General features: G+C 36.9%; 1 protein-coding gene and 1 long non-coding RNA gene across 2 annotated transcripts; both read right to left on the bottom strand.

Moving 5' to 3' along the window:
• Positions 1 to 40,645: 40,645 nt before the first annotated feature.
• On the bottom strand, positions 40,646 to 47,962 carry LOC149209628 (uncharacterized). The gene is made up of 3 exons (XR_016252243.1): positions 47,403 to 47,962; positions 47,284 to 47,320; positions 40,646 to 41,088 (listed from the first exon to the last, which is right to left on the bottom strand). It is a non-coding gene; the product is annotated as an uncharacterized LOC149209628 (long non-coding RNA).
• A 342-nt stretch (positions 47,963 to 48,304) lies between these two features.
• Positions 48,305 to 51,761, bottom strand: LOC149209627 (WAT1-related protein At5g07050-like). The gene is made up of 7 exons (XM_089394304.1): positions 51,470 to 51,761; positions 50,480 to 50,542; positions 50,243 to 50,359; positions 49,872 to 50,130; positions 49,121 to 49,279; positions 48,865 to 49,016; positions 48,305 to 48,718 (listed from the first exon to the last, which is right to left on the bottom strand). The coding sequence occupies exons 1-7, from the start codon at positions 51,652 to 51,654 to the stop codon at positions 48,514 to 48,516; spliced, it is 1,140 nt and encodes a 379-aa protein (XP_089250430.1). The 5' UTR covers positions 51,655 to 51,761; the 3' UTR covers positions 48,305 to 48,513.
• Positions 51,762 to 72,089: the final 20,328 nt, after the last annotated feature.

The raw sequence follows: 72,089 nt of genomic DNA, 5'->3' as shown, positions 1-72,089 counted from the left end.
ATAGGGTGGAGAGAGAAAGAGTGATGGGGAGGAGAGAGAGAGAGAGGGAGGTGCAAGAGAGTGGGAGAGAGAGGAGGGGATGGAGATAAGAGAGGGAGGGAGAGAGATATGGAGTTGGAGGGGGAGAGATAGGGAGGGAATAATAAATACATAGAGAGAGAGGTGGAGATAGAGGAAGTAACAAGGGAGAGATGGATAGAGAGGGAGAGAGGAGAGGTGGGAAGACAAAGAGAAGGAGAGTAGGGAGAGAGGAAGACATAGAGATGGAGGTGGGAGAGAAGGGGAGAGATAAAAGGAGAGAGGGAGGGAGGTAGTAGAGCACGAGGGAAGAGAGAGAGAGAGAAGAGAGAGAGTGAGAAATGGATATACCCTAGATATCGTATGTGTGTATATAAAACCCAACTTAGATCCATATTAACCCCAGAAATATGAAGTGTCAAGAGGGATTGGGGTCAACTAGTCGAATTCGAACCATTTCTTCTAACTTCGACTGAAATTGCGACCTCTCATCTTCGAAATAAAAACACTCATTAACATAAACCAAATTATCCATATTTATGAAGGAATGAAATGAAATACAAACTTAAATTGAAACACAAATCTATGGTGAAAACTGAACTTTAATTCATTAATAACGATATACTAAAACTATTTACATGCATAATGGAAATAAATTAGCTCAGTGATGGTGGCTTATCTCTTAAAAGAGACATGAGAATTACGTGCCTTATGAACTATGTTACAATGAGGTTTAAAGGAATTTTTATTATTGAGAAACAATTGGAAAAACTTAAACATCCAAAAACCTAACCCTAGGAGATGAAGCACCAAAAGTTTGTAGGCCCCTTTGGGATTAGTTGGAACACCAACTTACCAGGGTTGTAATTCATCCATATGATATATGTTTGATGTGCACGATACCTCACTAGAAATATCTATCCGAGGGAAAAAATAAAAATAAAAAAATTGAGAAATCCCCTACCTATGGGTTGTTGGCTTGGCATATTTTTCAAAAAATCATCATTTAAGGATTCAAAATGTCTCCAAAAGTTTAGGACCCAAAAACTGCCAAAAACAGTAAATTTTTCTACAATTTGTTGGGGGTCTAGGTAGAATAGGTGGGTGGCCACCAATATCTACCTATATCAATATTCCCCCCTTAGGAAGAAATGGTCCCCACTGCATTGACTGCCTTCATGAGATGAGGAAACTTCTACTGAACTTGGTCCCAGGTGAGCCACTGGTATTGGTGTAGGAGTTGGATAACTTTGATAACCTGATACAGTTGGATCCTTATGTTGGTAAGTATTCTTAACATCTGTGCCCATGCTCTAATCAATCATGGCCTATTCCATGCAATATGGGTTGAGCTTTGTTGGTATCAGTTTCTCATCAATATGTGATTTGTCCAACAATGCTTGAAAGTATGGTCAAAGGCGATCCAAGTTGAACACTGGGTGGAGGCCAAGGAATAGGGGAATATTGAGCTTGAAAGTGTTGTTTCTCACAACCTTGGTGATGGTGTAAGGCCCGTATCAGAGTGCTCAAAGCTTCTGATGGGATCTGACAAGGAATTATTTCTGCAATTTAACCAAAATTTATCGCCCACCTAAACCATATGTGGCACCTAATGTTGATCATGTCATTATTTGTACTTCGAATTGGATTTATACAAGATGTTGTGGATCTGTTAACGAATGTGTAGATGTGTTCTATATACTTGGTTTCTTTATCAACCTCAAAATGTACATGCGTAGATTATGCTTGTGTAGTCATGAGAGCCCCGTCAACATTAAGCAGATACAATGGTTGAAATCCCAGACCCACTTAAAAGGGATAGCGACCAGTCGAGCTATGGATAGCTTTGTTATTGCTGACTTGCACATTGAGAAGGATATCATCCCTGGTTCATGGATTTTTGGAGTTGTATGTGCATAGTATGTGCACTATCATCCTATTGACAACCTAACTCTATCCATCAGTCTAGGGATGCACTGCAATTGACTTCGTGAGCTTGATGTCCAATAATGACTAGAGCTTCGACCAAAATGTGCTTAGGAACCTACTACCCCAATATAATAGAATGGTCTTTAGGATCCAAAAGTGTACCCACACTTGTTCGAAGAAGAGTTTGGCGGTGTCATATGCTATGATACTCTTCTTGCAGGCCGCCAGTTTAGCCATCTTAGAAAATCTATCCACAAGCACAAATACAGTGTCATTACCATTCTCTATGGAAGGAAGGCTAGACAGATAGTCAATGGACATGGATTCCTAGAGTTGGCTAGGAGTAGGTAGAGGAGTGTATAGGATTTACTTCTTGATGGTTGGCTAAGCGATGGTACAAGAATTGTAGGATCTAATATATTTTCCAACATCATGTTGGTGTTTTGGCCAATAAAATTACTTTTGCAGCACTACCACATTTTTCTCCACACCAAACTGTACTATGAATTGACTGTACTGCACCTCCCAAATCAACTTCACATGTTCACCTGAAAGAGAAAAAAGTTGACCCGGGTAGCATAATGCATTTTGGAGGTGGAATTTTGCTACTTTCCTGCCATACACTAACATCTAGTATGTGTTGGATACCTATGAATTATTTTTGTATATTTGCATCCATCTAGAGGTCTCGTGGTGACAAGAGTTGATAAAACTGATTAGTGTTACAACTGGGGGCTGACTGAGGAAACCTGTAACATGATTGGTTTTACCCCTATTATACTTAATGTTCAATGAAATTGTTGTAGATATTTGGACCACTTTTGATGGTGATCATTATACAATTTCCCTTGCATCTGTATGAATTGAAGAGTTCATTGATCTATTTGGATGACTTTCTCCTTCCCCGGAATGTAATGTTTCAATTTCCAGAAATCCTCCACGATGGAATACATCTCTTTATCATAGATGGGTTATTTTCAAATAGTGCGAGAAAGTGTCTCACTATGATATGCTATCAGATGCCCTTCCTGGGTAAGAAATGCACCAATATCATAGTCAGAGACAACTATCTCAATTTCAAATGGTTTTTTAACATCTGGAAATGTGAGTAATGGTGTAGAGAAAAGGTGGTGCTTCAACTCAATAAATTCCTTCTGTTGAGCCTCGAACTAGGAAAACATTGGTTTCGCTCCACCCTTGGTAGCTTAACTCAAAGGCCAAGTGATATGAGAGAATCCGAGCATGAACATTTGATAAAATTATGCAAGGCCCAAAAAACTGTGAAGCTTTGTTACAGTGGTCAAGGGTGGATAGTCCTGAATGACCTGGATCTTAGCCATATCCACATGCATGCCTTGCTTGTCAATGATGTAACCTAGATATTGGACCTAGCTTATGCCAAAGGTGAATTTCTCTAAGTTGGGACATAGTTTGTGTTGTCGTAGGAATTGAAGGACCTACCAAGTTTGTTGCAAGTTCTCTTCCCAAATCTTGTTGAAAATGATGATGTCGTCTAGATATACAAGGATGAACAATTTAGTGAAGGGTTGCAAGATGTCATCCGTCAACTTCATAAACATTGCAGTGGCATTTTCCAACTCGAAAGGCATGACCAATAACTCAAAAAGGCCCTTTGATTTGAGGGCATTCTTCCGTACATCTATGGGCTCTATTGAAACCTGGTGATAGCCATACTTCAAATCAATATTGTTGAAGTACTTGGATCACTTGAGCTAGTAAAGAGTGCCATCAATCTATGGGATTGGATACATATTCTTGACAATGATTTTACAGTTCCCGATAATTAATGCAAAGCCCCTAGGTGCCATCCTTCTTCCATACAAGTGCAATTTAGCTACCACAAGGCGAGGAAATTCGTCAAGTGTGGCCTTTTTGTAGCAACTCCTAGATATGCCTCTTGATTTCTACATTTTTCCATAATATAGTGACGATATATTGACCCAATGGGTAGAGGTGCTCTGGGAGTCATATCGATTGAATTCTTGACCTAACAATGCAAAGGTACCCCTTTGGGTGAGGAGAAGATGTCCATATATTCTTCTACGACCTTATCCACCTACTTCTGGTACGTGGAAGAAACCTTCCTAGGGGCCATGAATGTCACCACCATCTTTCCCCTACTTTGAGAGTGGATAAGAAAGAAAAAAAAAATCAGTCTTGGGGATGATCTTACTGGATTTCTTAGTAGAGATCAAAGAGATGGTGACAGGAGGGGCTACTTTTGGTATCCTATATAGATTACTTCCAAAAGTAATAATAATAATATGAGGCTAGACTCATACACATCATGATGCTTTGGCAAGTATCGTTGACCTAATAACACATCATAAAATTCAATAGGAGAAACGTCACATAGTACCTCATCATTAAGGACTTGATGTTTTGGGTAAGGGACCACTACTAGCTGATGCAGAGATCACATCCTTGGTGGATCCACCCAAAGGTGCATGGTTGTAGGTGTGGCGTGGTTGGTAGGTCAAACCACTTAATGAACTCTATTGAGATGAGGTTCTTTTGGCTCCCATTGTCGACAATGAACTGTAGCATAGATGCCTTGACCGACATGTGTGAGTGGAAGAGACTCACTCCTTCCTCTAGATATTTTGGCTCAATCTTATGGACCTTAGTGATGGAAACACTAATGTTGGTCTTTGCGTTGATAATTTTATTCCCTTTGTCATTCCCCTTATCGGGTTTTGACTTAGAGCCAGAACATGCATTGAATTTTGAATTCTTCAGTGCAGCCACCAATTACTAGTTGTCGTGACACTCACTTGTATTGTGAGTGGGGCTCTTGTGGAACTCACACCAATTTCATTTGTCCTTCTTTATCTTCATGGTGTCATTATTTTCTTGTGGATTTGACTGGTTTTCCTAGGTCACCCGACATTGGGTTTGTCCTTTTTTCTGTGATTCTGGGGTGCCTTTTCCCTTCTTCGGATTCACATATCCAAAGTCTCACTTCTTTTGTTTAATTTTTTCTCAATCTTGAGAACATATTGCTATGTGATGCCAAGTAAGGAGATGTCTACGAACTCTATCTTTTCCTAAATGTATTTGTGTATATACACATGGTACTTGAGTACTAGATGTCATTCAAAATCCTTGACACCAACTTGGTGTGAAGGGTATGAAAAATATTTTTGAACTCTGAAACATATTGTTCCGTTCATTGCCATAGTGTGGTCCACTTTATGTACTTATATTCATAGCTCCCGACAGGTAATATTGTTCCTTGATGATGTCTCGAAAAGAATTCCAAGTGGGTGTGGCTAAAAATAATGAGGTTCCTTCTTCTCCCTCTGCTCATAGTAGGTTTCCCACTAGTCCTTGACATGGAGGGTGGCTTTGAGGAGTGAAAAAATAATATTTTCCCAATTATAAAAATAATGAACTAAAATATTTCCTTTCAGCACAAATTAACCATTTATCTATGACATATGCATCTATCTTGCCTTCAAATATAGGAATGTCAAAGTTAACTTGTACCTTAAAGGGGGTGGTTCCTATGAGGTGGTTTCCAGATGAAAATGCTTTGCCTGTTGATACATGGAAAAGGATTTGAGAAAATTTATCCATCATCTTGTTCATTTGTCACTCGAGGGCTTCTTCGAAAAATATTTTGAAAGGATCTCCTACTCCCCCATATATCTTTCCTTCCGCCATGAGAGGTCATTGGGTTCAGTGAGGCTATTCTTGCAAGGGTTCAACCAGTTCAAGTCCTAACTCTTTATACCTTGACCTCATTGGGGACATGCACTAAAAAAAAAAACGCTCTGATACCAATGATCCATATTTATGTAAGAACAAAATTAAATACAAACATAAATAGAACTCGGAGCTACAACAAAATTTGAACTTCAATTCATTAACAAAAAAATACTCAAAATGTTTACATGCAGAATGGAAATAAACTAGCTTGGGCAATGGTAGATTATCTCTAAGAAGAGATGTGATGGCTACATTCCTTCTGAACTATGTTACAATCAGGCTCGAAGGCCTTTTTATTATTGAGAAACAATGGGGAAACCTTAAACATCCAAAAAACTATCCTTAGGAGATGAAGCACCAAAAGTTTGTAGGCCCTGTTTGGATTAGTTAGAATGTCAACTTACGAGGGTCGTAATTTGACCATATGAGCTATGTATGGTGTGCATGGTACCTTAATAGAAAGCTATATCTGAGGAAAATAATTTTTTAGGGAAAGATGTTGCCCATGGGCTATAGTTTGGTTCGTTTTTCCATAAAACATAGGGTAGGAACTCAAAACAGCTTCATATGCTAGGACCCAAAAAATTGCCAAAAATAGTAAATTGTGCTACAATTAAGGAAACTGAAAGAACAACTTCTGGAGTCAATGATCTAGACTTATGCAGGAACATAAGATAATATAGATATAAACATAAACACAAAGATGCAACATAAATAAATCTTCATTTCATTAATATCAAGCAACTGAAATACACTTACATATAGAATGGAAATAGACTAGCTCAAGGGATGTGTTAGGATATTCCGACACATAGGAAATAGTTAAATACAACTTGGTCTAGTATAGAGTTAGGTATAGAGTTAGGTAAAGTGTGTTTCTTTACCTTGTACATTTTGTAACTTACAATCCGACGGTCACGATATGTAGTGATCCGACGGTTCATTCTCTCCTCGGTATTACCGACACTTGATCTGTGGCTTAACACCCGATTGGTCCGTGATTTCTATTTAAAGCGCATGGAGGGTCATTTGTAGGGTAATTCGTCTATGAGAGAAGCATATGTAAATTTTGATTCTTTTATTAATAAATTTCCTGAAGTGGCCGCGTTGGCTCAGGTCGTGGAGTGTTTCCCTCTTTGAGGGTTTTAACCACGTCAAAAGTACTGGTGTATTGATCTGCGATCTGTTTGTGAGCGGTGTCCTTTGGTGTTCTGTGTGAGGAACTTACCCTGTAAATTCCTACATGGTATCAGATCACTATAATACCGAGGAGAGAATGAACCGTCGGATCACTACATATCGTGACCGTCGGATTATAAGTTACAAAATGTACAAGGTAAAGAAACACACTTTACCTAACTCTATACTAGACCAAGTTGTACTTAACTATTTCCTATGTGTCGGAATATCCTAACATCCCCCCTTAAGATAAACTTGGGATAGGATTGAAGCCAATAGGTTGTTCCATATAGATTTCTTCATGCAAGTCCCCCATCTGGTCCATACTTGGTTCTATAAACCCATTTGCATCTAACAAGTTTTCGTCCCTTTGGTAGAGGAACAAGATGCCATGTATAATTTGACAATAATGAATGATATTCTTCATTCATCGCTGCTTCCCAATCTGGATGGCCTGAAGCTTCTGCAAAGGTGTCAGGATCATAATTCACTGAAGCTTGAGCCAGTAAAGAAGAGGCTCTCTCGAACTGAGAACGTGTGCGTCGCTAATCTGTAGGATCACTCGCAAGATCACCTGCTGCATCCCGAGTAGCACGGACCCATTTTGGAAGCTGAGGAGCTAAAGGAGGATCCTGAGAAGGTGGGGGAGGATTTTCATCCTCGCTTTCATCATCTGAAGAAGAAATATTTTCAAAAATAGAAGAGATAGGGAGAGGTGGCACATCCGCCGAACTAGGCTCACAGGCCGATATATTTTCATCAAACTTTACATCTCTTCTAATGATAACATTTTTGGACTTAAGTGGAATAAGTCTATATCCTTTGACATCTTCAGAATATCCAACAAAAATACATTTTTCACTCTTTGGTTCTAAAGCTTTATGTTTCTCATCTGGAATATGGGCCCATGCTTCACTTCCAAAAACACGAAAGTGACTTACATCTGGTTTTTTTGAGCTCCATGCTTCTTCTGGAGTGATATTCTTTAAAACCTTAGTAGGAGTGCGATTTATTATGTAATTTGCACAGTTAATTGCTTCTGTGCAATAATTAAGACTAAGTCCTTTAGATTGAAGCATACAATTAGCCATTTCCTTTAAGGTGCGATTCTTCCTTTCAGCTACACCATTTTGTTGTGGAGTATATGGAACAGTATGTTGCATTTGAATTCCATTCTCAATGCAAAAGTTGATGAATGTGTTTTTAACATATTCTCCGCCATTATCAGATCTTAGCTTAAGAATTTGATGTCTAGATTGTTTTTCAACAAAGGCCTTAAAGGCCAAGAACATGTTAAATACTTCACTCTTGAGTTTTAAGAAGTATACCCAAGTGCGTCTGGAGAAATCATCAATGAAAGTTAAGAAATACTTGTAGCCAGAGAATGAAGCAACTAGAAGTGGACCACATAAATCACTATGCACGAGCTGTAAAGGGGCTGAGGCATGCCAAGAGGCACGTTTTTCAAAACTGTCCCGATGATGTTTTCCGAGTACACATCCGGAACAAACACCATCTCTGCAAGATACCATTGGAAGACCTATCACCATATTTTCTTTACATAGATTCTGAAGAGAGCGATAGTTTAAGTGACCAAATCGCTCATGCCAAAGTTTGCTCACTTCATCATTATGAGCAACAAATACTGAGGGAAGATTTGATGACCCAAAGTTGTGAAACTTATACAACCTTGTAGAATCATCAGCAATCCCAGTAGCTAAAATCTGTCTAGGATCTCTTAGGTCCTTAATTACAACATCGTGAGGTGAAAATTCAACGATTTTACCTTCACTTGAATGTGTTATCTGATATACAGATAGAAGGTTGCAGGATAAGGTTGGAACATATAATACATCATTAAATTGACCATTGTCTAGATGAACAGTTCCAGTCCCTACAACGCTAAGAGATCTATCATCACCAACATATATATTTTTGGTGTTACAATCATTTAAAGAAGACAACATGGCTTTGTTTTTGGCCATGTGATAAGAGGCTCCAAAATCAATTAGCCACTCATGAGAATGAGAAGAAGAAGATACATTTAGTGCATAGCCAGACCGAGATGCTTGAAAACCACATGCAGAAAGTGCCATTCCTGAAGATGAAGTTGAAGTTGAAGATTGCTCCAAATGGATGTTATGCTTCTTCATTGCTGCTTCCAAGGCTTCCATCTTCTTAAAGCATTTGGATTCTAAGTGGCCATCTCAATTACAAAAGTTGCAATGTCTATCAGTCTTCTTCCCTTTGTTTTTATTTGTCTTATCATTTTTTTGAAATGATTTTTCATTTTGAGGCTGAAATTGCTTAGGACCCTTGTTTGGTTTAAGACCATTATTTTTAGGATACAACTTCTTAGGATTCTTTGGATTTGGTTGTTGTTGGGCGGCTAACGTTTTCTTAGAAGAGTTTCCAAGATGAAGAAGACCAAGGTGTAAGAGTTTTTCTTGTTCTCTTATTAAAGAATCACAAAAGGAATCAAAGGAAGGTATTTCCCTTTCTCAGTCCAAGTATGCCTGTGATATTCTACGACACTTTCACATGGAAGACTGTAAGCCAGCCCCTTCTCCCTTTCAGTCTGGAGTCAAACTTTCAGTCACTTGTACTTCTCCTGAAGTTGATGCTACCTTATACAGTGAACTTGTAGGAAAACTTTTGTATCTAACCCATACTCGTCCTGACCTTTCCTTTGTTGTTGGCCTTGTTGCTCGGTTTATGCAAAACGCACGTGAAAGTCATTGGAAAGAAACTAAAAGAATACTTCGTTATGTTCGAGGTACAGTTCAGTTTGGGATTCATTACAGTGCCGAAGCATCTCCTCTATTGGTTGGTTTCACTGATTCCGATTGGGCTGGTGACCCTGATGATCGGAGGTCTACTGCAGGTTATGTGTTCACTCTTGGTTCAGGACCTATTACATGGCCTTGCAAGAAACAAGGTGCCATTTCTCTTTCTTCAGCAGAAGCAGAATATCGTGGTGCCGTAGAAGCTAGTAAGGAAGCCTTGTGGCTTCGTCAGATCCTTTCAGAGTTTGGCTTTCAGCAGCAGCATCCGACTACACTTTGGTGTGATAATCAAAGTGCCATTCAGCTATGCAAAGATCTAGTCCAACATCAGCGCAGCAAACACATTGAACTGCACATGCACTTCATCAGAAAGCTCATTCATGACCATGTTCTTGAAGTGCAATATTGTTTAACAGATGATCAAGTTGCCGACATCTTTACAAAGGCTCTCACAGAGGCGAAGTTCACTAAACTTCGATTTATGGTTGGAGTTCAGGAAGTTGTCACTAAGGGGGGATAGGCTCTAGTGCCTCCTTCCTTCTCCTATTGTGTCATATTTGTAAATCCTTCAATCCTATCCCAAGTTGTTCTTAAGGGGGGATGTTAGGATATTCCGACACATAGGAAATAGTTAAGTACAAGTTGGTCTAGTATAGAGTTAGGTAAAGTGTGTTTCTTTACCTTGTACATTTTGTAACTTACAATCCGACGGTCACGATATGTAGTGATCTGACGGTTCATTCTCTCCTCAGTATTACCGACACTTGATCCGTGGCTTAACACCCGATTGGTCCATGATTTCTATTTAAAGCGTATGGAGGGTCATTTGTAGGGTAATCCGTCTATGAGAGAAGCATATGTAAATTTTCATTCTTTTATTAATAAATTCCCTGAAGTGGCCGCGTTGGCTCAGGCCGTGGACTATTTCCCTCTTTGATGGTTTTAACCACATCAAAAGTACTGGTGTATTGATCTGCGATCTGTTTGTGAGCGGTGTCCTTTGGTGTTCTGTCTGAGGAACTTACCCTGTAAATTCCTACAAGATGGTGGGTTATATATGAGAAGGGATGTGTTGGCTACATGCCTATGAATTATGTTACAATGAGGTGCGAAGGCCTATTTATTATTGAGAAATAATGGGAAACCCTAAACATCCAAAAACCTAACCCTAGGAGATAAAGCACCAAAACTATGGGCCCCATTGGGGTAAACTGGTACATCAACTTCCCATGGTTGTAACTTTGGCATATGATCTTTGTTTTACATTCACGATACCTCATTCGAAAGATATGTTCAAGGAATACATTTTTTGACAACAAACATCAAAACAAAACCCATGTTTTCCTATTTTCCAAAAAACGTTGTTTGGGGCCTCAAAACGGCTCTGGAAGTTCAAGACCCGAAAAAAACTGCCAAAAATAGTAAACTATGCTACAATTATGGAAACTCAAAGAAATAATGGTACAATGGTGGGAGTCCAAGTGGAAAGGTGGGTGGCCACCAATACCCACCTAGATCAATCCAGGTGGAATAGGCAAGTGACCACCAATATCCGCTTGTATCACCAAACAAATACACATAAAATCACACAAATTTCATTAATAGAAAAATATTGTTACGGGTGAGATCACCCTAGCGTCTTGGGTTGGAACCCCAACAAAGCGGATGGTAAACAACAACAAGAAATGCTCAAGCAATCAACCTAAATGTTTATTCTACTGAACTATGCAAGAGGAACAGGGAATTCATCAGACGCGATCAGGGATAATCTCACTATAGTATCAATATCTCATATCTTCTCCCTTAAGGCCTTCCCATGGAGGTTTATTTATACTTCTCCAAATTAGTTTTTTCAGTAGGGAAACAGTTGGGCCATGGGAAATAGGAGGTGATTAATAGGTAAAACCCATGAACTCCACCTGAAATTAAGGAATTTTTTTTTTTAAGTGTTTTAACATATGTACGCAGGTTGGGTATATGTTGACTCGCGTGTACACGCTTTTATCATAGGGAAAAGTAGTGTATAGGGAATAAAACATTGTTTTTTTATATTTTGGACCAAGTCTAGAAGGAAGGGTTGCCCTAGGCCATAATCAGAGCATCAGATCTACCAAGAGTGGTAAATGGTGCTATAACAAATTCTCCCTAATATATGAGGTCAAAAGCGGTACATAATTGCCGAAATGTATTAAGTGTATAGAAGGAATCATGCCAAGACCAAGGAGGAGTTAACCATAATTCAGCCTGCCAAGCTAGCGAAAGAGATCAAAAAGAAAATGTTGTCTGAAGTGGACATACCCATGCTCAGAAATAGTAAAGCATGTTTGAATGTCAAGTACAAAAGCGGATCCAATATGCATACAGTTTTAATGGAACTAAAAATACATAATGGATCATCTGATCATAATCAAGAAAGTACATGTCTGAATATCACACATAAAGAGTTGATCAATGACGCTGAAATATGAAGTTGATCACTGAAATCAAGAAACTGATCCAAATAGTACCAAGTCGACATGGCGGAATAAATGGTACTACATCGCAGCTCGGGTGCCAACTATATAGGATGTCACTGTAAGGAACTGCAACATATAAGGTGGATGGTGTCAACTAGTAGAAAGAGGAGCAACTGACAAGACATGTTGATGCAAACCCAAGTTCTTCATTGACCATCGTGGTACATTTCTACACAATGGCAATAAATGATCTGAAGTCGACCATGTGAAAAGTCATTTGATTACCAGTCATTGATTTATATTGTTAACAAACACGAGGCACTCACTGATAATGATGATGAGAGTCAAGGTACCCAGTACAATCTAACAAGTGTGAATAAATAAGTTGTAGTCGAACACTTGGAGGAATCTATCAATAAGGAGACAATGATGTTTTCCCACTGTCGATAGCGAAAGAATCTGCCACTGATGACTACAAACCCTAAGGTACTACCAAATGGACTCTATATCCCTTTCCCAGATTAATGAGCTAAAGTTGATGGGAAAATATCTACTAGAACGAAGGCATTAAGGCATCCTTGATCAATCTAGTGCAAGTGTAACCCATAGGCCAATAATGTGGAAGGAATCAGACGAACAAATATGTAGTAACCCAACCGAAGCACATTTCTAGCATACACAAGATGTAATTAGCGCATGATAGAAACCCTCTGAACTAACTAATAATGAAAGCTGACATAGAGGCGAGGAATCCACCAATAGGGTCAAATCGAAACCAAGGTACTGCATGAATCCCAATGTGTGATAATGAAAGTTGATGTCAAACACAAGGGAAACCACTCAGTCAAATACCCATGATACTGATCGATGTTGAGCACAAGGTAACCTATCAATAATGAAAATAGGGCCAGGGTGCAGCTCGTAGTCGATAAGAGAAAGACCCGCTAGCAAGAAGTCAATGGAGACCTTCTCAAACCGGCATGAGCAAAGGACCAATACATATGATGTGAGAATGAACATGATGTTAACAATTAGGGATGGACAACTGAAACATAGGTCAAGAGACACTGCAAAGAGGTCGACTAAGGTTTACTTCCCTTGAACAAAATCACGACTCAATTGTGACTACATGGCAGCATATGATAAATTTGTATAAGTTTGGCATGCAGGAGGCATAAGAGATAACCAATCAAAGGAGTATTGAATCAATGACAAGGTTAAGGTTCTCCTAAGTCAAACTAAAGCCCATCCTAATGGAGGAAAGACTTAATTTTGAGTTCTTTGTTCAAGGGTGACACAACTAACTCTAGTTGCCATCAAATATGGAAATAGTGTCCCATTCCCACTCCTTTTTTGGGATATATAATTTTTTTGTCTTTTTATTTTATATCAATCCTGAAAAAGAATAAAAGAATTCTATAGTCCCGTGGAAAGAATGAGTATCGAAAAATAATATGCTCTAGTTCTTGGGAGGGGAAAATTCTTATGCTCAATGCAAAGTGGCGAAACTGGTCAATGACACTCAAAGCAAATGCTTTTTCCATGGGTAAAATGGTGCATCAAGTTGCACAGGCTAACTGATTGCAATGTTGATTTTGCAGAAGACATGGCTGAAAAGAAGCTTAAAAACGAGTCCAAGTGAAGCCAACTAAAGGCCAAAAGGTGCAAATAGTCAATATGCAATGTAGCAATACAACTCAACACAAAAGAGCCTCTAGGGTATAAGGCCAGAAAATAGTGCAGAAGAAGGAGAATGAGTCTTCAACACACAAGTCATGGTAGGACTAAAGAGGACTCCCAAGCCTACTCAATGTAGTAGCATGGGCAACAAATTTCATCGAGGATCTAACTAAGATGCCCATGTAAAGGTTGGCTCTACCATTGCGTCGTGATTTTAAAGTCGATGACTGAAAATGGTTTATGAATCAAGATACGATGGAGTGGACCCTTGGTATAGCACCATTTACCACTCTTGGTAGATTTGATGCTCTGATTATGGCCTAGGGCAACCCTTCCTTCCAAACTTGGTCCAAAATCTAAAAAATAATGTTTTATTCCCTATACACTACTTTTCCCTATGATAAAAGTGTTTACATGTGGGTTAGCATATACCCAACCTGCATACATATGTTAAAACACTTGAAAAAAAATAAATTTCCATAATTTTGGGTGGAATTCGTTGGTTTTACTTGTTACTCACCTCCTATTGCCCGTGGCCCATCCGTTTTCCAACTGAAAAAAAAAAAAAAAAAAAAAAAAAAAAAAAAAACTAATTTGGATAAGTATAAGTAAACCTCCATGGCAAGGCCATAAGGGAGAAGATACGAGATATTGATACTATAGTGAGATTATTCCTGATCGAGTTTGACGAAATCCCTGTGCCTCGTGCACAATTCAGTAGAATAAGCATTTAGGTTGATTGCTTGAGCATTTCTTGTTGTTGTTTTCCATCTACTCTATTGGGGTTCCAACCCAAGACCCTAGGGTGATTTCACCCGCAATAGAATTGGTGACTCCACTGGGGATAACATTCTTGTTATTCCTTGTTTGGGTTGTTTATTCTCAATCAGGGTTCATTTTATTGATTGCTTGCTTTTACAGTGTTGTTTGATTCAATAGTGTCCCAGTCATCAAGTCTGATCTTTTTTATCAGACATTTTTTTTGTTTTTTCCTAATTGAGCTTTGTATACATTGTTTTCCTAGGTTACACTCGCGTATACATGCAGGTTTCCTCAAACAGATTCGCGTATACACAAATTTATTGTATTAAAAATGCATTTGCACGCTTCTGTGTCAGTACACAATCGCGTATACAATTTTTTGAATTGTTTTTCCAAATATCTTTGCGCAATTAGGTCTACTACATGGTGATTTATGCTGTTGTTTGGTCCTCTAATGTCTGGAGAAATCAATTTTTATGCAATCTTTCTTTTTCAAAATCTCCTTCTCACTGAAAAGCCTAGTTGGCCTAGGATTGCTTCTTAAGCAAGTTTGTGATTTGTGTCTTGGGTTCAAGACTTTTGTTTGATGTTCTTGGATGTTCTGGTTTTCCAAAACAAGAAATTGATTTTGATTTTGTTTGCAGCCCGGATTTCAAGTTTCCTTGTTTGATTGGCCTAGTTGCTTTTTGTGCTTTGATTGGCCTAGTTGCTTTTTCTACCTTTTGAGACTCCTTTTTGGAAATTTTGAAAGTTTTTCTTTCTAGACATTTTGTCGGTTTGCCGAAGTCTTTTGCTGCTATTCAGAATCAGTTTGTGCAAGTTTGTAGTCTCTCTTGTTTCAAGTTTCATTTATTAATGAGTTTTATAACTTGCAAGATTTAGAGACTCCTTGTGCTTATCTTTGATCTTTCGAATTTTAGTAGTGATTTTGAGACCTCAAAAAGTTACTTTTGTTTTCTTAAAAGAAAAAACACAAAAACATTGCTTTTGTTTTTCTTTTTCCAAGCTTTTGGTTTACGGTTTCTTCTCTTTTGTTGTTGTGAAGCAATGGGTTTCTTTTGAAATTTGTTCTTCTTGCTTTGGAGAGAGATTTGTTTTTAATTTTTTTCCCTCTTCATTACCAAGATTGACATAATTGACTCTATAAAGAACCACATTTTCTTACGAGTGTTTTTTAGGATCATGCATCGTCATTTTAACTTGCATTAGGTTAGTTTGCATCTTAAGAATTCTTAGTCTTTTTAGATTTTGGGTGTGTGTGGATTGTTTCAAAAAAGAAAAGAAAAATATTTTTCTTACATATAGGTTTTCGTAGAACCCAAGTAGAAATCACTCTTCATCCAAGAAAATATCTGCATGCATATAGTTAGTTTTCTATTGGTTTCATTTGCATCATAAAATATCATCAGTTTCACTCTCGCATTTCCCCCTGACTTAAAGAACAACTATATAAAATCAAGTGATCTAATAAAATGAACTAGAACTTTTATTTTTTGTCATTAACAAACACCAACAAGTTTAGATTCATTAGGGCCTTAGAATAGGTGAGTGGAGAGTTAACTCTCCAAGGCCACTCAGATTATAAAACTTAGAAGTTGAATAAAGAGTGAAATCCAATATCGTTAGAAACACTGGGAAAGCTCTGTGACTAGGAGTTAAGCACAAGGTAGAGTGAAGACAAGGAAGATAGATACCCCCTCTCCTACTTGTCGGATCCCGCCTCACAACTGTTCCGCCCGGCTTTTGATACGAGTTGGTATCCATAGTTTCCTTTCCTAGGGATCACATAGGTGGCTGCGGAGGGGAATCCCATGGCACCTAAGAGTGATGTTGAATCATGTTCAATAGTACTTCTAGAGGGTACCCTTGTGAAGCTTGGGTGCTTGCATTGGAAAAGGTTATTGTTTGGAGGTCAGCGTAGCTGCTTCTGATACCTTCGCTAGTAGGCCTGGGGCGTAATTACCCCAGAGTTTTTTCGGAAGGGCCTTGATTTTGGCTTCTTGTATTTTAGTGTCTGATCCTAATCACCCGAAGCGGAAATACTTGAAAGTAGTTTGATTGTCTGTATCTTTAGGGACTTTTAGAGAGTGCTACTTGCTCCTAGTTTAGTTGGCATAGCTTTACAATTTTTTTGAGCCTTTAAGTAGATTTCTTAAAAATAATTCAAAGTGGCTGATCAACCAACTCGTCAGTATAGGAGACTCTGTGGGCTTTCACCTACGAGTCCTTAGCCTTCTTCTTGGAGGCGTAGGAGCAATTCTACAAGTGGTTTTCTACCAGTGGCAGTAGGTGCATCAAAGATTGATCCTCCGGTTGGAGTTATTAATTCACAGGATAGACCTAGTACAAGTAGAGAGTTGGAGAAAAACACTCCAATACTTTCTCGAGTCCTCTTCCAATCAAAAGATGTTATTGAAGTCAAGGAGCTCCCTGAGTCTATTTTGACTTCTAATTCTCCTCTCTCTCCTGATCATCCAAATGTTTTATTATACGCCCAAACCCTAACCAACATCCCTTCGAGCCCAGGTTTATATCAATCTTTTCCTTCGATGACCACTGTTGGAAGCATGGCATCCACGACAAGTGTTATGCGTATGAAAACTTTGGCATCTGTACAAGGAGGAGGAACAATTTCTATAACTTTCATTACTCCTAGAACTGTTATATTTGGTTCTACTTACATACCATCTTCGAGTGGAAGTTCTCAAGCTGTTTCCTCTGGCATTGGCTTTTTCCCTTTTGGAATGCCGACCAGCCTGATTCCTTCAGTTTCATTAAGTATTCCATCAGTTGCATCCACATCCATGGCAAGTGGATCAACTTATTTTCAGGGTTTCTTGTTTAGGGGTGGTAATATACCACACTCCAACCCATTTTTGGGATCAATACCTTTTCCCTCTATGGGTCAAAGTTATAATCCATTTCAAGGTTGGACAAACCCTGTGGTTAGTGAGTTAGGAGCCGGGAATCAATCTTATTTCGGCCAACAAGGGAATATGCTGTATTCTTCTGTCAGTTCATTCCAGAACTTTTCTCCCTATGCTAATGCATGGAACCCTTACCAAGGGTTGTCTGATCCTTTTAGCACTTCTTTAGCGGGCAACTTTACTAGTTCCATAACTTTTTGGGCAGGGGTTGGTCAAACTTCGGTTTTTCCTGGACCATAGGGAGCTCCTTATGGTTTAGTTGTGTCTACGAGTTACTTTAGGCAACTTGGTGCCTTTACAGATCTAGGCCATTTTTCTTAGAACGTTGTGAGTTCGCCCACACTGGGTGGAATCCTCAAGGTCCTCCACAGCTACCTTTTCTGGAAACTTTAAACTTGCCAAATATTTCTAAATTGACTAATGATCTGATTAGGTATAACCCAGTTTGGCCTCTGGTCCCAACCAAACATCCCTTAGATATACCTAAATTTGAAGGGAACACTAGTGAAGATCCAGGTGACCACATAACCACTTTCCATTTATGGTGTTCATCAAACTCCATGATAGACGACTCAATCAGGTTGAGATTATTTCAATGTACCCTAACTAGGAATGTGGCTAAGTGGTACATCGAACTTCCAGGAGTCACCTTCACTCCTTTTGGTGATTTGGATACTATCTTTTTGAACTGTTTTCAATTGTCTATCCAATATGATGTTGGAACTGAGCTTCTGGCTAATTTCCAGCAAAATCAGGCAACTCACATTTTGGATCATATCTAGGAATGGAAGCAAAGGAAGAGGATCATTAAAGTTGATATTCCACAAGAATTCCTTCTATAATGGTTTCTGAAATCATTACAGCTTGAGATCTCTAAGGACGTGTCTCTCTCCGGTGTTTTCACCGAAGAGTAGGCTATTTTCAGAGCCCAACAATTGGAACTTATATATTATCAGTCTAGGTTCTTCAAAAAATTTCCCTGATACTCTTAGATTCAAGGTGGATATAGCAAAACCGAAGCCAGGTCCCCACGCCGATGGGCTAGTCGGATCAATTGATGCTAACACAGCTAACTTGCTGAATCAATTGTAGCAGTTGTATTTACAAACTGATTCTTGTATGTAGGCATCACCATCTGTATCTACTCCTTCCCAACCAACGTCTATAAATGTTGTCCAAACTTCCAACCCCAATGGAAACCAACAATCTGATGGGAAGAGAAAAGGACGAGGTAGGAAAAAGAGCCAAGATGGGAAGGGTAATGCAAACAAACCTGGTAATGATGCCAGAGATGGTAGGAAAGAGTCCAAGAAAAAGTTAAATTTCCATGCAAGTTATGCAATGGAGATCATTTGACTCATCTCTATGCTAAGATCCAAGATGCTCAGTGCTTATCAGTGCAACAGGGGTCCTCTAGCTCCCAGGCTATCCTCACTAACCCTTTTCCCCAAGGGCATCAATTACTTGTTGGTGCGAACTCTAATACTGGTACCCCCATAGGGGAAAACCAGGAAGGGGATCATTCATCAAATGTCTACATGATGAGTTCACATATCGACATCACTACGCAATCATGTGATTACAATGAATCATAATCATCTAAGGCTAAGTCTTGTTCTGATGCTTCAGAGCTTCTCCATATTGAGAGGCCCTCTATTGAGCCTATACCTCGGATGCCGAAAGGCTCTACAAAGCACTCAACCATTAACCCTAATGCTAGGGCAGCCCAGAAGAACTCCATTGTAGAAGATTTGGCTTAGATCCCTTGTGCTATGTCAGCGTTAGAGGTACTCTAGTCATGCCCTACTCAAAGGAGTGCGTTACTCTCAACAATCAGAGCAGTAGATCCAATAAATTCCCTTGTGCTTTCTTTTGATATGTCAAACGTCAAAAAGAGACTCCCACATCATATGGCTTTCTAGATAAAGTCCATATATTGAAAGACCAACATCTTTCGAACTGTTATAGATGAGGGAGCTTCCACATGTGTGATGTCCATGTCATGTTAGAAGGCCATTGGATCGCCTCAATCTGTTCCTTCACCTACTATATTGACGACATTTGATGGACATTCTCATAGGCCGCATGAGATTATTCTAGCCTTTCCCATCTGTGTTGGGGGAAAGGGGGTAAATATTGAGGTATAAATAGTCAATGCGAATATGGATTACAACCTCCTTTAAGGAAGGAATTGCAATTATGAGATGGATGCCATAGTTTCATCATTATTTTTCATCCTGTTTTCCTCATGAAGGGAGGATCGTAAAATTTGATCAGATGGATTATTCTCCGGGTGAATCCCACACATCTTCTGAGTCTACTATTCCATTAGTGGACAATCCCAGGCAACCTATTGAGAATTTAGGAGTTGGAATGTACTCTTCTTTAATGGGTACTTTTGATCTTCCTGCTCCTACAGCTAGAATCAATGTTATTTCATCCTCCAAGGGACCTTCTCGAAGAGATTTATTTCAAACTCATTATTTTTCAGACTCTTGGCCTTTACCCTCATCTTTCACTACATTAGATGGAGGGCAGGTAGGTGGAATGGCATGCCCTATGTCTGCAGCAGAAATTGCTTATCAGTCTGTTATTAAATCTTTAGACTCCCATCCGACTCCTTTTGTCACCAGAAGAGTTAGATGGAGATGTAGCTCTGGCCTAGACCCTCAATTCAACCTCGGCTTAGGATTTCTTAGATATTGTCTTACCATCTGAGGAAGCAATTCTGAAAGCAATGATGGGTGTTGATAGACAATGGGTTGACCTACATCATCATTCATATTTCCTTCCTCATTTGCAATAAATTTAGTCGAGTTTGTCCAATCATTCTACTAGTGATGTTCATACAGTTTTAAATCCTTTGGCCCCAACGCAGTTTTCTGCCGAAGGTAACATGTATATTATCTCACGAACTGTACCAGTGAACATCTATAGGAATCCTAACATAATTAAAAATGTCTTCATTGGGGTTGACTGTTCCCCTGAATAAATTCAAGCTTATACCAATCTATTCAAAGAGTTTTGTGATGTGTTCGCTTGGTCTTATGAGGAAATGCCTGGAATAGATCCTTCTATAGTCTAGCATGAGATCAAGACATACGAAAATGCTAAACCTATTCGTCGAAAACATCAACCAGTTAATCCTAGAAAAGCAGCAGCTATCAAAGGTGAAGTCGAGAAGCTGCTAAAGGCGGGTTTCATATACCCCATTCCTTTAACTGAGTGGGTCTCTAATCCAGTCCCCATTGACAAAAAGAAAGTAATGATTCGAGTATGCATTGACTTTAGGGACATAAATAAGGCTTTTCCGAAAGACAATTACCCCACACCCTTTATTGATCAAATTATTGATGAATGTGTGGGTAATGGAAATTTTTCATTCATGAATGGATTCTTTGGTTATAATCAAATTACTATCCATCCAGAAGATCAACACAAGACAACCTTTATGTGTCCCTGGGGTACGTTTGCATACAAAAATATGCCTTTTTCCCTAAAAAATGCTAGAGCCACTTTTCAGCGGGCCATGTCTTATGCTTTTCACGACATCAAGAACGTTATCGAAGCATATCTAGATGATTTAGCTGCTCATTCTTGAAAGAGAATCGATCATCCTAAGCATCTTTGGTTGATCTTTGAGCAGTGTCATTTTTATAAAATCCAATTGAATCTAAATAAGTGTGTTTTCACAGTCACATCTGGTCGATATTTAGGATTCATCGTGTCAACGGAGGGGATTCGTGTAGATCCCTTCAAGGTTGAGGCAATATTTCAGTTGCCTCCCCCGTCTTCCATACGTCAACTTCAAAGTCTCCAAGGAAAAACAAATTTCTTGAGGAGATTTATAGCCAATTATGTCGAGATTCAAAAAGGATTTATGTGTTTGCTTAAGAAAGGGGTGTCGTTTGTATGGGATTATTTCGTGCAATGATATTTTTATGATTTGAAAAAAGCATTAACCTCTACCACATTCTTGAGTCCACTTGAGATAGCATAGATTTCCTCTTGTATCTCGTTGTAGCAGAATCAACGATAGGTATAGTTTTGGTCCAAGAAGATGATGCCTTATGTGAGCATGTAATCTACTATCTAAGCCGAGGCTTGGTAGGTCCTGAACTGAGCTATTCTCCGATTGTGAAATTAGCTTTGGTTGCCATCCATGCTGTGCAGCGGCTTCGGCATTACATTTTACTTCGAAAAATGTTCGTCTTAGCAGTTGTCAATCAATTTCAGTTTGTTCTCAGTAGGCAAGTGATTGGGGGCAAATATAATAGATGGATTGTCATTTTGCAAGAATTCGATCTCGAATTAATGTCAATTAAATCTAATAAATCTTTAGTATTTGAAGAGTTGATATCAGAGTTGCCTTGTGGGGAAGAAGGTATGCACGAGGAAAGTTTTCCTGATGAACATTTATTTCTTATTTCCTCACAAGATCGTTGGAATGGGGATATCATTATATATCTCCAGACTTCAAAGTTTCCGCCCACTTTTTCCAAGGACGAGCATAAAATGTTGTGTCACATTGCTAAGAATCATGTTATTATAGGTGACACATTGTATCATCGCGAGATTGATTCAATCCTTAGGGGTTGTTTCACCTTGGAAGAAGCTTAGTCAGTTCTTAATGATTGCCACAGTGGAGTTTGTGGCAGTCATCTATCTGGGCTTGCAACAACCCAAAAACATTTGTGAGTGGGCTACTTTTGGCCTTCGATCTTCAAAGATTGTATTGAGGAGGTCAAAATATGCCACCCTTGTCAGGTCTCTACTTGGAAAATGCGTGCACATCCAACTTCACTTTTCCTTGTTATCACAGTTGGTCCTTTGACGAAGTGGGGCATTCATTTTACTACTTGTAATCCACCTTTGGCAGGAAATCACAAGTATATCATTGTGGCCGTAGATTACTTTACAAAGTGGGCTGAGGCCATGCCTAAATTTAAGAATGACAGTGAAGCAACGACCTTGTTTCTCTTCAATAAAGTTATTTCCCGGTTTGGTATTCGTAAACAGATTGTCACTGACAATGGCAGTTATTTCCAAAATCAACTTATGTCTGAATTAGCTCTCAAGTTGGGTTTCCGGTAGGACCATTTATCTTCGTATTATCCTTAGGCCAATGGCTAGGTTGAAGCCATGAACAAATCCCTTAAAGTAATCCTGCAAAGGATGATTAACAAAGCTAGATCCAATTGCCACATCATGTTGTATCTGGCACTTTGGGAATATTGAACGTTAGTTTAGACTACCACTGGCTTTACTCCTTTTCAACTGGTTTACAGGTTGGAATCTATCCTTCCTGTTGAATGTGAAATTCCTTCTCTTAAACTAGTTGTCAAACTTCTTCCAGAAACTTCTAGTCTCGAAGAGTGCCTCGTTCATTTGGAGCATCTTGATGAGCAGTGTCGAGATTCCACCACAACAAACGAAGCCCATAAAAAGAGGGTAAAATCTCAATACAATAAAATTGTTCGTCCTAGAAATTTTTCTGAAGGTGACCTTGTCCTGGTCTACGATCAAGACAAACACACCTTGGGGACAGGAAATTTTAAGTCTATGTGGTATGGTCCCTTTATTGTCAAGAGAGTTTTAAAAAAGGGAGCATATAAATTGATTTACTTTTAAGGAAACAAGTTTGCAGACCCCAGAAATGGGCTCTACCTTAAGAAGTACTTTGCTTAGGCTTCAGCTGAGCAATTACTTGTTTGTATATACTGTATGTTTGTACATATCTATCTATCGGTTTTAGTGATGTCAATGTTTTTGATCTGCTTTCACAGGTATTGATGCATGATTCAATATATTTAGGGTTCGTTGATCATGCGAGTAGGCATACCCAGAACCTTGCTTCCACGACATGGGTAATTTATTATCAATCAGACCAGTTGATGGTTTCGAGAGGAGTATGTATCGGTCCTGCTTCAAATAATATTTACAAACATACTTCTGTTATTAATTTGATATCTAAAGAAATATCTCTTCATATTGATTCGTTAATGGTTTATTTAGATTCACAATTGGTGGTATCTCAGCTGAATAACATTTATCGAGTACAAGATCTCTATTTGTATCACCAATTTTTTAGAGTGCGATTATTGCAACGATCATGTGGTTATATGACATTTGTTCACATTCCACGATCAGAAAATTCCTTAGCAAATTATATCGCTAATCAAGCATTGGTTTGGCATATAAATCATTCATCAAATTAAAAAACATAAAAAATAATCGAAATATCATTTGTATATATGATCATCATCAAATTGTCTGTATATAGATGGAGTGTTTTTTTCCAAAATAATATACAAAAATTCGGGACAAAATTCCCTACAAAATTTGGGCTTATGCCCATCATCGTTTCTAATAATAAAAAGATCTTATCATCTATCTATCTAGCTTAGGATGAGTAGCTAGAAAATAAACAACGACATTGGCCACATGCCGAAATAGTCGCACCCAGTCCCGTGGTACTCCTACCACACAATGTTGCATCTCCTCTCGTAAGTCCTCTGTGGCTATCACGGGTACTTGGTGAGTCAGTCTCACCACGTTCCGCTGAACTGCATGGAGAAATCTCTCAGTCTCAGTTATCGCCCCTTCAACATCTCTTCCACGACACCTATGTTGAGGAAATCCGTGAGGTCTCACTAGTCCCACATCTGAAACATGATCAATATATTTTGTAAGTGTCTTGTCTCATCAACAATATTCTTTTTTTTTCATTTATATTGTAAATCCAAAAAATCTTAAAAATTCAAAAATTAAAAAATCATTTATACTTATGGCACCCCATGATGCATCTGGTGGAAATACTAGATCCGGATCTCCTTGGAAATCCATTATGGCATAGGGGCAATCATCAACTGCAATGACCTGTTGATCCCACCAAAGGAAAAAATCGTCATCAAAAGTCATCCTGGGGACCTCACCACCCCGTAGGCATTTCATCAAGTCAGCCCATCTACCCATCCATGGATCCCTCAGGCTACTGATGGTCGATAATACCTTGGGATGAAGCCCATGTACTTTCTCAAAGATTAACCAGCATAGGATAGTGCCATATCCAAAATTCTTTGTCTGACCCTTCTGTATGGAGGTGAGTTGGTTCTTCATGTTGGTCAACATAGGTGTGCACCAATCAAACACGGTAGTGAGACATTCCACTGTTAGGCTCATGGATACACGTGAGGCCTGATGTAAAGCAGCAGAACCATTTACCCTCATGATGGTAAATAGTAGGATTTTCAAAGATAAACTCTCTACGTGCTTGATTGGAATCTGACTTCCAACCTTTTCAAGATCACCAGGACAGTATATGTGGACGTAGTCTTCTACACTGAGACTAGCTCTCATCCTATCAGTAGAATGCACTATCTCTCCCCTTCGAGAAAGACTGGTAATGAAACAAATATCTTCTATCTCAATCCTTAGGGGCATCTGATCAATCATGAATGCATCATCACTCCAATAATGAATCAACAACTCAAGCAATCGTGTATTTGCCTTCATGTTTGGCATTTTAAAGAATTTTAACAAACCACAACCTCTCAAAGAATATAAGGAATTTTGATCTTCCACCACTTTGTTATCAATGACAATGTGCTCTCTTTTGCACCAGGTAATTGTCATCCTACCCAAAAAGATGTTTCAAATCATTAAATTCATGCTTAAAATTTTTTACTCGCACACACGCGGGTTCCCTTGTTATGCAGTTGCATGTAGGGCCGTCGTATACGCGTGTTACCTATATTCAACCCCCGTGTACGTAGAGTTGAAATCTTTGACATATCTTTCTATAATCAAAATCATGAAAAAACATCTAAAAAGTATCAAAAATGATTAAAAGCATGATTAAAGGGTTACCTGGAAGTTTTGGAGTGATTTGAATGATTGAATTTGATAGAGGAAGATTGTTTGAGTTTTTCTCCACAGCTCCTTGCTCAAAACACAAACGAAAAAAATGTGAGTCCAAAAGTCCTTATATAGATTGAAGAATGAAAATTAAGTTGATTTTTATCTTATGGACCTTTTGACCTTTTGGCTTGGAGTGTCGGGAATGGGTTATTTTTACAGGAAATGTTGGAGACTTCTTAGAGAAATCGCTTCAGTCCCATGATCGCAAATCCATCAGGCCAGGTATCATTTTCTTACTGGCATATAGGTTAGGGAATACCACTCTTCGCTGCATTGTGCATCCTAGCCTCCATATTGTGATATTTTTTCCATAGGCTTGTTGTGGGTGAGATCACCCTAGGGTCTTGGGTTGGAATCCCAACAAAGCAGATGGAAAACAATAGCAAGAAATTCTCAAGCAATCAACCTAACTGCTTATTCTACTGAACTATGCAAGAGTGTCCTTAGCCATAAGTCGTACATTGGAGTAGATCCTGCAAGGTGAAAACCCTCGGCTTCTCTGGATGTCTTCGAAACCTAAAAATTATTCAAATGAAACATACATAGTAGTAGAAAAATAAAGCATGTTCACAATATTAACCTTAGATCATATAAATGAATGAACAATTATTCACCAATGAAGATTCATGAACGAATTACAACATAAATCAATGCATAAACATGTTTAATATCGAGAACTGAACAACATTTATTTATTGAAGTAAGCTACAAGTAAGGTGGAGAAATACAACCCAAGTCCTTCTCCAGCTCCAAGCAGAACCGTCCTCCGAATCCATCCTTTCCCAGCCTCAGCAATCTTCCTCCATCACCAATACAAGGATATCTCAAGAAAGATGAAGGATATCTCCAACAAGGAAACAAGGGTTTCCTGAAACTTTGGGGAGTGCAAGAGGCACGGAGATTCATCAAACTCAATCAGGGATAATATCACTATAATATCAATATATCATATCTTCTCCCTTAAGGCGTTCCCATGGAGGTTTTTTTATAATTCTACAAATTAGTCTTTTCAGTTGGGAAACAGTTGGGCGACGGGAAATAGGAGGTGAGTAACAGTTAAAACCCGTGAACTCTACCTGAAATTAAGGAATTTTTTTTTTTAAGTGTTTTAACATATGTACACGGGTTGGGTATATTCCGACCTGCGTGTACACGCTTTTATCACAGGGAAAAGTAGTGTATAGGGAATAAAACACTATTTTTTAGATTTTCGACCAAGTCTGGAAGGAAGGGTTTCCCTAGGCCATAATCAAACCATCATATCTACCAAGAGTGGTAAATGGTACTATAACATACATGTACAAATTTCCAGATTTGCAATATAATTATCCCCTTCCCTAAACACACTCTCAAACCTATCTCCTACTTTCCATGCCTCAAAATAAATCACAAATTGGTTTCATATCCTAAACAAACTCCTACAATCTCTCTAGTTCCCAAAAATCCTTCTAAGATCTTTATAATTTGTTAGGATCCAAAAAATCCGCACCTGATTCCCTTATCTCTACATCCTAAAATCTCTCTAACTCTCTCAAATATTCTTGATATCTCTCATAAAGAGTAGATATAATTACAATATTCCTCATTTTCATCATTTACATACAATTATCCTAAAAAAATAGGAAAATACATTAAAATTAAATAATTAAATCTAATTTATGGAACCAAATCCCTTTCCAAAGAGATCGCTAGGTTAGATGCTCATGCATCATACTCCCAAGGTAAAAAAAAAATCATGGTTTCCTAACCATTGGATGATTGAAATCCTCATGTATCCCAAATTTTATTCTATTGTTGATCATTTACTCTGTCATGTTGTTGTTGTTTTTTTGTTGTCTTTTTCCATCTTTCAGGTTTCAAAACTTTATGTTGTAGTTCACCTCCTTCTTTGTTAATGTAGACCTGCTTAGTCATTTGTAACATTTTGTCATCATTCCTTCCTCTTTATTCACTATACCTATTTTGTGTCCCTTTCAATATCAACTTGCTCAACACTTCAGTTTCAATGTCCAACTTGTCTGTTGGAGAGTGTAAATTATTTCTTCCATACTGAACTTTGTTACTATTGTTCTCCACTGGAATCCTAGTGTTTAAATTTTTCTTAGTCATTTCCTACATTCTTTCATCCTTTCCAAAGATGTTATATCTCTATTGGGCTTGATTATTTGTGTCATCTGTTAGTTGTTGTATTTCCTTCATGGAAAATTTTTCCTTTTTTCCTTTCAACTATTTTAATCCACCATAATTTCATTTACTTCACACTCTATCCTTGGATTGTCTAACCATTCTTCTAGGAACCTCAGCTCTACTACAATATCTCCCATGCTTACATATGATCCCTTTACTCGATGGTCCTTTTCCATTTCATCTATTTCATCATTGTCTTTCATAAAAACTTTTATTAGTTGTCCATCTTTGATATCGTTAGACCAAAACTCCTCCTCTAGCAACTTCATTTCTTTATCAATTTGTTGTTCATTATCTTTACATAAACATTTAATATTTTTCTCATTATCATCTACAAAAAATCCTGCATCCACACACCAATTATCAGATTTAATATCAATATATCCTTTATTTTCCATCGATGATTTAGTCATCATATGCTGATATTGTAAACAATATGTGAGACTCACAAAAGGTCTCTTTTCAACATCTTCATCGCTCTCCTTCTCTCCAAGGATTGGTATGTATTATGGTGCACAATAATAAACTTTTTTTTCCTCGTATTTAGTTGCTCTAAGTTATTCTTCCTTTAACCATGCTCTCGCCAAGTGTCTCAATTTATTTCTTAACTTTCTTGCAAACAATTCTTTAACAAACCATTTAAGCTTGCTCTGATACCAAAAATGGTGTTGGCTAGTTGACATTCAACCATTTATTCTAGTTTCGACTAATATCACGACCTCTCATCTTTGAAATAGCAACACTCATTAACATAAAATAAATAAATACACACATAAAATCACACAAACTCAATTAACAAAAAAATTATGTACAAATCGCTAGATTTGCAGTATGGACACTCCCTGCCCTAGCCACGCTCTCATACCTATCTCCCACTCTCCATGCCTCATAGGCTTACATAGTTTTATACATGTATATCTAAACCAAAAATTGGTTTCATATCCTAAACTAACTCCTACAATCTCTTTAGTTTCCAAAAATTCTCCTAAGATCTTTATAATTTCTTAAGATCCACAAAATTATCACCTAATTTCCTTATCTTTGAGTCCTCAAATCTCCCTAAATCTCTCAAATATTCTCTAGATATCTTGATCCAAAATGGATCTTGTTAAATCAAGTCAAAGTTTTCTATATGTTTGAAGACCAAGATGGTCCTAGGTAGCAAAATTGTTCTCGACTTGTGTAGAATTTTACCATCCCAGTTGCTCACGAAATCAACACCAAGTTGAAGAGCTTGACATGCTGATTCTGGTGGTATCTCTGGATTCTCATTTGACATCCGTTCGAGGGATAAAATAGACATTGAATTTTTTCCTACAACAAGGTGACAAGTCAAAGTTACCACACGTCGAAGTCAAAATGAAGATGTTGGTCAATGCTCGAAGTTCCAGTTTACATTGTGGAAAGCCTAGTTTCTGCTGAGTAGTTCATTTTGATTTATCAAAATTGCTATTGGTTGATTCATTTAATGAAGATGTTGGTCAATGCTCGAAGTTCCAGTTTACATTGTGGAAAGCCTAGTTTCTGCTGAGTAGTTCATTTTGATTTATCAAAATTGCTATTGGTTGATTCATTTTAATTGAGCCAAAAAAAGAGCACCACATGGGACAATGAATTGCTGCCACGTGGCCTTTCCATAGCCTTTTAAAATTTGTTATGAGTTGCAGGGTTCTAAGAGATTCAAACTCTCAACCTCAACATTGTGATATAACGTAATTGCCAACATGCCAGCTACGGTATTCGTGGAATGGTAGGGCGCATTGTTGATTAAACGTGCTAAGACATAGCGCAAGGGGGTAAGTGAAAATGGTGGTATTAGTTTATGGCGCAAAGGTTTTTAACCATATGTAAAAAGTTTTTATATGGTGTGGAGTTATATGTTATATGTTTAACATAGTGCAGATTTTTTACAAAACTATATATATTAAAAAACCATTGGAGCGCATACGTTAAACTATAGAGTTATTCAACCATACAAAAAATACTTTGTTACGATGGACAAGTCAATGTATGTGGCGGAAGACTTAAAATGAGTGGTGGTGACGGTCCAATGAGCATGGAGCAAACCATTTGGTATGACATTAAATAATGTGGAGGTGGCATAGCTGTGTGGCACAGTTGTGTTGCAAGGTAGGTGGAACAGTGTGGAGGAGGTGGCATATGTGGCATGGATAGCTAGCACGGAGTTAACACCAAACCATTGGGGAGTAGTTCAATTTTTCACATGGGATTGTTCCATGTAACTAAACCATTAGAGTTATAACCATATACCAATCACATGTCACAGGGGTTACGTTTGTGTCATGGGGATGTGTTTTCTTTGACCACTGGGTTAGCGTATCCACAAACTGATACGTAATGAATTGCAACAATTTCCACGGGGGTTTGGTTATGTGACTACCAAATATTTGTTACAATAATCAACTATCCATATCTGCTCCAACCTATTGCACAATGCCATGGGTTTGGTATTTAATAGTTTGGTTATAATGTTATACCATGTATACAAAGTTTGTTCTATGGCTTTGTAACATTGGCAAACTACCATATGTGCCAACTTCATGTTTTTTACTTTGGATAGGGTTTAACTTAGAGGTCCAATAAATTAACAAAACATATGATCCTAATTTCACTATTCGATTTAATTCGAATAAGACCAATATGTAAGTTTTCTATATGGTTATAACAACGACTCAAAATTTAGCATTATAAAATGATGTAAAAGGAAGTCGTAGCACCATTCAAACACAAGCCATTCCGATGAAGCCATTCAAGAAGCAACTCGAAGGCAAGTGAAGCCATTTCGGTGAAGCCATTCAAGAAGTAACTTGAAGGAAAGTGAAGCCATTTAGGAAGCAACTCGAAGGCAAGTGAAGCCATTCAAGAAGCAACTTGAAGTCAAGTAAGGCCATAATTCCAATGAAGCCATTCAAAGGCAAGTCAAGCAAATCCAAAGTGGTGTTGTAGTCTAGTTTTCAGAGTCAGGAGGTGTGGAGCCACTTCGTCATCAGGGAGTTGTGCAACTTGAAGTTATTGGTCAAGTTAGTTTTTGGCTTTCCAGAGGCATACGAAAGCCGAATTGGACACTTGAAGAGCCGAAATGAGGGTTTTGGCACATTCTAGATTCAACAACAATACTTGTTTGTCAGTAGCAGTTGCAAATTCTGAAAAACTCTGTACCTGAACTGTGTCTCACCTAGCTAGGTGGAGACGAGGTAAATAATTAATGTATTGTTGATGCTCGAATGATCGATTTCAGTGGAGGTTAGAGTAATTGTTAGATACTCTATGTTTTGGTTGTAAAATGGCACGTCATTTGTAGAATGTCAAGTGAAATTGTGAGACTTATCTAAAGGGGAGCATTTCCATACTCGGGAAATAGCCACAATTGTATCTACAATTTTGATGTACCTCTTCTTATTCACTGAAATACGAGTGGCCTAGCATTTTGAGTAGGGCCCAAAGACGTAGCCGAGGAGGGGTGAAATCTGTCAACAATATCGGTGTCATTCTATTTGATGTTGCATGATTATGTGTGTCGTATCCTTACGGTTAACTTGCTTGGATGAAATAAATCATTGTTTTGAAAGGGCCATTTAAAACTTTCCAAGTGTCAGGTAGCGACCTAATTGCACAATTTCAGATGATATTTTGGTATCAGAGCAAGTCCTCCAAGTGCAATAATGGGTAAAAACACAAGAAAACTTTCATTGCAAGAACTTGCAAAGCTCAACCAGGAATTTCAATAGGAGAACACTGCATTGTGGTGAATAGTGCAAGCTTTGCAAGAGGACAAGAAAATACTACAAGTGAATATTGAAGCCTTGCAGAAGAGTTGAAGAATAAACAATCCATCAATTCAAAGTTCATTTAATTTAGATGAAAATTAAGTCTCGCCTTTTCATTAGGAGGATGAAGTAGTTCATCTCTTTTTACCACTCCAAGAGTGCAATCAGTGGAAGAAGCCATTGGAAACTTTTCCTCACCTTTTGATGAATCTCCTTATGCACCAGCCTCGCCAAGAAATGATTCAGAGAAGGAAGAGGCTTCCAACAACCACGAGATTGGAGCATTTGAGTGGCATACCAGAGGAATGGGTATGACGCTAATGAACAAAATGGGATATTAGCAAGGACAAGGCCTCAACAAGCATGGCCAAGGTAGGCTCCAACCGATCTCTATGCAAGAAAGGCCGAAACATGAAGGCTTGGGCTATGACCAATCGATATGTGACTATTGCAGGAAGAGAGGTCACATTGTAGATCGATGTTGGTTCCTACACCCCGACCTGATGCTAAAGAAGCTGTAAGACCACAAAGGTAAACAAACGAATCACTCTAGCAGTGATTTAGAAGGTGAGTGCTTAAATCAAAACTTTATGTTGAAAGTCATTAAAAGGATTTATCCATGTACCTTTTGTGGGAGTAACACACATTATGTAAAGGAATGATGGAAGCATAAGGTTTTAATAAAAACGATGGGTGCTAAAAAGGAATAAGCCACAGAAAGATGACGCAACACTACAAGTTAAGAAACATCCTGGAAAGACTTTGCTTTAGTCAGACAAGGACTCAGCATCATCAAAACACAGCTCAAGAAAATACAACAAAAAGACGGCCAATACAAACTCCGGAGAAAGAGTTTATCCTCAATGAAAGCTGAGAGGACATTCGAAGAACACATGTCTGATGTTACCTCGTGAGACAACTCTAGCGCAAGCAGAACTAAAGGCAGCAAAAGAACCCGGAGCAAAGGAACGTAAGTCTCTAGAATAGTCCCCTACTTGGAACTGGGCAAATTTTATATTGTATGTATGAATGTGTGTCTGTAAATTGTCATCGCATCAGTAGGCCTAGTCGAGTCTGTAACTAGGGCCTAGATGGTTTTTTTATACTAATGTATGTTTGTAATAAAACTCATGTTTGTAATAAACGTTTGGAGGTCCAAAAGTCCTTTTGTTGGGAGGTATGATCTGGAATGGAGCTTTTTAAGTCACGTCGAAGTTTGCTATATGTTTGAAGATCAAGATGGTCCTAGGTAGAAAAAATGTCCTCGACTTGTGCAAAAGTTCACTGTCCCAATTGCTTATGAAATCAACACCAAGTCGAAGAGCTTGACCCGCTGATTCCAGTGGCATCTCTGGATTCACATATCGCCTCTGTACAAGGGAGAAAACACCCATTGAAGATTATCCTACAACCAGGTGACAAGTCAAAGTTACCACAGGTCAAAGTCAAAACATAGATGCTGGTCAATGCTCAAAGTTCTAGTTTACATTGTGGCAAGCCCAAATTCCGCCAGGTAGTTCATTCTAATTTATCAAAATTGCTATTAGTTGATGTGTTTTAATTGAGCCAAAAAAAGGTGCCACATGGGCCAACGAATGGATGCCACGTGGCCTCTCCATAGCCTTTTAAAATTTGTTATGAGTTACAAGGTTCTACGAGATTCGAACCTCTCAACCTCAACACTATCATACAATGTAATTGGAAGCATGCCAACTACAGTTTTCTTGCGATGGTAGGGCACATTGTTGATTAAACATGTTAAGACATAGCATAAGGGGGTTAAGTGAAAACGACGGTATTAGTTTATGGCGCAAAGGTTTTTAACCATATGTCAAAAGTTTTTACATGGTGTGGAGTTATATACTATATTTTTAACATAGTGCAGAGTTTTTAGAAAACCATATATATTAAAAGACCATTGGAGCACATATGTTAAACTATACATTTCAACAACCATACAACAAAAAATTTGTTACGATGGATAGGTCAATGTATGTGGCGGAGGAGTTAAACTACGCGGAGGTGGCAGTCCAATCAGCACTGAGTAAACAATTTGGTATGACATTAAATAATGTGGAGGTGGCACAGTTGTGTGGCAAGGCGGGTAGAACAACGTGGAGGAGGTGGCATATGTGGCATGGATAGGTGGCACGAAGTCAACACCAAACCATCGGGGAGCAGTTCAGCAGTTGACATGGGATTGTTCAATGTCACCAAACCACCAGAGTTATAATCATATACCAATCACATGTCATGAGAGTTACATTTATGCCCACGGGACTGCGTTTTCTTTGACGTCAGGTTCGCATATTCGCTAACTGATACGTAATGAATTGCAACAAGTGCCACAGGGGGTTTGGTGAGGTGACCTCCAGAGATTTGTAACAGTAATAAAATATCCATATCCTCGCCAACCTATTGCACAAAGCCATGGGTTTGGTATTTAATAGGTTGGTTATAATGTTATACCATGTATACAAATTTTGTTGTATGACTTTGTAACGTTGGCAAAATATCATATGAGCCAAATTCATGTTTGTTACTTTGGATAGGGTTTCGCTCTGAGGTCCAATAAGTTAACAAAACATATGATTGTAATTGTGCTACTCGATTTAATTCAAATAAGCCAAATATGTAAGGTTGTTATATGGTTGTAACAACACCAAACTTAACATTGTAAAATGATATAAAAGGAGGTCGTAGCACCATTCAAACACAAGCCATTCTGGTGAAGCCATTCAAGAAGCAACTTGAAGGTAAGTGAAGCCATTCTAGTGAAGCCATTCAGGAAGCAACTCTAAGGCAAGTGAAGCCATTTCGGTGAAGCCATTTAGGAAGCAAATAGAAGCAAGTGAAGCCATTCAAGAAGCAACTCGAAGGCAAGTGAAGCCTTTTCGGTGAAGCCCTTTAGGAAGCAACTCAAAGGCAGGTAAGACCATTACAGTGAAGAAATTCATAGATAAGTTAAGTGAAACTAGAGTGGTGTTGTAGCCTAGTTTTGAGTGTCAGGAGGTGTGGAGCCACTACACCATCTCGGAGTTGTGTAGCTCGAAGTTATTGGTCAAGTTAGGTTTTGGCTTTGCATGGGCATACGGAAGCCAAATTGGGTACTTGAAGAACCGAAAGGGGGGTTTTGGCACGTTCCAGATTCAATGACAGTACTTGTTTGTTAGCAATATCAGCGAATTCTGTAGAACACTGTACCTGAAATATGTCTCACCTAGCCAGGTGGAGGCAAGGTAAATAATTAATATATTGTTGATGCTCGAATGCTCAATTTCAATAGAGGTAAGACTCATTGTTAGAGACTCTATATTTTTGCTGTAAATGACGCATCGTTTGTATAATGTCAAGTGAAATTGTGAGATTTCTTGGAAGGAGAAAATTTACATACTAGGGAAATAACCGGAATTGTATCACCAATTTTGATGTACCTCTTCTTAGTCACTGAAATACGAGTGACCTAGCCTTTTAAGTAGGGCAAGGATGCATAGCCCGGGAGGGGTGAACTCTGTCAACAATCTTGGTGTCATTCTATTTGATGTTTCATGATTATGTGTGTCGTGTCTTTATGGTTAATTTGCACAACTGGATTAAATCACTTTTTTGAAAGGCCCATTTAAAACTTGCCAAATTTCAGGTAGTGATCTAATTCTGCAATTTCAAATCATCTCTCCTAAGGAGTATATATAATTATAATATTCCTCATTCTCGTCATTTACATACAGTTCTCCTAAAAATGTAGGACAATATGTTTAAATTAAATAATTAAATCTAACTTAGGGAACCAACTCCCTTGGTAAAGGAAACCCCTAGGTTAGATGCTCATGCATTAGGTATCAAATCTATTTTCACTTTAAAAGAGGTTTATATCTCAAGATATTTAATCCCTCTTGACACTTGGATCTAGGCTGGGTTATAATATGCATCCAAATATATTTTTAAATGCTTAAATGCTAAGTGTTATTACTTGAAGTAACACACCTTACAATATTTTTTTAATAACTAAAATTGAAATTATTATTATTATTATCATCATCTTAAAAGTCTCATACCCTTCAATATGTGAGAATAAAAGAATTACACCTTTATCTCATACTGAACTATAAAGACGCTCATATAACCATTATAATTTATCTTATTGAATATGTTTAGAAAATCCTCGTCAAATGTCAAAGACTCAACACATTATTAACAATGAGACATGTAACAATTATAGTTGCGCCCAAAGGCGTTCTACAACCCAATAGATGAGGGGGGAAATGTTGTCATGTAATGTTACATTAAAATATATGTGTGTGTGTGTGTGTGTGTGTGTGTCGGCTAATATATGTATATGGGAGAGATGTTGTGTGTAACATTACTTTAAACAAATAATAATAGTGCTGATTTAAAAAACAATGTCGGCTATAAATAAAATACTTCAAGTTTGGCCTTTATCTTACATGAGACTTTATATAGTGAGACAAAGTAACTGAAATTATATATATATATATATATATATATATATATATATATATAATTCATTCATTAGCTAAGATGTAATGCCTATATCATGCTAGAAATGTGTAACCTAAGGTAGTGTAAACATTTAAATGTGAAAATAAAGCAAAAATAATCCTATAAATATTAAATAATAAAAAGAATAAAAATGACCCATGGGTTTAGGAATCAATCATATTGACCTATGGTATTCATGCAGAATATAACCTTTTTAAGAGGGAAATTAAAATAGCCTCGATCCATCTTAGTTTGATGTTTCAATCCATTTAGCCTATAAAGCTAAAAATGATTTAATGGATATGTTATGCAGTGGGCATTAGGAAAAATGTAGTTACCACTTTTTAGTAGGTTATATTGGTAAAATATAATACTATAATATTACAATTTACCCGATATTTCCCCTCAACACATCCACCTTTTATTCTAATTTTTGTCTATATTTGATGTTTAAAAGTAAAAATATTGAGTAATATGCAATATTTAGGTTGGGGTATGATGGAAATACGAATAATAATATTATATTGTAATTAGTATTTCATAAAATGTAATATTTCGGTTTGGGTATGATGGAAATATGAATAATAACATTATATTTTAATTAGTATTTCCTCCCACCCATGGCCACTTTTTGTTGGGTGTGAGTGGTAATAAATATTGGGCAACATATAATATTGTATTATTATATTTTATCTGAGATTTCCCATTAAATTATTTATATTTGAGGTTCATAACTAAACTTGACTCGTATGTAAACATTTGATCCTATTATGGTAGAGAGATGATATTGACATTTTCACTCAAAAAAAAATAAAAAAAAAATTGGTAAAATAAAGTAAATAAAATAAAAACATAGAATTAATAATTATAATAATAATAATAATAATAATAATAATTACAAATAATAATTTAACCATAATAGATCCATTTAAATTCTCAATCTATCATGTAATACCCAATGATGCTCGACATTTAATTATTACCAAGTTTTACTATTTACTGCCAAGTTTTTCTTCTTTATTATGTTGTAACTTGGATTATTAAAGAATTAGGCTGAAAAGCATGAAATAATTTTGGTAATTGTTAATTAAAAGAAACTTATCAGTTGTAAAAAGAACTGAAGAATCACTTTAATAACTCCTAAAAAGTAGTTACAAGCAGTTTCCCATATGATCGTTTAAAAAGGAAATGACAGAACCCTCAGAAAATAGGAGAAAACGACTTACTGTGGAAAAGATTCCTTGAGCTGGATACTTAGCAAGTGGGAAGAAGTTGTGTTGTGGATAACAGTCAAAGGGTACAACACTGAAGTTGTGGATAACAGTCGAAGGGTGCAAGACTTGAGGCTCGATAGAGTCGTGTCTCCTAAGGTACCAAACTATCCTCATCCACTAACATGATTTGGAAGTGTAATGCCCCTAGTAAATCGATGATGTCCTAAGTAAGACAGTAGAATTTAACTGCTAACTAAGGTTTTGTTTGGCAATTAAAATAACTATGTTGCTACTGTTGTTAATTAATTGTTGCTACTACTGTTTAATTAAGTATGTTGATTAATTGTTGTTAGTAGATATTGAGGTAGTTAGAAAAAGAAAACCTAACTACTTTCATGAGACGGTTGAGACCCCATAGGAAAAAGGGGAAAAGGTTATGCCAAGTCTGGTAGGGATCAGATGGCAGAACAGAAAAGAATTACTCTTTGAAAAGAGGAAAAAGAAAAAGCTATGTCTGGTAAAGATCAGATAGCTTGTGTGTGGAAGGCGAAAGCTTCCTGAACCGCTACGTCTGGTAAGGACCAGATAGCGAGACTCTGGTGTGGCCAGAGGGTTGCAGACAGTAAGGATCTGCAAAAGTGCTTGGGGGTGGAAGATCGAGGAGGATCTTCCTAAGGTCGGGTGGTTGACAAGCGCAAATAAGAGGTTTGCCTCTGCTCAGGTATGGTCTACTAAGAAACCTAACAGTTAAAAGAATTGTTTATAAACTGTGGAAATTAATTAAGGTTTATGACAGACTAGACTGTACATGGCATTGGAAGAGTTTCTGTAATTATGCAGACAATGGTAGAGGTGGAAACGAAAAATACATTGATAACTTTAAGAGCTAGCTTCTGCGCAACTGGCAGAGATGAAACTAGATTTTAAATTAAAAAAAACAGAGATTCCATGCTGGAACAAATTCCTGTAGCATAAGTGATAATGAAACAGGAAAACCGAATACTGTGTAAAATCATTTCCTGTAGCATAAGTGATAATCAAACAGGAAAACCGAATACTGTGTATAATCATTTCAGCTTACATAATCGAATCGAAAACAATAAATATTGTACACAGAGACTCCAAGAATTACTACTGAGGAAATAAGAACTGTTTAGATCAAAAACTGGAATAATGCATATACCCTAGACCCAACAACCAATTTCAAGTTCACAATATTATCATCTTAACAGTGTATTTAAGAATGCATGAAAAACGATAACGAAAATACTCCTGTGCTCGAGGAACAGAGGAGGGGCAGTGCCCACATCATATACTTAATAAACGATAATAGGCATTTCTGAGCCTGTAAAGAAAAGGCCGTAGCCGTGTGAGAATTATTGGATAGCCAGCGAGGGCTTCCGTAGTCGAAGCCGGCAACTCATATTATTCTAACATGAAAAGTAACTATAAACCAAGAAAGAACATGGAAGCATGTTTCTTAATTAAATTCACAGTAAAAACCTCCGTTAAGGCAAGCATATCCAGAATACACCGAATAAAAATACTGGAACTCAGGTAAGAGTTTATCCACAATGAACCAGCAGTATTCCTTAAAAAAAAACTAACCGAAAACAATATTATGGAGGAAAACTCAATATATTAACCAGTCAATGTTCGACCATCTGTAACAATTGATAACCCTTGATTATGAAACAAATTATACAGTAAAGGTCGGGCATCCAACGCATCCCAACTAAGGTTTCCGCCTGAATGGTGGCGTAGAAACCAATTTAATTTACAAACAACAGAGACGGGAAAAAACGTTAATTTCCTCATGGGAAGAAACCCCTGAAAACAACGATGGACTTCCATTGGACATGCATAACTCAGATAGCCTGTCAAGAAGGACAACGGTTCAGTCCGTTACCCAGGGAACGCCTCACAAGTTTAACCACGGATGCATACAACTCTTACCCGGAACATGGAATGGGTAGGGAAGCGGAGCAGGCTCTCCGTCGCACGTCGGCCTCGGCAACCGAACTCTTCACCTGAGACTCATTCAAAAACCAGAGCAGTAAAGATTAAAACCTGCGGAAGAGATTAAACACAAACGAAAAAGAACTGTAACCAAGAAGATTTAGGTGAGCGGCTTACCATGACCGGCATCGGAAGGTAGAGAATTCCTACCGCACATCAGACCGCCTGAAGGGAAGGTTCTCTGTGCAAATGCGAAGCGCCATAGAACTGTGAACGACAGGGGGTCATTCCAACAATGAAAAGGGTTAAAGAATTATCAAACGCATAAAGACTTTCAATACTTACTACTGACCCATGGCTCGATGTCAGCCCTCGATCTGGGCGGGTTCATCTCCGCCGTGGGATCGAGCATAGAAAACCCGGGAAACAGCTACCAAGTGGTAAGATCGAGGTAAGTGTCAGTCCGCATGAAACCTGGAGTCCTGAGCACGCGAGAGCACATGGTGTCAACTGGCCGGCCGTTCATCGTGCCAGATGGACGATGTGGAGAAGGCCAGTTGGGGCAAGCGTCAGTTGCCTGAGTGACTCACATTTATTCCAGGCAGCGTAAACCATTACTCGAATATAGAAATTGCCATATGTTCATTTATATCCCGTAGTACCAGCGATCAACTCATATATCACCTTGTACGTATAGATATTATTGACAACCGAATGATAATTCCAAGATTGAACAAGAGACAAAGTTAATGCTTATTTGCCATAGTTATCATGGATACGTGCTATGAATTAGCATAGTTAAACTCAGCACTATTACTTGTTTGTGTAGATATTTATATAAAGATAATTATGTAATCTTTATTGCATTCGAATGACTAATAATTAGATATATAATCTTTATTGCATTCGAATGACTAATAATTATATATACTGTTGTTAAGGTAAAAAAAAATTTACTCTTGTACTTTAGTGTTACAAGAAGAGAGTTGGAAGAAGGGTGCAACACTTGAGGCTCGACAGACTATCTTCATCCACTGACAGGATTTGGAAGAGAGTTGGAAGAGGTTGGAAGAGCTCGAAGGGGGATTTAGGATGTAATTGCCATCACTGACAGGAGTTAGAAGAGCTCGGAAGGGAATCCAGATCCATGGTTGGGTGGTGAGACCTTCAAGATGGGAGATTATGACAGGAGTTGAAAATTACATAATTTCCAGATACATGATTGGGTGGTGAGACCTTATAAATGAATATCATTACCACAATAAATCATATATTAACATACAGGGATTGCTACCCCTGAACTGTGTCGTAAAGAACAGAGAATCATAATTGAACATAAAACTTAAATATATAACTCAACACGAATATCAAACAGTGAATATCCACGAGATGAATACAGTATTTGAGGCGGCCAATCCAACCTTGGAAATCAAGCCCTAGCCGCATACTTCTCAAGTATATGGGAGATTATGACAGGAGTTAGACGTAATTTCCAGATACATGGTTGGGTGGTGACACCTTATAAATGAATATTATTGCCACAATAAATCATATATTAACATACAGGGATTGCTACCCCTGAACTGTGTCGTAAAGAACAGAGAATCATAATTCAACATAAAACTTAAATATATAACTCAACACGAATATCAAACAGTGAATATCCACGAGATGAATACAATATTTGAGGCGGCCAATCCAACCTTGGAAATCAAGCCCTAGCCGCATCAAAACTTCTCAAGTATGAAATAGCAAACTGTTGAAAATGGTATGACCACGAGATATACATATACAAGACATTAATTTAAAAGAACTATGTAAGTACAAAACTCTGCAAAAACCCTTACGACTGTTTCAAGTTGATATCATCGTATTTTTAAAGGGTCCTTCATTTACCCACAAACACTATAGTAAAACAAGTGTGGTCATAGCCTTCTAGCCGACGTTAAAACCTTAAAAGATCCTAATGCATTAAAATGGCACAGCCCTCAAGTAATAAGGCCTATGGTCTGAAAACACAATCGCCAGGATCAGCCTGAAAGAGTACCGACCTGAAAATCGAACGCAACAACTGATGTAAGAGAGGGGTTTCATTCCAAATCTCCTTTGAAACATGAACAGTCATACCACAACCTGAAATACCTGTTGGAATTTAATTCCAACTGCAACAATGAACAGCTGTACATGAATCTGATTTGCAGTAAATGTTAAAGGGTGTTCGGTGCAGCAAAGTCGCCTTTGATATTTCTGGACATTAATATGCATTAAAGTTTGAGTTGATTTCCCCTGCAGACAGCCGACTTGTTTTTGATAAAGGCATCACCGCCTTGCTGCAATAAATTCTGAGATAAACATTAGAAGATATTTTGTAATATTTTATTGTTTTAATCAAATATCTTTCAGCATATGAATACCGCACAACAGTTCTGTTTTAAAGTTAGCGTTAGAAGCAGCATCAGCAGCTGAAGAATCACACAGAGCAGAAGAAAGCACGCAGCAGCGTGAAGAGGAAGAAGAATAATTTCAGAACAGTGAAATGCACATCAGTGCAGAAATTTGAATGTAATTTGTTTTTATGTTCATCTGTGTGGAACAGAATCGTTCCTTAGTGAATTTCTGAAGTAGATGTTCAGCAATAGAAGTTTTGAAATTCCCTCTGTATGAGGAAGACAAATCTGTAACAGTTAGTTTATTTTGATAAATACAAGTTAAATTTTTCCTGTTGCTGTTACACCGTCACCGTTGCTGAAACACCTCGTAACTCAAAAATTACTTGACGTCAAAAGTTTACGTTGCTGAAACACGACGATCAGCGTTGCTGAAACACCTGTTTCAGCAACTAGAAAAAAAATTGTGTTGCTGAAACACCGTTTCCAGCAAGCGATTTTTCTGTTTTTCTGTGTCAAAACAGAGTGCGATTTTTTGTCTGTCTGTTATGGAATTTATCAGAAAATTCCAACATGGTATCAGAGCTAGTCTAGGCACTCAGTGAGTCAAAAACAGAGATTGTTTTTCACTGTAGGAGCTGTAAGAAGTTTATTGAGCAGGATTTTTCTAGCAGAGAAAGTTTTTGCTTGTTTTTCAAAATACAGTCAGTATCTTTTCTTTACCAGTACAGGTTAAGATGGCAGATGGTGGAACAGGTTTGACAAATCCCCAACTGCCTCAGTTTAATGGGAAAAATCACAGTTATTGGTCCATAACAATGAAAGCATTGTTTGCTTCTCAAGGAATATGGGAGCTGGTTGAAACAGGTTATGCTAAACCTGTAGATGCAACAGCACTGGCTGCTTTGACAGCAGCAGAAAGAGACCAGTTGAAGAGTGACAAGAAGAAGGATGCCAAAGCCCTCTTTTTCCTCTTCCAATCAGTACATGAAAGTGTTTTTCCGCGGATTGCAGCAGCAACAAAATCTAAGGAGGCATGGGATATTCTCCAAACTGCCTACCAAGGTATGGAGAAGGTGAAGACTGCAAAGTTGCAGATGTTGAGGAGAGACTTTGAAAATCTCAGCATGAAGGAATCTGATACAATAGATTCATTCTTCACCCAGGTTATTGGCTTGATAACCCAGATAAGATCTCATGGTGAGATTCTTGAAGATAGAAGGGTTGTAGAGAAAATCTTGAGATGTTTACCCTCAAGGTTTGAATCTATTGTGGTGGCAATAGAAGAAACAAAAGATCTCTCACAGTTCACGGTAGATGAGCTGAGTGCTTCTCTGTTGTCTCATGAACACAGACTGAGTAGAGGAACATATTTCTCTTTTGAGCAAGCATTCAAGACTCAGATGTCTTTTGGCCAAAGAAGAGGTGGAAGCAGAGCAAATTACAGAGGTCGTGGAAGAAGCCAAAACAGAGGTAGAAATTATCCAGCTAGCACAAGCGGAAGGAGCTGCAATCAGAACCAAGCTGAAGGTTCAAGCAAACAACAAGCTCATGGACAAAGGTATGACAAATCCCAAGTCCAATGTCATTATTGTAAAAAATTTGGGCACTATGCCAATGAATGCAAGAAAAAACAAAATGACATGAACAATAGGCAGAATGTTAATTTTGCAAATGAAGAAGATAAGAACCCAAAGAATGTGATGTTAACATGTAACATAGCACAAGACAAACAAGATGATTTTTGGTTCTTAGACTCAGGTTGTAGTAATCACATGACTGGAAATATTGCAATGTTTGCCAATCTGGATGAAAATGTGAAATCTGAGGTAACAACAGGGACTGATGATAAGATAAATGTCAAGGGTAAGGGCAGTGTCAATATCCGAACAAAAAATGGAGAACAGATGACTGTGCAAGCTGTATACTATGTACCTGGTCTGAAATGTAATCTTTTGAGCATTGGACAGCTCGTGAACAAAGGTTACAACGTGTTCTTCAAAGATGATTTGTGTACTATTAGAGACATACCTCCAAGTAAGAAGATCATTGCACAGGTGCAGATGACCAGCAATAGAATGTTTCCTCTCAAACTCAGGGCAGATTTGAAGGAACGCAGAACTATTGCGGCTGTAACACAAGAAGTCTTTCAAGAACAGGTGAAAGATGTGAATTGGTTGTGGCATTTGAGATTTGGACATCTCAATTTCGGAGGCCTGAATCTGTTGCACAGAAAGGGCATGGTAAAGGGATTGCCGTTGATTGAGAAACCGGACAACCTTTGTGAAGGCTGCATCTTGGGCAAGCAACATAAAGAAAGCTTTCCAGCAGGAAAGAGTATAAGGGCAAAAGCACCATTGGAAATTGTTCATTCTGATGTGTGTGGACCGATGCAAATACCATCATTTGCTGGAAATAGATATTTTTTAACTTTTATTGATGATTACACCAGAAAGACATGGGTGTATATGCTGAAATAGAAGAGTGAAGTGTTTGAGAAATTCCGCCACTTCAAAACTCTTGTTGAAAAGCAGAGTGGGCATTATATCAAAGTGCTCAGAACAGATAGAGGAGGAGAGTACATCTCCCAAGAATTTCTGCGTTTTTGCAGAGAGAATGGCATACAAAAGCAGTTCACAGCAAGGTATACACCTCAGCAAAACGGTGTTGCTGAAAGAAAGAATAGGACCATTCTTGACATGGTCAGAAGTATGCTGAAGGCAAAACACTTGCCATATGAGTATTGGGCAGAAGCTGTTACTTACGCAGTTTACATCTTGAATAGATGCCCAACTAAAGCTGTCATGAACAGAATACCAGAAGAGGCATGGAGTGGTTAAAAGCAAACTGTCACTCACATGAGAGTATTCGGTTGTGTGGCATATGCACATGTACCAGATCAGCTAAGAAAAAAGCTTGATAGTAAGGGGGAGAAGTGTGTCTTTATTGGCTATTGTGATGAGTCAAAAGCATACAAACTCTATAATCCATCCACCAAGAAGTTAATAGTAAGCAGAGATGTGCAGTTCATTGAAGATGAAGCTTGGGATGGAAGCTTGGAAAAAACAGTGAATGTGAAGACAATAGTGTCTCATGAAGAAGAAGAGGAAGGGACGGCAGCAAATAATCCTTCCTTGGTGGCTCCTCCTACACCACAGCAAGTACAACAAACCACACCACAAGCTGGAATCTGAACAGCCTTGAGAAGTCAAGGAAGAACAGTTGCTGTTACACCACAAACAGCAACTGCTGAAACACCACAGGGATCAAATACACCCTCAAGTTCGGATGGAACTCCAAGCACACCAAGAAGACCAAGATTCAGAAATCTGAATGAGATTTATGAGCAAGGAGAGGTAAGTAACAATACCGGTCTGAATTCATTATTTGCTTTGTATTGTCATATTGATGACCCAATCCATTTTGAAGATGCTGTAAATGAAGATAAATGGATTGAAGCAATGAATGAAGAAATTGGTGCAATTGAGAAGAGTAAAACATGGGAGTTAGTGGATCTCCCTAAAGGCAAAGATGCCATTGGAGTTAAGTGGGTTTATAAGACCAAAAGTAATGCTGAAGGTAAGATTGACAGGCACAAAGCAAGGCTTGTTGTGAAAGGCTACAAGCAGCAACAAGGCAGAGACTATGATGAAACCTTTGCACCAGTAGCAAGGATGGAAACAGTCATAACAGTGTTGTCTATTGCAGCACAACACAAATGGAAGATTTATCAGATGGATGTTAAATCTGCATTCCTGAATGAAGTGTTAAAAGAAGAGGTTTATGTTGATCAACCTCCGGGCTATGAAGTTGAAGGACAAGAGCATAAAGTTTGTAAACTGAAGAAGGCTCTTTATGGGCTGAAGCAAGCTCCAAGAGCATGGTACAGCAGAATTGATGCTTATCTGATTGAGAATGGGTTTGCTAAGTGTGATGGTGAACCCACACTCTACATAAAGCAGAATGACGGTAAGATTATTATTGTTGTTTTATATGTAGATGATCTGATTTTTACTAGCAATGATGCTTCTCTCATTGTTGATTTTAAAGCAGTCATGAAGAGTGAATTTGAAATGACTGACTTAGGCTTCTTAAGATATTTTCTTGGAATTGAAGTAGACCAAAGTGAAAATGGTGTTTTCATTTCTCAAGATAAATATGTAGAAGCTGTTTTGAAGAGATTTAACATGCAGAACAGCAAGGCTGCTGTGACTCCAACAGTAGTGGGGCTGAAATTAACCAAAGAAGACAGCAGCAAATATTTTGATCCAAAATTGTACAAGAGCATAGTTGGCAGCCTTATGTACTTGACTGCAACTAGGCCGGACATTATGCACACTGTGAGTTTAATCTCCAGATTTATGGAAAGACCGAAAGAGACTCATTGGCAGGCAGCCAAGAGAATTCTAAGGTATGTGAATGGAACGAAGGGGTTTGGTATTTTATACTCCTCTTCTGAAAGTTTCATGTTGACAGGTTACACTGACAGTGATTGGGCTGGAAGTGTTGATGATAGGAAAAACACATCGGGATATGTGTTTCATATGGGATCGGGAGCCATCTCATGGGCTTCCAAGAAGCAACCAGTTGTGGCTTTGTCAATAGCAGAGGCAGAGTATGTGGCAGCAACAGCAGCAGCATGCCAAGCAGTATGGCTGAGAAGAGTTCTCAAAGATTTGTGTCATGAACAAGAAAATGGCACAACCATTTACTGTGACAATAGCTCAGCAATAACATTGTCTAAAAACTCTGTTTTTCATAAAAGAACAAAGCACATAGACACCAAATATCACTTCATACGTGAATTGGTTAACAATGGTGAGATTGTTTTGCAGCACTGCAGAACAGAGGATCAGCTTGCAGACATCTTGACAAAACCATTAGCAAAGAAAGGTTTTGATCATTTCAGAAAATGTCTGGGTATGCAGCAGTTGAAATTAAGGGGGAGTGTTGGAATTTAATTCCAACTGCAACAATGAACAGCTGTACATGAATCTGATTTGCAGTAAATGTTAAAGGGTGTTCGGTGCAGCAAAGTCGCCTTTGATATTTCTGGACATTAATATGCATTAAAGTTTGAGTTGATTTCCCCTGCAGACAGCCGACTTGTTTTTGATAAAGGCATCACCGCCTTGCTGCAATAAATTCTGAGATAAACATTAGAAGATATTTTGTAATATTTTATTGTTTTAATCAAATATCTTTCAGCATATAAATACCGCACCGCAGTTCTGTTTTAAAGTTAGCGTTAGAAGCAGCAGCAGCAGCTGAAGAATCACACAGAGCAGAAAAAAGCACGCAGCAGCGTGAAGAGGAAGAAGAATAATTTCAGAACAGTGAAATGCACAGCAGTGCAGAAATTTGAATGTAATCTGTTTTTATGTTCATCTGTGTGGAACAGAATCGTTCCTTAGTGAATTTCTGAAGTAGATGTTCAGCAATAGAAGTTTTGAAATTCTCTTTGTATGAGGAAGACAAATCTGTAACAGTTAGTTTATTTTGATAAATACAAGTTAAATTTTTCCTGTTGCTGTTACACCGTCACCGTTGCTGAAACACCTCGTAACTCAAAAATTACTTGACGTCAAAAGTTTACGTTGCTGAAACACGACGATCAGCGTTGCTAAAACACCTGTTTCAGCAACTAGGAAAAAAACTGTGTTGCTGAAACACCGTTTCCAGCAAGCGATTTTTCTTTTTTTCTGTGTAAAAACAGAGTGCGATTTTTTGTCTATCTGTTATGGAATTTATCAGAAAATTCCAACAATACCTGCGAACAATAGATGCACTGGATTAGACATGGAAATCAAATCGGAAGGAAATAATTAGTAGTAAAATCCTGAGTAGAGGACAAGTTACCTGAGAGAGGTTGCTGAGCATGGAATTCATAAGATACCTGACAGAGCCAGAGCTGCCGTTAGGGTTTCCTCAGATCAAATAAAACCTCGAGAGTTCATCGTTATACATAAATAAGTTACCTTTGGTCGCGAAGTGAACCAACGCGTCCTTCGAGTGCAAAGACCCCATCCATCGGCGATTTGACTGACTACATGGAACGAGAAGGACAAATCTGGTTATGTATCAGTGAAGGAGGTTTAATGAAAAACTAGTAAACGATACTAAGGAGCCTAGCTCTGTTCCACCATACCTGAGAAGCTTGTAGACGTGGTCCTGGCAAAAGGCGGTGCCTTACAGCCATCCGGGTCGCTCTCTGTTGCAGAGCCAAACAACAATGTCATCACATAACTCAAATGACCCTCACCTCACCGCGAAGTGCATTAACCCGCAGGGTAATCGCCAAGGCACCAAGACCGTGGATCGTTTCCGATCTAACGATGAGGAGGGTACGAGCTACCGGGGCCGAGACTGTTCCATCCAGTATTTTCATAATTAAATTGAATGCTGATGTGTTAGTGTACAGACCTCGGGTTCCCTCCGCGTTAATGGCGAGGTGATTCCGGATGCATACCAGCCAGATCAAGTTTAATGCTAGGTTGTCAGCTCATTAATCTCTACCACCAGCTAAACCGCTGCCCCCCTCGGTACCATCCTAATGTGAATATAAGGAAATTTTTTTAGGTGTTAAGTGTTTAGAGGTATCACATTTTTTAAGGTGTTAAGTGTTTAGAGGTATCAAATTTTTTAATATACAAAATTCTTTTAAAATGAAAATGAATTTGATTCCTCTAAATTTAATAAATCTAAAATTAAAATCTAAACTAGTTTATGAAAATGAATTTGATTCCTCTGAATTTAATAAATCTAAAATTAAAATCTAAACTAGTTTATTTTATTTAAAAAACCTTTCCAGGGTAAAAAATAAATAATTAAAAAAAACTAGAAGACTCCATCGTATTTAGATGTGTACTCAAGTGCACTATTGACAATATTGTCTATAAATTACGGATTGTTTAAAATATATACATTTGCATTGCGTATTATCGGGAAAGTGATTCTTCATGAATCCACCCAGTGTTTCTATTGTGTATTACAAAGGAGTGCCTAATAATAACGATAGCGACGATTTACATTATCATATGCCAACTGACAAATTGTACTTTATTTCACTGAACCCTGTTTCATTGCATCTCATTCAAGAGGTTCAAGACCCTTATTCATGGGGTCGTTTGACGCAGCTTCTATGTCTTCTGCCTTAATTGCATTTTGTGGGAGTATTTCTTCAGAACTGGGAAGCGCTTCCGAACAATTTTCATCCGTTGAGGCCTTGCCATCCTTCAATTTTCCCCACAGAACAGCGTACAACCCTATTGCGATCACAACTCCTCCCAGCACACTGTACTCAGTGGATCAAATCATTAATTTAGCAACATGTGTTTTGAAATATTCTGGAAAATTTGATTTGCTGTAAGTTAGATTTTCGAAACATTCTGAAATCTGCAATCTATCTTATTTCAAAATCTTCTAGCAGAAATTACAAACCTGCCCAAATAGATGTTTTCAGAGAGAATAGCAGATCCCATGATTGCCGCGATTATCATCATCAACGGACTGAATGCTGTGGTAAATACAGGCCCTTTTACGCGGATGCACAGACCTTGCACATAATATGCTACCGCTGATGCCACAATCCCCTGCGCCCACCAATATTAATTACTCTACGCTATATATTACTTTCGTGTGCAGTCTCCTAATCTTGAATTCATTTTCAATCGAGAACACCGAAAAGAACACGTACAGAGTAGACTGCAGTTAAAAGGTTGATGTCCCACCCTAACGCCCACTGTGAAGGATCACGTACGAGAGCTAAGCTCAGAACTGTTGCCTGTAACGTCCCTAGAAAACATATTAAGGCCGCAAGTGAAAGTTGAGCAGGATATTTTTTGAGGACTGCAGACTGCACATTCAAAACCATGAAGTAGAGGCGTAAGAAGTTGTCACAGTGATAATCAGTGACAGAAATCTTTATCTAAAATGCAAGGAGTAAGAAGTTGTCAGTGATAATCAGTGACAGAAATCTTTATCTAAACAATGAATTTAATGGAGCGAAGTTTATTGTTTCATTTTTATCATATTTTTTAATAATTTCAGAATTTGCAACATATTTAAATTCATTTACTATATGAATAAATTTTTTATCATATTTTTAAATATTTTCAAAATTTGCAATTAAGTTAAATATTTTTAAAATTTGTAGGAAAAGTTTTTCTTAGAAATCACATAACAGAATTTTTTGGTTATATTTTGAGAATCAAAGAGTGTGATTTATCATCAAGACTAAATGACGGTCTGCTTTTTTATCTGGTTTACATTGGTTCTGATTTACATTGGTTAATTAGAAACAAATCCGCCAAAAAATTCTGTTATGTAATTTTTACTAATTTTTTTTCTTGTAATTCATTATATATCACAGAAACCTGAATTCAGAAAACCTGATTCAAAAATTTACAATCAAATTAAATTCATACATCTATATTAATAAAAATCACCTGTAAAATAAAGAGGATCGACCACGCAAAAGTTGCGCCAAACATCAAAAGAGAGCCCATGATCCAGTCTTTACTACCAGTGGCAGTTGCTGCTGGTGCAGATGTCTGGTTATGCTCGGAGGATTGATGATGTAGAAACCAAAACATGCGAACAATAGGACCTTTGTAAAACGTCATCAATATTGTTCCCCCTACGCACACAATAGTTCCCACCACCTTTGCTCCGCTGCGTACCTTTCTTATATTCACGCTCTCCATCCTGCGCAAAATACAGATTTCCGATCAGACCATTGGATGCAAAAGAAAATAAAAATAAAATGAACAAGTAGCTCTGTGTTTATTGTTTGCAGGGAGCGATGTGATTTGCTTACCTCAACAGGAGAGCAATCACAAAAGTAATACACGGGAGTATATTACTGACTGCACACGCATATGTTGGAGAAGTTAATTTCAAACCCAGGTAAGAGAAATTCTGGTCTATCACAGGCCTGTGGACATGCATAAAGAATATTCCATATTTCATTTAAATTTCTCGCCAAGAATGTTTACGAGCATTATCAGAGATTGAGGGGATGATATGAAACAGAAGCAGCCTAAATAATACATACCCCAACAAGCCCAGCACAAAAATTTGGCAGAAGATGTAAAATGTGAGTTTCGGCCGCACCTTCCTGCAATGTACCGTGTGTTAGTTGTAAATCTACAGGCAGTAAAGAAAAATCACATTAAAATCAAGCACTCCATTAGGATTATTGATTTATTTGATATATAATATATATAGTCCCGGTGGGTGTGATAAATAAGGGTATTAAGAGGGAACTTGTTTAAATTTGAAGCCTTAGAATATGTATGCTTTTTTGTAACTTCAATAATATGGTAATTAAGTAATAATAAGATAATCAAGTAAAGATGTGTTTTTCTTGTCTCATATAGAAGGGTTGGTCATAATTCCAAATACAAGTTTTATGATAAAATATTATTAAGAAGCTACATCTTTAGATCTAAAAAATGGATCTTTAAATCTAAAGAAATAGAGTATCTATTTTTTTAGACATTTAGCCCAGACATAAATCCTTCGTCCCACTTAAAAAAATCTGAATTAATTCCCAACACAAGTCTCTATGATATAATACTATAATAAAATACTATTAAAAACTCACATATTTTATTTGTCCCATTTAAAAAAATCTCTCATAATTTCAAACAAAGTCTCCATGATATAATATTATAATAAAATACTATTAAAAAATCACATGTTTTATCTTTTTAAACTTTAGCAGTGAAATGGCTGGGCAGAGATATCTACCTTGTAAAAAGCTTTTCATGATTATTCTAAATACAATATATTAAAAAATCACATGTTTTATCTCTTTGAACTTTAGCAGTGAAATGGCTGGGCAAAGATATCTACCTTGTAAAAAGTTTTTCATGATTATTCCAAATACAAGTCTCCATGATAAAATACTATTTACTATTTCCGAAAACATCAAGCATTATGCAAAGACAAAACATAATAGTCAGTCTGATCTACACATGCATGATTCCAACCTGAACATATCTGAAAACATGAATGGTTAGCTAGGGATCTCCCTGGATACCTTTCAAGGAAAAAGGCAAAAGGAGCAAGCACAACTGTAGCCACGACCTGCCTGTACACAACAAGCACAAAGTGACTCATCCCTCTGTTGAGAGACACTTTACCGATGACATTCATGCCTGCGTATCCAAACTGAAGGGATATCATCGCTACATAAGGCGTTGATTTCTCAAGTAGCTTCCCCATTGATAATTAAATCAAATCTGCAAAATCCTTCAAAACCCTCTACAAGTAACCAATTAACACTGGAGCTTCTCCTGCTCGCCTCCCATATGTAATTAACTTCAGTGCGCCATCTATATTTATACGTGAAAAAAACCAGAACAGATAAGATTTGCGAATCCAAAATTCGAATAATTTGCTCAATGACCAAACTTAGTAGAAAACAGTCATCTACTTTCGAGAAACGAATCACATATTTTGCATGTACAATATTTGTAAAATTAATTCATCCCCCTCAGAACCCACCCTGGACCAACACTTTTAAATAATAATAGAGCAGACTGCGGTGGATGATGCGTCAGTAAAGTGGACGCACAATGAGAGAACAAAATGCAGATATGTGCGCGCTGACGCTTATGAGAAAGTGCTAGGATGTCACATAGAACATCAATCGATTTCCGGGGGAAGAGATCAGATGGAATCCACGATAATTCATCCGAACAGCTGACAGCAGCTATCCTTGTGGTACACAAGTATTGCTGTCATCGTTGTGGCAGACATGTAAATTGTAAGTAAATGGTTGTACACAAGTAAATTAGCACATGTGGTCGATATATGTTTATAGGTTTATATCAAGTATATTTACAATTACATTAGTAAATGTGGTTGATATATGTAGATAAGCTTACATAAACCACATTAATAATTATTAGCTGTATAATGTAAAGATGGTTATTAAAAATTAAATAAATATTTATAATTTTTTCTGATTAATCACATAGTTGAGTTTGGGTAGAAGTTTGAAACCAACTAATGTGGTTCATCCTCAAGACAAGGTGAGAAATCACTCAACTAATGTGGTTCATCCTCAGGACAAAGTGAGAAATCACTCGATGAAGGAATAAATAGCATGGATGCATCATTGCCCAGAGTTAGCTGTTAGAAAATATAGTCGTTGGTTAATTTGTTATTCCTTTAGTGATTTCTCACCTTGCCCAGGATGAACCACATTAGTTGGTTCGACACAATACCAACGATGTGATTAATTTGAAAGACTTATATATACATTATGGATCACAAAAGTCTTAGATCTAACATATTTATAATTGTTAATAATGATATAAATAATAATATGGTTATTATATAAATATTATACTATATATTAATATAATACTATGTTTTTATATAATATTATATTAATAGTTATATTTCAAACTATAACATAATGAACATAATATTCTAAACCAAGGGATTAATAAACCCAAGGAATTTGTATTATAAACCCAAGAGATTTAAATTAGACCCTAGGATTACTATTATAAATATTGTGAATAATAGTATACCGTGGGAATATGAACCCTTAGATTAATAAACCAAAGGGATTGATATCATAAACACAAGGGACTCATAAACCAAGAGATTATAAACCAATGGCAATAATATTAAACACAAAGAATTAATATTATAAACTGAAGCAATTTAAACCCTAAAATAAGCATTAAAATCTAAGATTAATATTATAAACTTTAGGATTTTTTTTTTCTCGATAAAGACTAATTCTATTAAGTGAAATATAGTACAATCAGGAAAAGCAGAAAACCGGCAAACCGGAAATGATGGATCCATCAACCTCGGTTCCGGAGGAAAGATTCAAACTCATAGCTACATCAGATGACTAGGAATCACAAACTGCCTGATTACCCCATAGGGGCAGAAACTACAACACATTGTTTTTTCCCTTTCTTTTTGCTGACTTTTGTCCAGCCATCCTGGGGGGAATGAGCTAAGACAACTTGAAGACTGGAATTCTCTTTCATCGGGAATTCCTTTTCTGATTCTGAGGAGGTCTCATGAGCGCGTTTCTGGGCTATAGCTGAGTCATAGGAGTGCCCCATAGTGTTCATGGGTGAATCCATCGGCTGAGGCACCTGGTCTGGATCTGAATCGCTATCCCCGTCCTCCGAACTTGGAGAGCTGGAGCTTCGAGCTGGCTGCGGAGCACAGGGAGCCCAACGCTTGGGTTTGGTTTTTGCGAAGATTCCCTTTTTCGCTCTTGCTGTCAGCGATGGGCAGGAGGTCTGAAGATGCCCTGTTAGGTGACAATGGCGGCATCGGAAGGCAGTATTTTCGTAATCTAGAAACTGTGTCCAAACAGTGTCATTGATCTTGAGATTGATTTGCTCTGGCAGACCCTTGCTTAGATCTAGCTCTACACAAATTCTGGCGTATGTGTAGAGGCCTTGCTGTTCCCTCTGATAATCTCCCATTAGAAAGCAGCCTAGAGCGTTGCCTATTTGCCTGTATACTTCTGTTTTCCACAGATATATTGGAAGATTTGGAAGTCTGATCCATACAGGGGCTTTTGTGATAACAGCAGAAGCTGGGTCAAAGTCTGGGAACCATGGTGTTAGGAATAGGCCTGCCGTCCCCATGAACCAAGGACCTTCCTCTAAGGCCTTTTCGTAGTGCTCGAGATTGTCGAACAACACTATAAAATACCCCTTTGCACAGAAGTAGATCTTGCAGCTGCGTGTCCAGTTGTCATAGATCCAGTCCAGAAGATCTTTTGAGCGTGGCCAGAGCCCATTGAATCTGCATATGATGGCCCTTTCAACGAATTTTTGGGTGTCGTCTGCCAGATTAGAGTAGGAGATCTCTACAGAGGGAACCTCCTCCACTTTGTCAACCAAAAAAGGCTTGGGTAAAGCCTGAACTGGTGGCTCTGTCTTGTCAGGCTTCTTAGCGTGGACTGCGTCTTTATATGAAAATGCTTTAGCTGAGGATGGCTCTCCAGCCGCTCCTCCTCTCAAACGAAGGTTTAAAATAATAGATGCATCTTTCTTAATGCCGTAAAAAGAAATGGGATAGAGATCCTCAAGTTGTTTACCTTCATGGAGGAGCCGTTGTGCTGCAGAGGGGATCCCCAGTTTGATGTTCAGTGTCTGCTTAAGATGCTGCACTAAATCCATCTGGCTTACCCATAGTAACATAGTTTTGCCTGTAATGAGCTTGATTTGTATCTGAAATGTTGAAGAGGCTTCCGAAAGCCCCTTTCCCCTGCAGATCTGTGGAGAGGACAGGCAAATGCATTGATTGATTTCTGTTTCCTGGAATTGCCTTATGGGCGTGAGAGGCGTACAGCCAATCGGTGCATGCCCTTCTTTCCCAGGAGCCACGGACAGAGGATAAGTAGCTAAGGGATCTGCGTGATCATTCTTAGCCGCTGCTCCATAATTCTGAAGTGGGCTGAGTAAACGCGTTACGGCAGCAGGGGATCGGGGCCATGCTACCCCAGATCTCTCGGCCAAGAGGTCTGCATGCGCGTTTGAGCCTGCGGCGCCTGCGTTCCTGGTGTGGCCGTCTTGCAAAGCTGCAGCGGACAGAAAGAATCTTGTTTTTTGCCTGAGTCTCTCGACCCCCTTCGCAGCCAGAACGATCCGAGCCCCGCCGGCGGCCGAGGGCATGGAGGCGGCAGAACCAGGGTTCATTCTTGGAGCCGAACGCCGCTTTCCCACCTTTCTTCTAGGGTTTTTTTCGCCTTTTCCGTGACGCGTCCTAGAAATATTATAAACTTTAGGATTAATATTATAGACATATGTTATAAAAAAACATAATGGATTTTAAACCTCTCTTAGCATTAATATTAAACCTTAGGAACATAAACCCTAAGATTAATAAACCCAAAGGATTATAAACTTAGGGGGTTAATATTAAACCCTAAGATTAATATCATAAACTCAAGGTATTAATAAACTCATTGAATTAAAATTAAAAACACGAGGGATTATAAACCCAAGGGAATAACATTAGACCCTAGGATTAACATTAAACCCTAGGAATATAAACCATATGATTAATATTATAAACCCAAGGGAATAACATTAGGCCTTAGGATTAACATTAAACCCTAGGAATATAAACCATATGATTAATATTATAAACATTTTATAAACTGTATGATTAATATTATAAACCCAAAGGATTAATACTAAAAAACAAAGGGATTATAAGCCCAAGGGACTAATATTAAACCCAAGAGATTAATATTATAAAACCAAGGGATATAGACCCTAAGATAAATATTATAAACCCTAAAATAAACATTAAACCCAAAGAATCATATCATGAACCTTACGATTAATGTTATAAACTCAATGGATTAATATTAAAAACTTAAGGGAATAACATTGAACCCTACGATGAATATTAAACAATAGGAATATAAACACCAAAATTAATAAACCCACGAGGTTACGATTGTAAACCCTAGGATTAATATTATACTCTAGGAATATAAATCGTATGAGTAATATCACAAACCTAAGGAATTTATATTATAAACCAAATGGATTATAAACCCAAGGGATTTATATTAAACCCTAGGATTAATATTATAATCCCTATCAATAATATTATACCCTAGGAATATGAACCCTTAGATTAATAAACCCAAGGGACTCATATTATAAACCCAAGGCAATAATAAAAACAAGGGATTATTACTAAAAACTCAAAAACATAAAGAATTAATATTGTAAACCCAAGGTATATAAACCCTAAGATAAATATTGTAACCCCAAAAAAGAACTTCGTTAACCATGGTTGATATTCATATTGAGACAATATTTGTCACAATCCAATTTTGGATCATGGTTGACCAAGATTTATTTTCATATAGAGAGAATCTTTTTCACAATCTGATGTTTGACCATGGTTGAGAATGGTTGACCATGATTAACCTTGGTAGACCATGGTTGATTTTCAAATAAACATTGTTTGTCACAATGCAACGTTGGACCATGGTTGACCATTAATGACAATGGATGTGACAATGTGACGATGGACCATGAGACAATATTTTTCATAATGCGACCATGCGCATTGATGATTAATGACCATGGTTGATTTTCATATTGAGACAATCTTTATCACACTGTGACATTGGACCATGGTTGGTAATAATTGACCATGGTTGACAATGGTTGATTTTCATATTGAGACAAAACTTGTCACAATGTGACATTGGACCATGGTTGACAATGATTGACCATGATTGATTTTCATTTTGAGATAATCTTTGTCAAAATGTGACATTTGACCATGGTTGACCATGATTGAAGATGGTTGATCATGGTTGATTTTCATATTAAGACAATCTTTGTTACAATGTGATGTTGGACCATGGTTGACCATGAATGACCATGGTTGACGATGGTTCACAATGGTTGATTTTCATATTGAGACAACCTTTGTCACAATATGACATTTGAATTTGGTTGATCACGGTTGACCATGATTATAAACCAAAGGGATTTATATTAAATCCTAGGATTAATATTATAAACCCTACGAATAATATCATACCCTAGGAATATGAACCCTTAGATTAGAAAACCTAAGGGATTGATATTATGATCCAAAGGGACTAATAAACGCAATGGATTAACACTAAAAACTCAAGGGATTATAAAACCAAAGAGAATAATATTAAATCCAAGGATGTAATATTAAAAACTCAATGCATATAAACCCCAAGATAAATATTATAAACCCTAAAGTAAACATGGTTGACCATAGTTGACCATGATTGATTTTCATATTGACAGAATAGTATAAACCCAATTGATTATAGACCCAAGAGTTTTAAATTAAACTCTAGGATTAATATTAGAAACCTTGTGAATAATATTATACCTTAGGAATACGAACTCCTAGATTAATAAACCTAAGGTATTTATATCATAAATGCAAGGGAATGATAAACCCATGGGAATAATATTCAACACGAGGAATTAATATTATAACCCTCAGGATTAACATTATAAATGTATGTGAATAAAAACCTAAGCGACAATATTAAAAACCCAAGGTATTTTAAACGCAAGGGACTAACATTAAACCTTAGGATTGATATTAATTCGTAGGAACATAAATCCTAAGATTAATAAACCCAAAGGCTTAATACTATAAACCCAAGGATTTTTTTTTCTTAGTAAAATTAAACTATTTCTATTGAGTAAAATATAGTACAATCAAGAGAGACAAGAAACCGGCCAACCGGAAATGATGAAACTATCAACCTCGGTCCCAGAAAAGGAATGAACCATACAAGGAGCTACAACAATTAACTTGAGAGAAAAAACTGACTTTTACCCCACAGGGGTAGAATTCTCAACACGATGTTTTTTCCCTTTCTTTTTATTGACTTTTATCCAGCCATCCTGGGGAGAATGAGCTAAAACAACTTGAAGAATGGAATTTTCCAATAGGGGGATCTCCTTATCTGATTCAGAAGAGGAGGTCTCATGGATGCGTTTCTGGGAGATTGCTGAGACAGAGGTGTGCGCAGGAGTATCAGTGGGCAGATCCATCGATTGAGGCACCTGGTCCAGATCTGCATTGCTCTCCTCATCTTTCGAGCTTGAGGATTGAGAGCTCACTGCTGGCGGCGGAGGACAGGGGGCCGAGCGTTTGGGTTTGGTCTTTGCAATTTTGCCCTTTTTTGCTTTTGCAGGGAGCGATGGGAAAGAATTCTACAGGTGCCCTATTAGGTGACAATGGCGACAACGGAAGGCAGTGTTCTCGTAGTCCAGGTTCTGGGTCCTAACAAAATCATTGATCTTGAGATTGATCTGATCTAGCAGACCCTTGCTTAGATTTAGCTCCACACATATTCTAACATATGTGTAGAGACCCTGATGTTCCCGCATAAAATCTCCCATTAAAAAGTGGCCCAAGGTGTTGCCTATACACCTATAGACTGCTAAATGCCACAGGTGAGCTGGTAAATTTGGAAGTCTGATCCAGACATGCGCTTTGGTGATGACTGCAGATGCTGGGTCAAAATCTGGGAACCATGGAGTTAAGAAGAGTCCTGCTGAACCCATAAACCAAGGACCTTCTTCTAAGGCATGTTCATAATGCTTAGGATTGTCAAACAGAACTATAAAATATCCTTTTGAGCAGAAGCTGACCTTGCAATCGTGAGTCTAGTTGACATGCATCCAGTCATAGAGGTCCTTAGAGTGTGGCCAATCCCGTTGAATCTGTAGATGATGGCCCTTTCAACAAATTTTTGAAGGTAATCTGCAAGGCTAGGGTGGGAGATCTCAACAGAGGGAACTTCCTCTAACTTTTCAACGAGGAAAGGCTTGGGTTTGGGAGCCACAGGGGAGAAGGGAATCTCAGAGTGTACTGCAGCTTTGTAGGAGAATGCAGGAGCAGACGAAGGTTGACCTGCAACGCCGCCTCTCAAGCGAAGGGAAAACACTAAAGAGCTATTGTTTTTTATGCTGTAAGAAGAGAGGGGAAGAGGATCATCGAGTTGCTTACCTTGAAATAAAAGTCTCTGTAGGGCAGAGGGGATCCCGAATTGGCGTTCCAGTTTTTCCTTGAGTTCCTGCACCAGATCTGAAGGGTAGACCCATTGCAGAATGGTCTTGCCTGAGATCTGTGAGATTTGAACCTGAAAGGGGGCAGAGAAGTTTTCAAACGCTTTCTGGAGCAACACAATGCTTGAATCTTTTGGGTTTTCTGTCTCCTGACGAACTGGAGGCGGAGGGGGAGGAAAAGGCTTCTGCAGATGGAAGCTATCGCTCCAGCCCTGATCCACTGCTAAGGATAGGCCTGCGGATTTGTGGAGGGGCCGAATGAACCTTTGCATCATACAAACCCCTGCCTCGCTGCTTTTTTGGAGAAGGGCGAGAGAGGCCCATGCTTGGAGCGCGTCCAAGGTCTCTGTCCTGGGAAAAAAGTCTGGGCAACTGGCACAGGCATGCGAGTCTTCAGAATGTCTGCCATGGTCACCAACAAGCCGAAGGAGAAGCCAGCCATCAGTTGAGGATGTAAGCGCTAGTGCTGCATAAAGAGCTGTTGAGGGGCAAGAGAGATCCCTGAAAAGCTGAGTCTGTCACTGTTTCTCTGAGTGATGTGTCTGCCTTTGCAGAACCTCATAGCTAGGGTTGAGCGGAGCACAAAATGCAGGGGCAATGTCATTCGAGGCACTCTGGTGCGGCGCGCGAGTTGCAGAGGAAGGAGCCGCCATGAAAACCCTATTCTCCATTTCGTTCTCCTCGAGAAGCTCACTACCTTAATTATAAAACCAAGGAATTATAAACTTATAGGATTTATATTAAACCCTAAGATGAATATAAACTCAATGGATTAATATTAAAAACCCAAGGGATTATAAACTCAAGGGAATAGCATTAAACCCTAGGATGAATATTAAACCATAGGAATATAAACCCTAAAATTAATAAACCCAAGGGATTAATATTGTAAACCCTAGGATTAATATTATACGCTTGGAATATAAATCGTATGATTAATATTATAAACCTAAGGAGTATATATTACAAACTCAATGGATTATAAACCCAAGGGATTTATATTAAACCCTAGGATTAATATTATAAACCCTATCAATAATATTATACCCTATGAATATGAACCCTTAGATTAATAAACCTGAGGGATTGATATTATAAACCCAATGCAATAATAAAAACAAGGGATTAATACTAAACACCCAAAAACACAAAGGATTAATATTGTAAACCCAAGGTATATAAACCCTAAGATAAATATTATAAACCCTAAAACAAACTTGGTTTACCATGGTTGATTTTCATATTGAGATAATATTTGTCACAATGCGACATTGGGCCATGGTTGACCATGATTGATTTTCATATTGAGAGAATCTTTGTCACAATGTGACATTGGACCATGGTTAAGAATTGTTGAACATGGTTGACTGTCATTAATCATGGTTGATTTTCATATTGACAGAATATTATAAACCCAAGAGATTTAAATGAAACCCTACGATTAATCTTATAAACTTTGTGAATAATATTATACCTTGGGAATATGAACCCTTAGATTAATAAACATAAGGTATTTATATCATAAATTCAAGGGAATGGTCCGCGTGAGGTAGCTCAAGTGACAATGGCCATGGAAATGAAATCTCACCGAACCGGAGATCTTGGGTTCGAATCTTGTGCTAGCCGGGGTGAATAATGGACATGTAAACATGAAAATCAGAGAGTCCTGCAAAGCTTGACAAAAAAAATGCAGGGAACGATAAACCCATGGGAATAATATTAAACACAAGCAATTAATTATAAACCAAAGCGATATAAACACTAAAATAAACATTAAACCCTAAGATTAATAGTATAACCCTTAGGATGAACATTATAAACCCAAGCGACAATATTGAAAACCCAAGGGAATAACATTAAACCTTAGGATTAATATTAAATCGTAGGAACATAAACCCAAAGGACTAATACTATAAACCCAAAGGATTAATACTACAAACCCAAGGAATTATAAACTTAAGGGATTAATCTTAAAACCCAAGATTAATATTATAAACCATAAGATTAATATTAAAACCTAGGAATATAAACCCTATCATTAATATTAGAAACCCTAGGATCAATATTATAAAACCAAGGGATTAATAAACCCATTAGATTAATATTAAAACCCCAAGGGATTATAAACCCAAGGGAATAACATAAAACCTAGGATTAATATTAAACCCTAGGAATATAAACCCTAAGATTAATATTATAAACCATAAGACTAATATTATAAACCCAAGCGATTAATACTATAAATCCAAGGAATTAATAAATTGAAGGGATTAATATTATAAACTCAATGTATTATAAACTCACGAGGATAATTTTAAATCCAAGGAATTAATATTATAAACCTAAGGGATTGATAAACCCAAAGGATTAATATTAAAAACCCAAGGGATTGATAAACCCAAGGGATTAATAGTAAACCCTAAGATATTAATATTAAATCGTAGGAACATAAACCCTAAGATTAATAAACCCAAAGGATTAATACTATAAACCCAAAGAATTCTAAAGTCAAGGGATTGATATTATTAACTCAATAGATTATATAGTGAGGGGGGTAATTTTAAACACAAGGGATTAATATTATAAACCTAAGGCATTGATAAACCCAAAGGATTAATATTAAAAACCCAAGGGATTAATAGTAAACCCTAAGATTAATATTATAAACCCTAATACTACAAATTATAAACCCAATATTAAAATTTAATATTATAAACCAAATATTAAAAGGCCCTAATATTATAAACCTTGTATTAAATCCAAGTTTTGTAATGTAACAATGCGACATTGAATAAGTTACAATGTAATGTAACATTGCGACAATGATTGTTAGACTTATTTTCATATTGAGACAATGTTTGTCACAATGTTATGTTGGATACATTTTTGTACCATTCCAATCTTATAGTAATAAACCCTTGATATTATAATCCCAAGGGACTAATAAACCCAAGTTATTAATACTAAAAACCCAAGGGATTATAAACCCAAGCGAATAATATTAAACCCAATGGATTAATATTATAAACTAAAGGGATATAGACCCTATGATAAATATTATAACCCTTAAAATAAACATAAAACCTGAAGATTCATATCATGAACCTTATGATTAATATTATAAACCTAAGGGCTTAATATTAAACCCTAAGAATATAAATCCTATAATTAATATTATGAACCTAAGAATTTTATATTACATGCCCAATAGATTATAAACCGTAGGATTGATATTATAAACCTTATTAAACCCTAGGATTGATATTATACACCTTATCAATAATGTTATATCCTAGTAATATGAACCCTTAGATTAATAAACCTAAAGGATTAATATTAAAAATACAAGAGATTAATACTATTGGATTAGATTAATAAACCCATTGGATTAATATTAAAAACCCAAGGGATTATAAAGCCAATGGAACAACATTAGACCTAGGATTAATATTAAACCCTAGGAATATAAACCCTAAAATCAATATTATAAACGTGATGATTAATATTATAAAATCAAGAGATTAATACTATAAATTAGGAATTAATAAACTGAAGAGATTAATATTATAAACTCGATGGATTATAAATTGAGGGAGATAATTTTAAACCCAAGGGATTGATCAACCCAAGGGATTAATAGTAAACCCTAAGATATTAAAATTAAATCGTAGGAACATAAAACCTAAGATTAATAAACCCAAAGGATTAATACTATACACCCAAAGAATTATAAAGTTAAGGGACTGATATTAACCCCTAAGATTAATATTATAAACGATAGCCTTAATATTAAAACCTATGAATATAAAACCTATGATTAATATTAGAAACTTTAGGATCAATATTATAAAACCAAGAGATTAATAAACCCATTGGATTAATATTAAAAACCCAAGGGATTATAAACCCAAGAGAATAACATTAGACCCTAGTATTAATATTAACCCTAGGAATATAAACCCTAAGATTAATCTTATAAACTTTAGGAATAATATTATAAACCGAAGATATTAATACTATAAATCCAAGGAATTAATAAACTTAAGGGATTAATATTATAATGTCAATGGATTATATAAGGGGGATAATTTTAAACACGAGGGATTAACATTATAAACCTAAGGAATTGATCAACCCAAAGGATTAATATTAAAAACCCAAGGAATTGATAAACCCAAGGGATTAATGGTAAAACCTAATATTCCCTAATACTACAAATTATAAACCCAATATTAAACTTTAATATTATAAACCAAATATTAAAAGGCCCTAGTATTACAAACATTGTATTAAATCCAAGTCTTGTATTGTAGCAATGTGGCATTGAATAAGTTACAATGTAATGTGAGAGTGCGACAATGATTGTTAAATGTAGGAATTTACATGGTAAGTTCCTCAGACAAAACACCAAAGGACACTGCTCAGAAACAGATCACATATCAATACACCAGTATTCTTGACGTGGTTAAAACCCTCAAAGAGGGAAACAGTCCATTGGCTGATCCAAAGTGACCACTTCAGGAAATTTATTAATAAAAGAAAGAAAATTTACATAAGATTCTCTCATGAATGGTCACCCTACAAATGACCCTCCATGCTCTTTAAATAGAGATCATGGACCAATCAAGTGTTAAGCCACGGATCAAGTGTCGGTAATACAGAGGAGAGAATGAACCGTCGGATCACTTCATGTTTAGAACATATCATGACCGTCGAATTGTAAGTTATAAAACTACATAGTGAAGAACCACACTTTACGTAACTCTACACTAGACCAAGTTTTACTTAACTATTTCCTATGTGTCAGAATATCCTAACATCCCCCCTTAAGAACAACTTGGGATAGGATTGAAGGATGTAAAACTATGACACAATAGGAGAAGGAAGGAGGCATTAGAGCCTATCCCCCCTTAGTCACAACTTCATGAAATCCAACCATAAATCGAAGTTTAGTAAACTTCGCCTCTGTGAGAGCTTTTGTAAAGATGTCTGCAACTTGATCATCGGTTGAGCAATATTGCACTTCAAGAACATGGTCATGAATGAGCTTTCTGATGAAGTGCATGTGTAGTTCAATGTGTTTGTTGTGCTGATGTTAGACTGGATCTTTGCATAGTTGAATGACACTTTGATTATCACACCAAAGTGTAATCGGATGTTGCTGCTGAAAGACAAACTTTGACAAGATCTGACAAAGCGATAGGGCTTCCTTACTAGCTTCCACGGCGCTATGATACTCTGCTTCTGTTGAAGAAATAGAAATGGCACTTTGTTTCTTGCAAGCCCATGTAATAGGTCTAGAACCAAGAGTGTAGACATAACCTGCAGTAGACTTCCGATCATCAGGGTCACCAGCCCAATCAAAATTAGTGAAACCAAGCAATAGAGGAGATGCTTCTCCACTATAATGAATGCCAAACTAAATTGTACCTCGAACATAACAAAGTATTCTTTTAGCTTCTTTCCAATGACTTTCATGTGGGTTTTTCATAAACCAAGCAATAAAACCAACAACAAAGGAAAGGTCACGACGAGTATGGGTCAGATACAAAATTTTTCCTACAAGTTGACGATATAAGGTAGCATCAACTTCAAGGGAAGTACAAGTGACTGAAAGTTTGACTCCAGACTGAAAGGGAGAAGGGGCTGACTTACATTCTTCCATGTGAAATTGGCGTAGAAGATCACAAGCATACTTGGACTCGGAAAGGGAAATACCTCCCTTGGATTGCAAGACTTGAAGACCAAGAAAATAATGAAAGTGTCCTAAGTCTGTCATTTCAAACTTCTTTTTAAGGCTAGAGTTCACATGGTTTATAAGGTTGGGATCACTACCAGTAAGGATAATATCATCAACATAAAGAACAAGAATGATAAGAGACTTGCCCACTTTCTTGGTGTAGACAGTGTTGTTAGAATAACACCTAGAAAAGCCAGTATCTAAAATAAAGCTATCCATTTCGGCATACCAAGCTCGAGGGGCTTGCTTGAGACCATAAAGGGATTTCTTGAGCTGACATACAAGGCTGGAGTCTATTTGTATAAAGCCATGAGGTTGCTCCATATAGATTTCTTCATGCAAGTCCCCATGCAAGAAGGCGGATTTAACATCCATTTGATGGACTTCCCATTTGAAAGAGGCAGCAAGGGAAAGAACAAGGTGGATAGAGTTCATTTTGGCAACATGGGAGAAGGTTTTAGTATAGTCAATGCCTTCAACTTGTGAAAAACCCTTAGCAATAAGACGAGCTTTATGTTTGTCAACTTTTCCATTTGGTCCAGAATTGGTTCTGTAAACCCATTTGCATCTAACAAGTTTCTGTCCCTTTGGTAGAGGAACAAGATCCCATGTATCATTTGCCAATAATGAACGATATTCTTCATTCATAGCTGCGTCCCAATCTGGATGGCCTAAAGCTTCTGCAAAGGTGTCATGATCATAATTCACTGGAGCTTGAGCTAGTAAAGAAGAGGCTCTATCAAACTGAGAACGAGTGCAACGCTGATCTGTAGGATCACCTGCAAGAGCACCTGTTGCATCCCAAGTAATGCAGACCCATTTTGGAAGCTGAGGAGCTGAAGGAGGATCCTGAGAAGTTAGGGGAGGATTTTCATCCTCGCTATCATCATCTGAAGAAGAAGAAATACTCTCAGAAGTAGAAGGGATAGAGAGAGGTGGCACATCCGCCGAACTAGGCTCGTAGGCCAATATATTTTCAACAAACTTTACATCTCTTCTAATGATGACATTTTTGGAATTAAGTGGAGTAAGTCTATATCCTTTGACATCTTCAGAATATCCAACGAAAATACATTTTTCACTCTTAGGTTCTAAAGCTTTATGTTTCCCATCTGGAATATGGGCCCATGCTTCACTTCCAAAAATACGAAAGTGACTTACATCTAGTTTAATTGAGCTCCATGCTTCTTCTAGAGTGATATTCTTTAAAACCTTAGTAGGAGTGCGATTTACTATGTAATTTGCATAGTTAATTGCCTTTGCCCAAAAATTAAGACTAACTCCTTTATATTGAAGCATTCAATTAGCCATCTCCTTTAAGGTGTGATTCTTCCTTTCAGCTACACCATTTTGTTGTGGAGTATATGGAACAATATGTTGCATTTGAATTCCATGCTCAGTGCAAAAGTTGATGAATTTATTGTTAACATATTCTCCGCCATTATCAGATCTTAGCTTAAGAATTTGATGTCAAGATTATTTTTCAACAAAGGCCTTAAAGGCCAAGAACATGTTAAATACTTCACTCTTGAGTTTTAAGAAGTATACCCAAGTGCATCTGGAGAAATCATCAATGAAAGTTAAGAAATACTTGTAGCCAGAGAATGAAACAACTCGAAGTGGACCACATAAATCACTATGCACAAGCTGTAAAGGTGCACATTTTTCAAAACTATCTCAATGATGTTTTCCGAGTACAGATCTGGAACAAATGCCACCTCTGCAAGATACCATAGGAAGACATGTCACCATATTTTCTTTACATAGATTTTGAAGGGAGCGATAGTTTAAGTGACGAAATCGCTCATGCCAAAGTTTGCTGACTTCATCATTATGAACAACAAATACTGAGGGAAGAGTTGATGACCCAAATTTGTTAAACTTATACAACCTTGTAGAATCATCAACAATGCTAGTAGCTAAAACATGTATAGGATCTCTTAGGTCCTTAATTACAACATCATGAGGTGAGAATTCAACGATTTTACCTTCACCTAAATGAGTTATCTGATATACATATAGAAGGTTGCAGGATAAGGTTGGAACACATAATACATCATTAAATTGACCATTGTCTAGATGAATAGTTCCAGTCCCTACAACACTAAGAGATCTATCATCACCAGCATATATATTTTTGGTGTTACAATCATTTAAAGAAGAAAACATGGCTTTGATTTTTCCCATGTGATAAGAAGCTCCAGAATCAATGATCCACTCATGAGAATGAGAAGAAGAAGATACATTTAGTGCATAACTAGACTGAGATGCTTGACAACCACATGCAAAAATTGTTATTCCTGAAGATGAAGTTGAAGTTGAAGAATGCTCCAAATGGATGTTATGCTTTTTCATTGCTACTTCCAAGGCTTCCATATTCTTAAATCATTTGGATTCTAAGTGGCCATCTCGATTACAAAAGTTGCAATGTCTATCAGTCTTCTTCCGTTTGTTTTTATTTGCCTTATCATTTTGTTGAATTGATTTTTCATTTTGAGACTGAAATTGCTTAGGACCCTTGTTTGGTTTAGGACCATTCTTTTTAGGATATTGCTTCCTAGGATTCTTTGAATTTGTTTGTTGCTGGGTGGCCAAGGGTTTCTTAGAATAATTTCCAAGATTAAGAAGACCAAGATGTAAGAGTTTTTCTTGTTCTCTTATTAAAGAATCACAAAAGGCATCAAAAGAGGGGGACTTGTAGTCTTGTCCTGGAGAAATGAAGGCTTCTCTAATAGAATGGAAGGTGGAAACAAACACAGAGTAGGATGGTCCCAACTTAGTAAGAATTGAATAGATAAGGCTACCATCTTCTTTCTTAACCTTAACACCTTCCAAGAGAAGTCTAAGGGACTTGAACTTGGATAAAAAATCTTCAATGGAAGAAAAATTATTGGGGTCCAATGTAAGCAATTCATTTTCAAGTTGATGGGCTCTAATTTCATTTTTAATTCTAGAAACTTTAGTGAGTTGTTTCATTGCTTCATTAGGATTATCAAGTTCTGCGATATGGAATCTAAGGTCTGGAGAAATAGACATCCATATCAACCCATGTGCTTGCTCTTGCCTATTTTCCCATTTGGCTACCTTATCTTCATCTTTAGGTTTAGTTTCTTGCCTTGAGGCTATTCTGTAAAGAACTTTACTTCTAAGTAAATCCACAATGTAGGACCACCATTGGAAGTAGTTGGTGCTGTCAAGAATATCTTGGCATGGAATTTCCATTTTAATAGAAACTGAAGCATTAGATTCTGAAACTAAGTGTTCCAATGGAAAGATCTTGAAAAATTAAGCCGATTAAAAAAATGCCTTCCGGATGAAGAAGTTATGGCTTGTTAGATTTTAAGCTTCTGTGGTAGTTTTTTTTGCAGTGGCATGATCCGGATAATCCATAGTATTGTGTTCATTTTGTCGATATTTCAAACCCCAAAGGGGTCCATCATCAGGACTAATTTTTTTAAAGAATATGAATGAAAGTTCTTTGAGAGAAGAGACTTTCGACCTGAGTATAAATAAACCTAGATCCCTAATTTTTATAAAGAAGCCGACACTTACATATGATTTCTTATTTATTTATTTATTTTTATTATTACTATTTATTATTATTTTTATTTTTATTATAATAATTTCTAATTTAGTTTATTAATTATTTAATTCAGGTTATTTAGCTTTAATTATTCCAATTTTTACCTAGTTGATTAATTGTAAGTTTATTTTAATATAATGTAATGAAAAATTAGTTTAATTAATTAATTAATTTATAATTCTTTCTATTGTTTTTATTTTATTTAACTTTATCCATAATGAGTTAATTTTTGGTTATTATTAATTATTTTGGTTTAATAATTGACTAATTTTAATGAATATGTATTTTTATTTAAAATTAATTTAATTAATATAATTAATTAATTAATTAAATTAAAATTAAATTAATTAATTTTTATTAATTTGATTTAATTAATCTAATTAAATTTTATTTATTTATTTATTTATTGAGTAATTTTTTAATTAATTTTTATTTTTAATTAGAAATAATTAAAATTAATTTAATTAGTATAATTAATTAATTAAATTAAATTAAATTAATTAATTTTAATTAATTTTAATTAATTTGATTTAATTAATGTAATTGAATTTTATTTTTATTTATTTATTTTTTAATTAATTAAATAATTAATTAATTTTATTAATATGAAAACCTTTGATATTATGCTTCTAAAGGCCTTGTGGGGTTTATTTGTCTGATCAGGGGAAGCCAATTTCCACTAATTTCACTCCCATTGTCCCTGTTGAGGTTTTGAGGAAATTTCATAATTTCTATGGCCTCCCTGATTTTCCTTTTTTGATAATTATCCTCTCTTGCAATTATCTTAGCATCTTCCAAACACACATGATGTTTGGTTTTGGACGAGTGTTCTGCAAGGGCCGATGTACGAGATCTCTCATTCTTTATATCAACGCCATGTTTTTTAAGTCTTATTTTCAGAGACTGACCTGTTTCCCCAATATAACTCTTGCCACAAGAGCAATCAATCTTGTACACACCCTTGAGTTGTTGACGATCAATGTTATCCTTTACTGACCTCATCATTTGTCTTATTGTTCCACATGTTGTGAATTGAGTTTTTATGTTATTCTTTCTTAAAAATTTTGCAATCTTATCTGTAATCCCTTGGATGAATGGAAGGTAAACTTTTCCATAATTTTCTTTCTTGTTTTCTTTTTTGAAGAAACGTTGTTGAAGATGCCAATGAAGTGCGTGAATGTGCGGAAATGAACGATAATGTTATAAAAAAATACCCCCCCCCCTCCCCTCCTTCCAAACTCAATTTAATTAGCTCACTTAAAAAAAAAAATATTATGTGACCCACTTTTATAAATAAGTGAAAGTAATTTTTACAATGGTACTTTATGAGCTACCCACTAAATTGTAACTTAAATAATAAAGAAACTTTAGAATTATAAGTGACTCACTTTTTATAATGGGTGAAAACACTTTTACATAAAGTAACTTTAAAACATAAGTTACATGTGCTTTTTGAAAAAGTAACTCAAGAAAAAGAAAGACTTGAACTCAAGACCTCTATTCTCATAAAGTGACTTTGGACCAAGTGAGCTAGTTTAAAATGTTAGTAATTTTTGGAAAAGAGGAAGGTTTTTTTTTTAGTCACTAAAGCTTTGGGGTCCGTGCTTACTTTCAAAAACCCTTTTTGCCTACAAAACAAAAAACCACACAACTCAACACGGACATACAAAAAAAACCAAACGTTATGGATTGAAGTTATCTTTTGTCGGAAACTAAATATTTTCCTCAATGTTTTTGATTTTTCGAGATCACACTAAGGCACGACAGAAAAGAGCATACGCATGAGACAAATTCTTCCTTTCTATTTTTGATTTGCCGAGATCGCACAAAGTCGCGGGGCAAAGAGCATACACATAAATGAAAGGTATAGATCTGGTAATAAAATAACAGAGAGATAAATAAACCAAAATAAATAGAGAGTTAAATAGCTAAAACTGCAAATAAAGGTTGTATACCTCCAGATCTTAAAAATGGCATAGCTAGGGCTACCAGAAACAAATGGGGTTCCTCAATGGAATAGATGCTCCTAACACAATAGAGCAGTCCTCTCGGACTGAAAGCGGTCAGAAAGAGTGGATCTATGAAACGACAGTCGGATACAGATGTATCAGCTTCCGATTTGGATCACCAACAGATGCGGCCCTCAAATAGCTTTGATACCATGTAGGAATTTAAAGGGTAAGTTCCTCAGATAGAACACCAAAGGACACCACCACAAACATATCACAGATTAATACACCAGTATTCTTGACGTGGTTAAAACCCTCAAAGAGGGAAACAATCCACGGCCTGAGCCAATGCAACCACTTCATGAAATTTATTAATAAAAGAAAGAAAATTTACATAAGATTCTCTCATGAACGGTCACTCTACAAATGACCATCCATGCTCTTTAAATAGAGATCATGGACCAATCGGGTGTTAAGCCATGAATCAAGTATTGGTAATACCAAGGAGAGAATGAACTGTTGGATCACTTCATGTCTAGAACATATCGTGACGGATAGATTGTAAGTTACAAAAGCACATAGTAAAGGAACACACTTCACCTAACTCTACACTAAACCAAGTTATACTTAACTATTTCCTATATGTCAAAATATCCTAACATTAAAAACCCAAGGGATTAAACCCTTAGGTCTATTAATCCCTTGGATTTATAATATTAATCCAATAAGAAAGATGTCGTTTGCTAATATTTAATATTATAAATACTGAATATTATAATATTAAATATGAAATAATATTTTTTAATTATCAATATTATTAATAAGGTGTTATTAACATTAATATTTAAATTTTATTATTAATTTAGTTTTTAAATGTTATTAATAATTTTAATGTTGTTATTGTGTTAATAAAACTAAATGTTAATAATCTTTGAAAATAATTATGATTAATAATGTTATTAACAATTTTTTAAACATTATTAATATTTTATTAATGATGTTATTAATGATTTTGTTATTAACAATATTATTAATAATATGGTTTATAATATTCCCCCAATAATATGCTTTATAATATTAATTTAAATGTTATTGCTATTATTAATGATAATTTTTATTTATAAACCTAATGGATTAATAAACGCAAGGGCCTAATATTAAAAACCCAAGGGAATAACATTAAACCCTAGGATGAATATTAAACCCTAGGAATATAAACCCTAAAATTAATAAACTGAAGGGATTAATATTGTAAACCCTAGGCTTAATATTAAACCCTAGGAATATAAACCCTATAATTAATATTATGAACCCAAGAAATTTATATTACAAACCCAATGGATTATAAATCCAAGGGATTTATATTAAACCCTTGGATTAATAAACTAAATCGATTAATATTAAAATTGAGATTAATACGATTCGATTATATTAATAAATCCATTGGATTAATATTAAAAACCGAAGGGATTATAAACCCAAGCAAATATCATTAAACCTAGGATTAATATTAAACCCTACGAATATAAGCCCTAAGATCAATATTATAAACCTTAGAATTAATACTATAAACCTAATAGATTAATACTATAAATAGAAGGAATTAATAAACTGAAGGGATTAATATTATAAACTCAATGGATTATAAACTCGGGGATAATTTTAAACCCAAGGGATTAACATTATAAACCTAAGGGATTGATAAACCCAAAGGATTAACATTAAATCATAAACCCAAAGGATTAATAGTAAATCCTAAGTTATTAATATTAAATCGTAGGAACATAAACCCTCAT

The sequence above is a fragment of the Pinus tabuliformis genome, chromosome 1_2 (genome assembly GCF_031772625.1).
Source record: "Pinus tabuliformis cultivar Carrire ecotype Pingquan chromosome 1_2, CPIR1, whole genome shotgun sequence".
Lineage (NCBI taxonomy): Eukaryota > Viridiplantae > Streptophyta > Pinopsida > Pinales > Pinaceae > Pinus > Pinus tabuliformis.
Note: the sequence above shows the minus strand (reverse complement) of the source record. Positions and strands in the feature narration are given on the sequence as shown.

Coding starts and splice junctions, on each gene's coding strand:
- LOC149209627 (XM_089394304.1), bottom strand. CDS start 51,654: ATGGGGAAGCTACTTGAGAAATCAACGCCTTATGTAGCGATGATATCC. Junction 50,360..50,479: donor TTTGTGCTGGGCTTGTTGGG/GTATGTATTATT, acceptor GCATGTCCACAG/GCCTGTGATAGACCAGAATT. Junction 49,017..49,120: donor TTTTAACTGCAGTCTACTCT/GTACGTGTTCTT, acceptor TGGTGGGCGCAG/GGGATTGTGGCATCAGCGGT.